Source organism: Jatropha curcas, chromosome 10 (assembly GCF_041381405.1).
Source record: "Jatropha curcas cultivar XTBG-Jc1 chromosome 10, XTBG_Jcur_1.0, whole genome shotgun sequence".
NCBI lineage: Eukaryota > Viridiplantae > Streptophyta > Magnoliopsida > Malpighiales > Euphorbiaceae > Jatropha > Jatropha curcas.
The window spans coordinates 12,016,950-12,089,038 of NC_143160.1; the positions used below are offsets into that span (position 1 = coordinate 12,016,950).

Genomic DNA, 72,089 nt, shown 5'->3' on the forward strand with positions numbered 1-72,089 from the left:
CTAAAACAAAAGAAAATTGTAGAACTTGGAGAAAAGGGACAGGAAAGAGCATGGTTTTTTTTTTTTTCCCTTAACAAACAAGTTGTATACAAATGAGATTATATAATTAAGGACCTGATTTAATCAAATTTGAAATTTAAATTTTTAACTAATCAAATTTCAAACTTGATTAGACATAAAGCTAATGCAAAAGAATTGATTATATAATTTTGTCTAACAGCAACAACCTGCTGAATGCATAAAAAAATATTCTATCAACAGTAATAATTTAGTAAACGCTAGCTTGTGTAACGTTAAAATTAGTCTTGTTGTTCATACCCAAATCAAGATCAGTGTAACTAGCATAAGTAGTTCTTGGATTATTAGAAACGAAAGGCTCCATATAATTATAAAGCTTTCTTATCCAATCGATATTTGCTTCACTCTTTTGTCCATCTTGCCAAAAAGACACATAATGATGTTGAATAAACTTTAATATAGCCTAAATCTTATAGTTCATAGAATTTGTTCAATAAGAATACACAATAAGCGGAAGCGTATCTTGATCCATAACAGCAGATTTATGTTATGGATTACCTTGTTGCGGCAATTCGATTCTCACCGTAACAGCAGATCTATATTTCTTCACTTTGGCCTTTTGTTTGTAAGTGCTCTCTTAATGGTTAGAGAATTGTCAACAGCACAGAAGTTTTCTTTTCACGCTCTCTCAAACAACCTATCACTGTATCTATTTGAGGTAGCTGTCACACTCTCTTAACCTACGTTGTTGATTTCCTTAATCTTTTATAAGGCAGAGGAAGAGTACTAAAACCCAATAACCATCATCTTGAGCCACATTAATTAGAACCAGCCCTTTAATCACATAGGCCACTCAAATTATTAAAATAATCTAATAATCTCCGACTTGGCCCATGTGCATTTCTTGAATCTATCATGTTAACCTTAATTAGAATTAAGATGATCGGATTATGACGGTCATAAGTCATTAATCGACATGATTCCTTCCATATATCACCGACCACTTCAATTTATAAAACTTTAATGGAGAAACTATTCAAAAAACAATACATTGTCACAATCAAATGTTATTGTTATCTCACTCAAACCATTATTGTATACATCTATAATGTGAATAACACATAAATAAGCAAAACACATGTTTAATTGAATTCCCAAGTGTCACAATAATATGAGCAAAATAACCATATGTATATATATATATATATATATATATATATATATATATATATATATATATACAAGTTTAAACATCATGCTAACAAGGACTTATCTATAATGCCCATTCTATCAACATAGCTAATGAAGATTTTGGGTGGTAAGCCTTTAGTTAGCGGATCCATTATCATCAGATCAGTACCTATATGCTCAATTGACACCTTGTGTTTTTGCACTTCTTCTTTCACAGTTAGGTACTTTAAATCCATGTGCTTTGCACCCTTAGAGTACCTATCATTCTTAGAGAATAAGCTAGCTACGGAATTATCATAGTAAACTCTCAACGGTCTAGCTATACTGTCGACAATGCCTAGACTTAAGACAAAGTTTCGCAACCACAATGCGTGAACAGTGGCCTCAAAGCATACGACAAATTCAGCCTCCATCGTGGAAGTAGCAATGACAGACTACTTCCCACTCTTCCATGATACTGCTCCTCCAGCTAGGAGAAACAAGTAGCCAAATGTAGATTTTCTCGAATCTACACAACCAGCATAGTCTGAATCCGAGTATCCCACCACTTCTAGATGGCTGGACTTTCTACAAGTGAGTATATGATCCTTAATGCCTTATAAATATCTAAGTACTTTCTTTGCAACTTTCCAATGGTCCATCTCGGGATTACTTTGATATCGCCCTAACATTCCAATGGCGAAACTAATATCCAATCAAGTACATGTTTGAACATACGTTAAGCTCCCAACTACTGACACATAAGGAATAGGCTCCATCTCTTTATGTTCCAAATCATATTTAGGATATTGCATTTCGCTGAACCTATCTCCTTTCTGAATTGAAACTATTCCTGCGGAGCATTTTTCCATTCTGAATCTCTCTAATACCTTATTAATGTAAGCTCTTTGAGACAATCTTAATAGTCCTTGTGATCTATCACGGAATATTTCTATTCCTATCACAAAGGATGCCTCTCCCATATCTTTTATTTCAAAGTTCTTAGAGAGAAAACTCTTTACATCACATAACAATCCAACATCATTCGCAGCAAGAAGAATGTTATCAACATATAGGACTAACATGATTAACTTGCTCCCACTGACCTTCATATAAATACATCGATTAACAGTATTTTCTATAAAACCATATGAAGTGATGCTATTATTGAACTTAAGATACCATTGACGGGAAGCTTGCTTCAGTCCATATATTGATTTCTTTAACTTACACACCAAATTTTCCTTTCCTGTGACCACAGACCCCTCTAGTTGGTCTATATATACTTCCTCCTCTAAGTCACCATTAAGAAAGGTTGTCTTTACATCCATTTGGTGAAGCTCTAGATCATAATGAGCCACCAAAGCCAAAATAATTCTTAAAAAGTCCTTTTTGGAAACTAGAGAAAATGTCTTTTTATAATCAATGTCATCCTTCTGAGTGTAACCTTTAGCAACAAGTCTGGCCTAATATCTTTTAATGTTGCCCTTAGAGTCCCGTTTGGTCTTGAAAACCCATTTACAACCAACTTATTTTGACCCCTCAAGCAACTTGACTAAATCCCAGACTTGATTATCACTCATTGATTGCATTTCTTCCTTCATGGCATTAAACCTCTTTTTAGAATTATCACACTCCATGGCTTTCTGGAAAGAGAGTGGGTCCTTATCAATGCTCAATTCACAATCATGCTCAAGTGAGTAAACCATATAATCACTAGAAATAGTTGGCCTTCTTTGCCTTTGTGACCTCCGTAATGTTATTTCTTATGAAACCACTTGATCATTCGTGAATTGTTCATTATTTACTGGCTCATCATTTATATCGTCATTTTGTGGGTTCGGAATGTTAGTCTATTGTTCAACTATGTTGTTAAACCGTGATACAACAAGTGGAACAACAACCGAAGAAGAGACATTAGGAAAATCCACCTGAGTTGGATTTTCAATCTGAATGTCTTACACATTCATTTTACGTGGTTCACTACTCCCACTAATTTGGCCATTTTCAATAAACGAAGCATTACCAGACTCAACAATTCTTGTATAATGGTTAGGACAATAAAATCTGTACCCTTTTGACTTTTTAGGATATCCTATGAAAAATCCACTAATCGTTCTAGCATCAAGCTTCTTTTCATGTGGATTATATATCATTACTTCTGCTGAGCAACCCCAGATATGAAGATGCCTTAAATTAGGTTTCCTTTGTATTCACAACTCATAAGAAGTCTTAGGAACTACTTTACTAGGAACCCTATTAAGTAAATATGCAACAGTCTTTAATGCATGCAACCATAATGATAAAGGTACAGTACAATTATTTAGCATACTCCTAACCATTTCCATAAGAGTACGATTCTGCCTTTCAGCTACACCATTCTGTTGAGGTGTACCCGACATTGTGTATTGCGCACAAATGCCACGACTTTCAAGGAACTTTGCAAATGGACCTGGACATTGTCCATTTTCATTAAGTTTACCATAATATTCACCACCTCTATCAGATCTCACAACTTTAACTTTTCTATTTAACTGCCTCTCTACTTCATTAATGAGTATCTCAAGGATATCCACTAATTGAGACTTTTCTTGCAGCAAATATACATAACCGTACCGTGAGAAATCATCGATAAAAGTAATAAAATATTTTTCACCATCCTAAGAGGGAACATCAAAAGTACCACATATATCAGTGTGTATAAGTTCAAGCAATTCGCTGTTTGTTGTGGCTGGATTCTTTAATGTGTGCTTAGTTTGCTTACCTTTAATGCAATCTATACACACATCCCAGTAAGTGAAATCCTATTGAGGCAAGATTTCACCTTTCACTAACCCTAAAATCCTTTCTTTGGATATGTGACCTAACCTTTGATGCCAGAAGAAAGTAGAACATTCATTATATGCACTACGTTTATTAACTATATTGTGTTCAACATTAAACAGGGATTCAATAAATTCAGCATCAAGATTAAAATGATACAAACCATCAATCAAAATACCAGAACCATAATAATATTTATGTTTTTATAATGAAAAAACATCATTACAAATCTTAAAACTGAAACCAACATTATCCAACGTCCCTATAAAAACTAAATTTCTAGCACATTGAGGAACATAGAGACACTTTTCAAGATCCAAATAACAACCAGTGTCCATGATCAATCTATAAGTCCCAATTCATTCTATTCATGCCTTCATTTTGTTTCCCATGTATTGGAACTTTTTAGTTTCGTTTATGGGTTGGATCGAAAGAAATCACTTATAACATGAGACACGTGAGTAATTGCACCAGAATCTAACCACTAGGCATTATTAGGCACTTCAACAAGATTTGATTCAAAACATACTGAAACATAAAGTGTACCTTTCTTTTCAAACCAAATCTTCCTTTTAGGACAGTCCTTCTTGAAGTGACCATTCTTTCTACAGAAGTAGCACTTCAACTCCTTACGAATTTGCCCCTCATTAACCTTCATTGGGGCACTGTCCCTTTTCTTGCCTTTCTTCCCTGATTTGTTATTGCTGCTACTGGCTCCATTATGAAATATGAGATTGATAGAGTGTTACTTCAATTTCTTTAATCTTCCTTCCTCTTGTATCAACATGGCCTTGTTTTCCTAAATGTTACATTTTTCCTTAAGGGTGTTGTAATTTACCTAGAACTAACCAAACTCAAAAGGAAGTGAGTTAATAATAAATTGAACTAAAAAGGATTCACTCACATCCATTCCCATTGATTTCAATTTCGCTGCCAAATTCTGCATGCCAGTCACATGATCATGAATGGATTGTGACCAATCAAACTTCTTGGTCATTAGCTCACTCATCAATGATCCTACGATGGACTTGTCAGCTATGTCCGATTAGGAGTATTCCTTAATTTTCAGCATGAACTCTCTAGCATTGTCTGTTCTGGGCATTGATGGCTTAAAATTTTCAGCCATTGTCATCCTCATTAAGTTCAAAATTAGCCTGTTATACCGCTCCCAAGCCTCATAATGGGACTTGTTAGCTTCAGTACTGGTCTCTGTAATGGCTGCTAGCTTTCAGATGCTAATGCCAGATCCAAGTCCAAAACTCCTAACTGATAATGGATTTCTTTGGACCAATCAGTATAGTTCAATCCATTGAACTTAATCAACCCAGTGCACATAGCAAACATGTTAAAAGAAGCTGCAACATTATACATATACTCATACGTTAATACTTTGAGTAAACATAATTGGATTCAAACAAATAACAATTTTAAATTATGCATTTAAAATTACTTTTGGGTAATATTTAAATGCATAGCTTTAATCAATAATGATGCCAAGAAGAAAAATACTCTAACAGACTTTCATTAAGGTGGAGCAACTTGCGATCCTTTATACAAGTCAAAGAGAAGCACGCATGTGCTTCACTACAGCACGCCCCGTGCTTCACTCTGGAAGTCAGACACCCGTGCTCATTGCAGCACGCCAGTGCTCATTGTAGCACATCCGTGCTCATTGCAGCACGCCCCGTGATTCTCTCTGGAAGTCAGTTACATTTTTTTTTATTCCTTTCAACTTTTCAATGATGCTTCATACAATATGCATGTTATCTTTGGATATACATTCATATTAATTAGTACAATGATAAGTCTCTTTAATGCCATTGATTATAATTAATGGTCTACCTTTTGGTAACCTAACAAGTTATAGTCAATGATCTCAATTGTTCAATTTTAACTTCATGTCATTTAACAGCATCACACAAACATGAACAATTGAAAGCTGCATAATCAATGTCTAAACTAATCCAAACAATGCCACTTTGGTGACTAACAAGTTTTCCATTCGTTAAACATTGATTTATGCAAAACTTTTATGAGATTGAATTAAGATCTCAAAACTTTAACGACATAACACAATAAGATGCCATAACCTTTCTTTATAAATAACAGCGGAATAATTTATAAAGCATAAAGAAAACAAACAGTTTCTAATCCCAATAATTTTGGCTTCGTTTATACCAGATTAATCAACTTCATAATATGAAATCAATTTCCATTAATTAAGCCAAATAAAAGACTATCAAACAAATCTAGAACAGAAACAGGCTCTGATACCACATGTTGAATAAACTTTAATATAGCCAAGATTTTATAGTTCATTGAATTTGTTCAATAAGAATATACAATAAACGGAAGCATACCTTGATCCATAATTGCAAATCTATGTTATGGATTACCTCGTTGTGGCAATTTGATTCTCACCGTAACAGCAGATTTATGTTTCTTCACTCTGGCCTTTTGTCTATAAGTGCTCTCTTAATGGTCAGAGAATTATCAACAACACGGAAGTTTTCTTTTCACACTCTCTCAAACAATCTATCACCGTATGTGTTTGAGGTAGCCGTCACGCTCTCTTAACCTACACTATTGATTTCCTTAACCTTTTATAAGGTAGAGGAAGGGTATTAAAATTGTAACTGGTCCTTATCCATTAAGCCCAATAACCATCATCTTAGGCTATCTTAATTAGAACCAGCCCTTTAATCACATGGGCCACTGAGATTATTAAAATAATCTAACAAATGAAGCAAGAACAAAGTGCCTTTTCTATGAGGAAATGGAATTTCAGATTCTGAAATCTCACTCATCTTCCCTTCAAAAGCATTCCATATCATCAATGGTGTTTCCTCTTCTAAGAATATTTTCCATAGACATTCGAATCCCACTTCAGGAATAGGTTCTTTAACAAAATCTGATTTTTCTTTATAGTAACTTTTAAATAAATATTTACCCTGCAGTAAAACTTCAGGCGTAGTATTAGTCAGGTTTGAGAAACCGGTTGTATAAAAAACCGATTTGAGCCAACTCATCGCTGTACGATCATTTCTGGTTAAACCCAATTCAGGAAAACTATTTTCCATAACTTTGAGAAGTTTGTTTAAATTGCCAAGAAAGAAAACTTCATAAGCAGTTGATACGGTTCGTATGGTACTATTACCAATATTAGCAGGTGAGATTAGAACTCTAATGAAAAGAACCTCATCGAGCTTGTCAACGACTTCAGTCCACCGTTGAAGAACTTTAGTACCATTTTGTTCCAAAGTTTTTGTAACTATAAAAACTGTAGCAGTAGAAGGAACCTGAACTAACTTTAGTTTCCAAGAAACAATAATTCCAAAATTACCCCTAGCGCCACCTCCAATTGCCCAGAAAAGATCTTTGCCCATAGCTTGACGATCAAGCAGTCTACCATGAACATCAATAATATGAGCATCAATTACATTATCGGTAGCAAGACCGTACTTTCGCAGCATTCCACCATACCCGCCGCCGCTAATATGACCCCCGACTCCTACACTGTTGTAAAGTCCTGCCGGAAAGCCGTGGGTTTGGCTTTTTTCTGCAATTCTGTAATACAGTTCCCCGAGGGTTGCACCCGTTTGAACCCATGCACTGTTATCGTGAATATTAACGTCAACAAAACGAAGTGCTAACATATTTATAATAAAGAAGGGATTGTCGATTTCTGTTATGTAAGATAAACCTTCATAATCATGGCCGCCACTGCGGACACTAAGATGGATACCCAACTATTTCGAATAGATAACGGAAGCTTGGATATGGGTTTCGTGTGACGGGGTGAAGATGAATTCGGGTTTAGGAATGGAGGGTAATAATAAACGGACGTTCCAAGCGGTGGATTGTAAGACTTCAGAAATGAGGAATGGTTTGGCGGGTAAAATGAAGTAGAGAAAGGAGTTGACTTCGGAGTTGTGTTTCATGCATTGGAGAAAAGAGTTGATAATTGGAACTGAATGAATGCAAGAAGGTGAAAGCAGAAGGAAAAGGACAAGTACTGAAAAAGAGATTGAAGAAGCCATTTTGCTTGTTTTGTGTACCGTGGAAAGTGGAGCTATCTGAGTTTCTTTTTTATAGAGAGCGGGGGTTGACTGTGGGCAATTTCTTGCCTACTTCTGGTTTCCCTTAATGATAAGTTCTGACTAGGGGTGGCCATATTACTGTTCTCAGAACCGGAACCGGTGGTTCGGAACAGGAGCCGGTCCGAACCGGAACCGTCCGAATCAAAACCGGAACCGGATGTATACGGTTCGGTTCCGGTTTTAATATTCTGGGAACCGCAAACCGGCGGTTCCAAAAACAGGTCGAAACCGGATGGAACCGCCGGTTTTTCAGTCGGTTAGAACCACCGGTTCAAACCAGTAGTTCTAGTCGTTACAAGCTGTCAGCAGCTTTCTTTTTAATTTTGTTGTGAAATCTCTTAATTACCCCTCCCAATAACTATAAACGGCTACATAACGGCTAGTTTCAAGGGTATTTGTGGAAAAATGATTTTTTGGATTTATTATAAATACCTCATTCCATTCCATTACAATTTCCTCACACAAAAATCTCTACTCTCTCTACACTCTACTCTATATCATTCTTCTCTACTCTACAATCTCTCTAATTTTTATTCACAATTTATTGTGAATTAATTTATTCAAATTCCAATCTCTAATTCCAATCTCTAATTATTCTCTCTAATTTTTTTTATTCAATTTTTCAAATTATATATTATTTTCATATAATGGCAAGTGGAGGAAACTCAAATTCTGCTAAGGGCAAGGTAAAGATTGGAGAAACACAATATTCATCTATCCCTACAAATGACATCTTCGATTTGACTCCCAACCGATTTAATTTTGAGAGATATCCAAATGAAAATATGGAAATTCCAACTCAAGAATCTGAATTTAATAATGAGCAATTACAACAAGAGGAAGAGGAAGAGCAAGAGCAAGAGCAAGGTACACAACTTCTTCGAAGAGCAAGATAGAGTTCCAACATATTCACCATTCATTTCACGAAAAAATTCAAAGGTGAAAAAATGTTTGATGTAATTTGCAATTATTGTGGAAAATCTTATAAATTTAAACAATTGGGCGACTATGGATCATTTTGGAAGCATTTGGAAACAAAACATCCAACAAAAATAGGAGTTGATCAGTCTCAAACACAAATTTCCGGGGGCACATTTTCTAACCTTTCTTTATTTCAATATTCTGAAAAAAACACAAAAAGAAGAATTAACAAAAATGATTTCTATGGAACATTTATCTTCTAGTTTTGGTGAAAAAGTAGTTTTAATCAATATTGTCAAAAAGCTTTAAATCCTTCTGCTAAAAGAATGCAAAGAAATACTGTAAAATGAACTATTATTTTTTTATAAAAAAAAGGAAAAAAAGAGTTAGAGCTTTTATTTTCTGAACTGAAAATTCATGTTTCAATTTGTTGTGATATTTGGAGTGATCATTGGCAAATGGATTCTTATATGTGCATTACATGTCATTGGATTGATAATGATTGGAAAATTCAAAAAAGAATTATTGCATTTCGTGCTTTTGATGATAAATATACTGCAAATAATATTTATAGAATAATTGTTTCAATTTTAGATGAATGTAAGTTGACAAAAAAAAAAAATTCAATTTCATTTGATAATGCTTTTGCTAATACTAAATCAATTATTGAACTTTAAAATATTTGTGAACCAAATATTGGTGGAAAATTTTTTCATATAAGATGTCCTTGCCATGTTTTAAATTTATGTTTACAAGATGGTTTAAAAAATTCTTGAATCTTATATTTCTCCAATTAGAAAAGCTATTTCATATTTATGGGATATCCCCAAGTAATGAAAAATTGGGCTAAATTTTGTAAGGAAAATAATAAAAGACCAAAACGTTTATGTCCCAACTCGTTGAAATTCAACCTATGAATTATTAACCGAGTCTTTTTCTTATAAAGAATTATTGTGCATTTTTGTTACTAATAATATTGAAGAAATTAATTTATATCCACAAAATTGGGATATTTGTGCAAAAATTTTAGATATTTTAAAAATTTTTAATGATGCTACCTATAAATTTAGTGGGATTTATTATCTCACATCTCATTCATTTTTACCTATGTGTATTAATATTGTTAGTACACTCCAAGAATTTGAAATGATTTTATATTAAGAGATTGTGTTTTTTCAATGAAAAAAAAAATGGTTATTTTATTTTAAAAATATACCACATCTTTATCTTATTGCTATTGTATTTGATCCTAGATGTAAAATTAATATTTTATCTGAATATTTGACTATTTATTATGAATTATTAAATTTTGATATAGATGATAGTGTTAATATAAATATAGTATTGCATGAAGTTAGACAAAATATTATAGAATTATATAATGAATTTGTTCAATTTTCAAGTTCATCTACTTCTAATTCTTCTCAATTTAATATTCAACAATTTCCAACTCAAAGGGTAAGTAGTGTTGGTGTTGCTAAACGGGTTTTACTACAAAGACAAAAAAGACAAAGGGAACCCGGTTCTTTTTATGAATTTGATAATTATCCAACCACTTCTTTTGAGTTTGGTGATGATTATGCAGATAATAATTTTCTAATTTTAGATTGGTGGAGTCGTCACGACAATACCTTTCCAATACTTTCTTTAATTGCAAAACAAGTTTCAGCAGCTCCGGTTTCCACTGTTGCGGTTAAACAAGCTTTTAGTTAAGGAGGAAACATACTTGATGAAACAAGATCTTGTATAACACCCGATTCACTAGAAGGACAATCATGCATGGATGATTGGAGTAAGGCCGAATTAAGAGCACAAGAAAATCTAAAAGAAAATGAAGATTTATATGATCTTTACGATGGGTCCTCAACGGGAACATCAACCGGTGGTGGAAATAGCAAATAAGGTAAAAGGGGTGAAATTGGTACAAGGTAAGTAAGAAATACGTGGGCTTTGATTCCTCTAAACCCCAAGAGGATACATAGGCAACTTAATTTTTTTTAAAAAAATTATGTTCCAACTTTTTTAAACAAAAAATAAATTCAGTTGAAGACTTTTTTTAAAATAAAAGTAATTAAGTTCAAGCCTTTTCAAAAAAAATAAATTTAATTGAAGCTTTTTTTTTAATATTTTAAGTGTATGTTTTTTTATAAATAATTTTCACAAATTTTTAAATTTTGAAACCGGTCTTCAAAATTTAAAATTTAAAAGTATGCGATTCGCCGGAAAACCAGTCGGAGAATTGATCAGAACCGGTTTTAGAACCGTTAAGGAACCGAAACTGGAATCGGAACCGTTCGGTTCCAAACCGGAACCGAAACCAAAAATTTTTGATTCGGTTTTGGTTCCAAATTTTTTGGAATCGGAACCAGCGATTTCGAAAACGTGGCCATGCCTAGTTCTGACAGTGTAATTTAGGGTATCATTTCGGGCTTATTCACTATTCAGGAAAGATTTACCTAAATTGGTAAGACAGCTAACAACGTTTTTTTTTTTCAATAGAATGGAACAAAACTTATCTGGACCGCGTACATGGCCTTACTTATGGATCAAACAAATGCAATTATGAATTTTCTCAAAAGTGGTCCAATTTTATCCCTTTTTTTTCTGAAGTGCATGGTAAAAAAATATCCTTGTTTCAACAAGAATATTTAGTTTCATTGGTTTGGTCCATCAATGGACTGGACTAGAACTTTTTTTTTTTTTTTTTTTTTTGTCTTAACCACAAGTATCCAGGTATCTTTAGCCCACTGGACTAGAACTAAATCCTTGCTCACACCAGATTAGCCCACTAAGGCTTCGTTCAGCAGCAGCGTTTGAAGTAGTATTTAGTTTTTTGACAGGTTGAAACACTATCTTAATTAATTATAGCGTTCGATAATCTACCCTAGCGTTTAGAGTTTGAGACAGTGTTTTATGAAACGTATTTTCATTAATGTTTAGTGTTTTATAATTTCTTTATGACACATATACCCATCACTTGTCTTTACCTTATTCCTTATTTTCATATCTTTTTTTGTCACTTTATATTAAACAGCTAATCAAACAGCTATTTGTACCAAACACTTTTTTTTAAAATCGCTATATAATCGTTAACCACTAACAGCTAACCACTAGTAAAACAGCTGACAGTTATTAAAATAGTTTTTTCTACAATTAATTGTGCTTTAATTTTAAACCGATTGTATGTTTTTTTGGAATGCCCCCACACGTGCGCTTCCAAATGGCTGAAACTATTACATATATAGTTAAATATTTCACTATTTAGAATAAAAAAATAAGCGCACACACACACAAGCTCATAATGATAGTACAATACAAAGGAAATTAAATATTTCTTGCTCTAGTTATAATAGCCATTGCACATCCTGAATGGTTGTAAAATAGTTAGAGGTTCTCTGTTATTCATAATTCTCATTGAGTACTACCACTACAAAAAAAAAAAAAAAAAAAAAAAAACGATTTTTAGCGATCGTTATTAGTGACAAAAGCCAGTCCGTCACTAATTAGTGACAAAAGGGCGACCACTTGCGACAGAGGATTGTTGTAAAGTTGTTAATAGTTTAGGGACTAGTTAAGTGACCACTAGCGATGGATTTAACAACCAACTTTGCGATGAATACACAAACTCGATCGTTAAATTTGCCGCCAAGAATTGGCGAGAAGCTTTGGTATGGATCAGCGACCACTTAGCGACAAACAACATGTCAATCGCTAAATATGGCACCTAAATTTTTGCGGCAACTTTTAGGGATGGAATAAAGACCAGTCACCGATTGTCTTGACGAAAAATTGTCTTTATCCATTTGACGACAAATTAGCGACCAATGTTTCTAATAGCGACAAATTTTATTCTTTAACGTCATTAACAATAGCGATCTATATTTGTCTTTTGGCAACCTATTATGGCAGTCGCTAAATTTTTAAGACGATGTAATCGTCTCCCTCTCGCGCGAGACTAATTTCACATTATCCTCTCTCTCTCTCTCTCTCTCTCTCTCTCTCTCCCTGAACTTTCTCTAACACTGGTTGCTTCACGTCAAGTTTGCGCCACTGCCGCTATTTATTACTACTGTTGCTTTAGGTTTCAGGTTGGTTCTCTCCCTGAACTTTCTTCGACACTGGTTGCTTCACGTCCGGTTTGCGCCACTGCCACCATCTCCTACTGTCGCCGCTTCAGGTTTCATGTTGGTTTTCTTCTTTTTTTTTTTTTTTTTTCAATTCAATGTCAGTTAGTTTAATTTTTTATTTCTTTTATTTTTTGGTTTCTAATTATAATGTAGGGTTATGTTGTTTAATCATTTATGTTTAATTTTTTATTTTGTGCAAATTGGGTTTTTTTGTGTTAGTTTTCGTTTATGTGTTTGGTTTTGATTTTAAGTTTATATATATTTTGATTAATGTTGTGTTTAGTTGTGTGTTATTGTTGTTGTTGGTTTTTGTGTTAATTAGGTTTTAGGGTTAGGTTTGTTTTGTTAATTAGTTTGTAGGTTTGTTATTTTTGTTGGTTTATTAAACTTTTTAGGTTTGTTTGTTAATTAGTTTGTAGGTTTGTTAATTTTGTTAGTTTGTTATATTTGTTAGGTTTCTTTTATTAATTAGTTTTGGTAATTAGTTTGTTAATTAGTGTGTATGTTTGTTAATTTTGTTAGTTCATGTTGGTAATTAGTTTATTTCTTAATTATTTTGTTAATTAGGTTTGTTTTGTTAATTAGTTTGATAATTGATTTGTTTATTTTTGTAATTTTTTTAATTGATATTGCTAATTAATTTGTTATTTAGTCAGCATAATTAACTTAATTACTTTACTTTACTAATTAGTTTTGTTGATATGGAAATTTTTTTTAATTTTTCGTTAAATGCTTGGTGTGTGACATGTTAGCCTTCTTAAAAAATTTTGTTTAAAAATTTGTAGATTTTTTTTTGGCAAATTTTTTTAGCAATTGCAACTCTGGTCTACAAATTCTCTCTCCATGTAATTATATGTTTAAGTGGTATGTAGCTTTTTAATTAGGAATAGTAATGCTAATAATATTACAAATTAGGAAAATTATAAAAGAAACATAGAATAAGCATAATTATTAAGGCATATATAAAGCATAAAACTTAATAAGTCATAATTATTAAAGCATAATACTTAATAAAGCATAATTATTCAAGCATAAAACTTCATAAAAAAAAGTACACAAAAGTTAAAATAAGTAAATAAAGTCAAATATAGGTTAATTAAAGTATGAGCATAATTAGTATAAAAGATTATTGCATAAGAGTTAAATTTAATCATATATGACCATAATATGGTAAAAAAATAAAGAATAAAACTTAATAATAGAAGAAAAAAAGCATAAGCATGATTATGTAATATGCTAAAAAATGAAGTGTAAAAGTTGCTTAATAACATTCAGCTAAGTATATATCTGTTGCATTAAAGAATGAAGCATAAAATTTAAATCTATATATGTACTTAATTCCTATATTTAATACTTCTTATTAATTGATAGTGTATGGTTTAGTATTTTAAATTTTGTATATGTTTTGATTATGCGTTGAGTTAAACTTGTTGATTGAAATTTATTGGATATTATGTATTGGTGGATGAATTGTGTTGATTGAGGCCTATACAGTGATCGTTGATGTGGGTATTGACTTATAGAAGTGTTTTCTTTTGTTGGTATGTATGTGACCAATTTATGGATGAAATATGTTGATTGGTGACCTAATAATGGCCGTTATTGTGGAGTAATAGTGTTGAATATTAGAAGTATTTATCTTTTGTGTATCAAAAAGTTGGTTTATTAGTTTTTAAAGGGAGATGCTGATGATTTTTTATCGTGAAATTTAAGAAATGAACCATAATCAACCTAACTAAGATCGATATGCTAAGTCAATCTTAATTGCACATTTGGTGTCTTTCTCAATCCGGATGCAAGAAAAGACATTGCATTGTCCAAGTTGAACAGTTTAGGAATGTCTTTTAGTACAAAATGCATAAACATATACAATAATTACTTAAGCATCTTTTGGCTTATTTCAGTTGTATCTCCTTGTTATGTTCTCTGCATGCACAATGGAATGTGAATGTTTCACATTGTGCAAATGGAGAACTGGGTGGGATGTTGCCAAAATTTCATTAAATGATGATTGTGATGTTGTTGGTTTGTGCCATATACTTATAAGACATTTCTAATGTGCTAGGTTCCCACCCAAATTTCAAGATGCAGAAGTGAAATTTTGTCATAATTAAATTCAAAATACACTACTATTTTAAAATGAGAATCTAGTTAATGATAACTAAACAGGACAAATATTTACGGATCAGATATGGATGTACCAAAGGTACGAGACGAACAGATTATTAAGGAAAGAATTTGAGGAGGATCTGGAATCCCTTATTCAATTTGCAATCGTTAATCTACATTATATAGATGGAGGGAAGATAAGGTGTCCAAATACTCGATTTACTTTGTTAATGGATGTAAGTGTCATACCGAGCATTATGGGTCAACTAGAAAAACATTAAATAGTGGAATATGTGTAAAAGGATCAAACTACAATGACCAGTCAATTGATTTTCATAGGAGGTTGCTCGAGGTTTCGGAGTTGGAATATCCAACTATGCCCATAAAACGGACAATATTATTTAATTGTGAATGGTTCGATCCAACGCCTAACTTGAGATTAATGAAGGTTCATCCAAAATGTAACATAATAGAAGTTAATAATAGAAAAAAATACACAAAACATGAACTATTCTTTTTGGAAATGTAAGCAGCTCAGGTCTACCATGTCCATATCCATTAATGAAGCGAGATCGATTGGATTGGATGGCGGTGTGTAAGATCAAAGTTAGATCAATTATAGAAGAAGTCCAACAACCTGCCTTAACCTGAATGTCTGAGCCATTTCAAGTCGATGAGGTTGAATTACCAGTAGAAATAGTTAAAGATTTAACAAAAAAGTCGATGAGGTTGATATTGGTATGTCGGATGAAGATAATAAAGCAGAGCGCCAAGTCGTAGGTACTTCAAAAAAAGAAGAAGACAAGAAGAATGGAACTGAGAACATTAAAATAGTTAGTAAACCTAAATTCAGAAAATGAAATTATGTTCACCTTAAAGTAGTTAATTTCTATTCAGCTTCGGTTGCCAAGGTTAGCATTTAGAGAACGAAATTCTATTGCTCTAAAAATGCTTCAGCTGAGTTAATGGGCACTCTGAGTTGTGCAAGTGGTTTTGAGCATGTTGCTAACTTGGGTTGCTATCTGGGGGTTCCTAATCCATGGTCGGGTAAATAAATCTATGTATCAATTTCTTATTGATAAGGTTCACACTAGATTGAGTAGATGGAAGGCTTCCAAATTAAGTTTTGCTGGTCGACATACTTTAGTTCAGTCCGTTCTCTTTGCTTTACCTTCTTACGTGATGTCATTGGCTGATTTGCCTATCTCTATTTGTTATGATCTGGATGCTTTAGCTAGATGATTTTTATGGGAGGAGATAACTAGTGTTACTTAAATCGCAGTACGCCATGATACACGGTACGGGTATAGTTATAATTACAGCTACAGATTACGAGACTTTTCAAATTTGTGATAAGTGGTATGGATACATAAGACCATAAAAAATTTTATTAAATTCACTTCGAATTATATGCATGATAAATAATATAATTAAAAGCAATTATTTAAAAACCTATTAAATATGCTGAGTGACTAACTAATATAATCAAAAGTTATATGCATGATAAATAATATAATTAAAAGCAATTATTTAAAAACCTATTAAATATGCTGAGTGACTAACTAATATAATCAAAAGTCCAAAATTTAGAGGTATTTAATTAGAATTTTGACCCTAAGTATCCTCTATTCACTAATTTTGCTGTTTTGGTACGCATTTATATCGCGATTGGGTACGGAGTTTCGGAAACGCAGTAAGTGGGGCAAACCACGGATTCAAGTAACACCGGAGATGACAATATGCGGAAGATTCACTTAGTAAACTGGGAGATGGTGTGTTAAAGATCAATATTAGCTCAATTGTTGAAATTCAAAGTTAGGTCAAAGTTAGGACACCAAATTAATTTGATGTCATTGCCTACATCATTTTAGTTAGGTGAAAATTAGGTAGTATTTCTTTAATCTCAATGGTCTAGATTAGTTTGTGTTTATTTTAATGAATGGTGTAGATTGATTCTTGTAATCTATAAATACCCCCCTTGTATTTGAGTTTTATTATCCAAGGATCAAAGCTTAAATAAAAGCGTTTTGAAAGCTTTCTTAAGTGTTCTTCTTCTTTGCAATTTTGTTAGATAGTTCTTAAGAGTGTTTTTCTTCTTCTTGATAAATTAGAGTTTTATTATTCTAATTTATTCAACATTTGGTATCAGAGCCTAGGTTCAAGTTAAATACACGGATAATTTTAAGTAGGCACTGTGGTTGCAGCTTAGACTGATCTTCCACATCTGAAAGAAATTTTCTTGGTATTTTATTTGACTTAAGGCAAAAGATGGGTGATCTTCATGTCAGTGGAGGAATCAAGAAGCTCAACAACCAAAACTACAACAAGTGGGCAACATGTATGGAGTCTTACCTACAAGGTCAAGACTTGTGGGAAGTCGTCGGTGGTAGTGAAGTTACACAACCGGCAGTAGAAGATGCCAACGGCGTCTTACGGAAGTGGAAAATTAAAGCAGGCAAAGCAATGTTTGCTTTAAAGACCACAATAGAAGAAGAAATGTTGGAGCACATTCGGGATGCCAAAACACCGAAAGAAGCGTGGGACACGTTTGCTACACTCTTTTCAAAGAAGAACGATACAAAATTGCAACTTTTGGAGAATGAACTTCTATCAATGGCGCAACGTGATATGACGGTTGCCCAATACTTTCACAAGGTGAAGACGATATGTCGCGAAATTTCAGAATTAGATCCGACAGCTGCTATTGGGGAAGCTAGGATAAAAAGAATAATTATCCATGGCTTGAGACCCGAATACCGAGGCTTTGTTGCTGCAGTACAAGGATGGCCGACACAACCATCTCTTGTTGAGTTTGAAAATTTGTTGGCCGGTCAAGAAGCTATGGCTAAACAAATGGGAGGAGTCTCGCTAAGGGGTGAAGAGGAAGCGCTCTACACCAACCAAAGTAGAGGTGGTTCAAAACAATACAACAAAGGTGGATCTAAAAAGGGTGGTGACAAGATGAAAAATCACCAAGGAAAAGGAGGCTCTCGTCCAGGGGGAGCTTCGAAGAATCGCGGCAGTAGTAGAAAGTTTGATGGCGAGTGTTACAATTGCGGGAAGATGGGCCATATGGCAAAAGATTGTTGGTCCAAGAAAAAGTCCGCTGAAAGTAATGCTGCTACTTCCAGTTCTAAGGAGAATATCGAAGACGATTGGGATGCCGAAGCATCGTTTGCTATGGAGGAAGAAGAATTAGCTCTTACGGTAACAACAGCAAAACGAATAGACTATAAGAATGATTAGATTGTAGACTCGGGTTGCTCAAATCACATGACGGGTGATAAACAGAAGCTGCAAGACCTATCTGAGTATAAGGGAAATCGTGTTGTGATAACGGCTGATAACTCAAGGTTACCAATAGCTCACATTGGTAAAGCTATTATTACACCTCAATATAATCCCAATCAAGTTCCACTCGAAGATGTCTATCATGTTCAGGGAATGAAGAAAAATTTGCTATCCGTGGCTCAATTGACATCATCAGGCCACTATGTCTTGTTCGGTCCTCAAGATGTAAAGGTATATCGTTATCTTAAAATCTTAGAAAAACCGATAATGGAGGGGCAACGATTGGAGTCGGTCTATGTGATGTCAGCAGAGTCTGCATATGTAGACAAGACAAGGAAAAATGAGACAGCAGATCTATGGCACATGCGATTAGGGCATGTTAGCTATTCCAAGCTAAGTATGATGGTGAAGAAGTCGATGCTTGAAGGACTTCCTCAACTTGATGTGAGAATGGATACAGTCTGCGCAGGATGTCAATATGGTAAAGCACATCAACTGCCATATGAGGAGTCAAAGTTCAAAGCAAAGAAACCATTAGAGTTAATTCACTCTGATGTGTTTGGACCTGTTAGACAAACATCAATTGGCGGAATGCGGTATATGGTGACGTTCATTGACGATTTCTCTAGATACGTATGGGTTTTCTTCATGAAAGACAAATCTGAAGCATTCTCAAAGTTCAAAGAGTTCAAAGAGATAATTGAAGGAGAAGTGGAGCAAAAGATTCGTTGCTTGCGCACAGACAATGGGGGAGAATATAGCTCAGGAGAGTTCTCTCAATTTCTACGGGCATGTCAAATACGTCATCAGTACACTTGTGCCAACACGCCACAACAAAATGGTGTAGCTGAGAGAAAGAACCGGCATCTTGCAGAAATTTGCCGGAGCATGTTACATGCGAAAAACGTACCTGGAAGATTTTGGGCCGAAGCTATGAGAACTGCAGCTCATGTCATCAATAAACTTCCTCAACAAAGGTTGGATTTTGTTTCACCCTTTGAGAAATTGTGGAAAAAGAAACCTACAGTTAGCTATCTTCGAGTATTTGGCTGTGTATGCTATGTATTTGTTCCTGACAATCTACGTAGCAAGATCGATAAGAAAGCAATCAGATGTATCTTTGTGGGATACGATAACCAGAGAAAGGGGTGGAAATGTTGTGATCCAACAAGTGGAAGGTGCTACACATCACGAGATGTGGTGTTCGATGAAGCATCCTCATGATGGACCTCAGAAAAGGGAGTATTGCCAGACTCAAAAGAATTTCAAGACAAGCTGCAACAGAATATGGGGGAGCATACTGTCCAAATTCAATCAAGTCCAGAAAAAGTTGAAGATCCATGGAAGAATGATGATGAACAAACAGTAAGCCAGAATCCTTGGCAAACTGGGGTATATCAACAACCAGATGAAGAAGATGGGTCCAGTGAACCGGAAGAATCAACTCCACAATCTCAACTCCGAAGATCAACAAGAACTAGAAAGCCAAATCCCAAATACGCCAATGCAGCTATAATTAAAGAAGAAGCTGTAACAGAACCTGAGACGTTTGAAGAAGCATCGCAGAGTTCAGATTGGATGACAGCTATGAAAGAAGAAATTACTGCACTTGAGCAAAATCAAACTTGGAAACTTATACCAAAGCCAAGAGATGTGAAACCCATATCCTGTAAGTGGGTTTACAAGATAAAGCGTCGTCCAGATGGGTCAATCGAGAGGTACAAGGCACGATTGGTAGCGCGTGGTTTCTCTCAACAATATGGACTAGACTATGATGAAACGTTTAGTCCAGTGGCGAAACTTACAACAGTACGAGTCCTACTTGCACTGGCGGCCAACAAAGATTGGAGTTTATGGCAGATGGATGTTAAAAATGCTTTTCTTCATGGAGAGCTGGATCGGGAGATCTATATGGTTCAACCAATGGGTTTCCAGAGTCAAGATCATCATGAATATGTGTGTAAGCTACAGAAAGCACTCTATGGATTAAAACAAGCTCCCAGGGCATGGTATGGTAAGATTGCTGAATTTCTAACTCAAAGTGGTTATTCAGTAACACCTGCAGATTCTAGCTTATTTGTCAAAGCCAATGGAGGAAAACTAGCTATCGTACTAGTGTATGTGGATGATTTGATCATAACCGGTGATGATGAGGCAGAAGTTCTTCAGACAAAGGAGAATTTATCAGTCCGTTTCCAAATGAAGGAACTTGGACAACTCAAGCACTTCCTTGGTCTAGAGATTGATCGTTCACAAGAAGGGATATTTCTTTGTCAGCAAAAATATTCCAAAGATTTATTGAAGAGGTTTGGAATGCTCGAGTGCAAGCCAATTTCGACGCCGATGGAACCAAATGCCAAAATGTGTACACATGAAGGAAAAGATTTGGAAGATGCGACGATGTATCGACAATTGGTAGGTAGTTTGATCTACTTAACCCTGACTCGACCTGACATTTCTTATGCAGTTGGCGTGATGAGTCGATACATGCAAAATCCAAAGAAGCATCATTTGGAAGTAGTTCGACGAATACTAAGATATGTGAAGAGTACAATTGACTATGGTCTTTTGTACAAGAAAGGTAAAGATTGCAAACTAGTTGGTTACTGTGATGCTGACTATGCGGGAGATCATGATACCAGGAGATCAACAACTGGGTATTTGTTTAAGCTTGGTTCTGGAACGATTTCTTGGTGTAGTAAGAGACAGCCGACGGTATCATTGTCAACCACAGAAGCTGAGTATCGAGCAGCAGCAATGGCAGCTCAAGAAAGCACCTGGCTGATACAACTGATGAATGATCTACATCAACCAGTAGATTATGCAGTTCCGTTGTACTGTGATAACCAATCAGCAATTCGTCTAGCGGAAAATCCAGTTTTTCATGCTAGAACTAAACATGTGGAAGTACATTATCACTTTGTTAGAGAGAAAGTTCTGCAAGAAGAAATTGAGATGAGGCAAGTCAAAATAGATAAGCAAATTGCGGACTTGCTTACAAAAAGCTTGAATGTTGGAAAGTTTGAACATTTCCGCTGTCAACTTGACGTAATTCAAAGAATGGGGGGCTAACATTGAGGGGGAGTGTTAAAGATCAATATTAGCCCAATTGTTGAAATTCAAAGTTAGGTCAAAGTTAGGACACCAAATTAATTTGATGTCATTGCCTACATCATTTTAGTTAGGTGAAAATTAGGTAGTATTTCTTTAATCTCAATGGTCTAGATTAGTTTGTGTTTATTTTAATGAATGGTGTAGATTGATTCTTGTAATCTATAAATACCCCCCTTGTATTTGAGTTTTATTATCCAAGGATCAAAGCTTAAATAAAAGCGTTTTGAAAGCTTTCTTAAGTGTTCTTCTTCTTTGCAATTTTGTTAGATAGTTCTTAAGAGTGTTTTTCTTCTTCTTGATAAATTAGAGTTTTATTATTCTAATTTATTCAACATGGTGTGTCGGCCAAAATCCAAAGGAGGCATTAGTTTACGTCAGGTTGTAGTTGTAAACAAGGCTTTTTTGCTAAAATTGGCTTGGCTTATGCAAAAAGATTTTAATTCTTTATGGGGTCGGGTTCGGGTTCTTTAGCTAAATATTTGAAAGGAGATTTTGTTGATTGGAAAGAAGCTAAAGGCGTCGGTGGTTCGTCCGTATGGCGCAGTATCGTTTCTATTTTCCTTTTTTAAATTCAGCTTTGGGTTGGTCTGTGGGTACGGGTTCCAGGGTGAGATTTTTGCTTGATCATTGGCTTCTAGATGTTGGTCCCCTTATTAATGAAGCTTGGGTTGATATTGATGCGTCCCAACAGCATCTGTTCATCAATGAAATTTGTACTAATGGGACGTGGGAGTTGAATGGCTTCATACGATTTTGCCTGAGGAAATCATCAAGAAAATCATAGCTATATGTCTCCTCATGGAATTGAGGATGACGTTATTTGGAGTTCCACAATTCTGGTAAATTCACCATATCCTCGGCTGTTGACTTGCTTATGGAGGAAGATGATGTTCATGGCTCAAGGCCAGATTTAAATTGGGATAGCATGGGGAAGTGGCGTGGCCCCCAACAAGTTCAAACTACCCTATGGTTGGCAGGCCATGGTCGGTTGTTTTCCTATGTTCAACGTAAGCGACGTAAGCTTTGTGATGGGGAGTGTTATGGTCTTTTGTAAACGGAGTCCTAGAACCATTCTCCATGCTTTGCATGACTGTCCTATGGTTCATGAAGTCTGGAAAACTCTCGTTCCTCGGCCATTGCAGGACCTTTTTTTTGCTTTTGATCTTTGTTCTTGGCATAATGCCAACTTGGCTTCTCGGTTGGCTATTGACAGAAACATTCCTTGGTCTATTGTCTTCGAGTTGACGGTTTGGCAAGCCCGGAATCACAGGAATGCTGTTTTTTTTTTTTAATTCCTCGGACAAGGTTTTATTCTTTTTCTGTTCATGCTATTCTTTCTTTGGCTTGCTCGGTGTAGATAGCAAATAAAGAACAAATTTGTCTCCTTAATGCTCCTTCACACCATGATGTTGTTTCTGGGGTTAAACCTCTGCATGGGTGGGTCAAGGTCAATGTAGATGGTGCTGTGAGTTTCAATTCCAACCGAAGTGCTGTTGGTGTCCTCATAAGAGATGACATGGGTTTCTGGAGAGGGGGCTTTTTGCTGCTATTGGGTTCTGTGCTTCTCTTATGGCTGGGTTATAGGCTATTTGGTATGGTCTTCATCTAGCTTGCACCAATGGCTATCGCAAGGACCAGTTGACGTCGAATTCCAAGTTAGTTGTGGATATTGTAACTAATAGTCGTCCTTGGAATGGTATCTTTCAGTCTATAGTTTGGAACATCAAGCAGTTTTTGGCTCAGGATTGGGATATTCATGTTTCACACTCCATTTATGAGACCAATAATTGTGCTGACTGGTTACCCAAATTTGGTTTAGAAAGGCATTCCCTTTATTCTTTGTCTAGGTTACCGGACTTCCTTGTTTGTTTGGTGACTACTGAGCAACAAAGTGTTACTACCTCTTTTCTGTAATTTTTCTTAAGTTTTGCTTCCTTCTATAAAAAAATAAATAAATAAATAAATTCATCTATTCAAATAAGTTTTAATACCATAAACTCGAAACACACAAGCTCATAATGATATTACAGCATAAAAAGGAAATTAAATATTTAATATTTAAACTAAATAATACATATATTTGTCTAGATCGGTTCTTCAACATACAAGAGCTTATTCATTGATAATGAAGACAAGCAAATGATCCCCAAAGAAAACTATTTGTAAAATTAATTGATGCCATCTCCAATAACATTATTCTTTCTTTTCAATCACTTGAATTGGAGGAAGTGTTCCAAATACAATGTCCCACAGAGTTGAAGTAATTCCAAACCCAACATCTTGGACCTTGAAGTGATGACTTAAATGGTATTTCTGCCAAATAGAAGCAACTAATTAACCACAAACAAGATATATATTGCTCCTAACAATTATTTAAATTCAAGAAATATATTTCTAAAATTAGTATATTTTCCAAGAAAATATTACCTTGAGACTTTTAGACAGTAAAGTTGAGGGTTGACCATGATGTAAATAGTAGTGAGTCAAGTCATAGATCACATAACCCAGCAAAGTACCTCCAAATACAGCAGGAGCAGTTGAGGGGGTGCCCACAAAATGAAACAAGTGCCAGAACTACATGCAGGAACATAAATTTAGTAACTAAATTTCAATAAATTTTGTTATCAACTATAATACAAAGAGAGTGAGAAAAATGAATATATATATATTTATATATATATATATATAGAAATGCATACCAGCAGAGAGAAAAGAGCGGTTGCTAAAGGAGGCATGACAAGCCGAAAACGATCCATCGGAAACTTATGATGCAACCCATGAAGAAGATAGTGTATGGTGTTTCCCCTAAATTAACCAAACCCATTTTAGTTCATCCAAACTCAGTATCTTATATTTATACTGTGGAGTTTTTCTTTTCTTTTTCTTTTCCTTTCTTTTCTCTTCTTTAAACAGTTATGCATTACTCATATTAAGAAATAAGAGAAACTTACCAGTAAGTCTTAGTTTTGAAGTGGAAAAGGAAGCGGTGCAAAAGGTATTCGAGAAATGTCCAAACAAAAATCCCAAAAACCACCATTAAAGCTACATTAGAAGATGAATGGCCCATTCTTATAGAAATGGAAATGCACCAACATGCCATTGGTATCCAAATTACTGGAACTACCCACCAAACTGACCGAGTCACCCACTGTATGTTCTCAAACAAAAAAAGAAAAAACAAAAGTTAATCATTTTTTTTTTTTTAACGGGCTCGACTAATCTGGATCCATGCTCAGCAGACCTAAAAGGGCCAAAGTGCTTTTCGCCCAAATATTAAAATGAATTCTATATCCAGAGCTTAAACTCAAAATCTCTGATCAAGGAGAAGAGATCTTTGTCATTTCATCTCATACAGGGTAGATGAAATTAATTGTTAATTATCAAAAAGAAATATGATTTATATATAACATTACCTCCAAAATCTCACTCTGGAAAAACCGAGGGCTTTCCTTTGTTATAATAGGCTGGTGAACCCATCCATCATAATGTTCTCCAAGGTAACCAACCTGTCATATATACATTTCAAAAGGTTAATTAATTAAAAAAAATTCATCATTTATATGTATAGTTAAAGCCAGTTAGCTATAAACTGAATGAAACGAAGTAAAGAATTAATTTAACTGACTCCAACTAGTTTAGAATTGAGGTTTAAATGTTGTTTCTAGTAATAAGTATATTAAATATTCAATCGCAACTCAATCAAGTTTAAGGAAATTTCTTGCCTACGCTCAGTGTATGAGTGATCTCATGTACTAAATCAATAAAAAAATGTTTTTAAAAAAAAAATATTATTATTTTATCTTTTTTCCGGTATATATTTAAAAATACCCTCATTTAAACCGAAATTAAACATTATTTGTGAACTCTTTAAATTTTTTAATTGGATCAAATTTAAACTTTCCATTGCATCAACAAGGTTCATTGCACACCCAAGAATAATAATTCTAAATGAAATGTATTTCCCCATAATAAAATTTGTGTTTCATGAAATTGAAATGTATTTATCAAATAACGATAAAATATTACATAAAACTATTACAAGTATTGGAACTTTAATTACCTGGAAGAGATGAGGCTTACAGAGATCAACAGTGAATCCCTTTGGACACATTTTCTGCAGGAAATTCAATTATTATAAATGAAATGATAATAATAATATAATTGAAAAGAAAATTGTTTTCCAAGTGAATTTACCATAACAACCTTTTTGGCAAATGCCCAAGCAGACAAAAGAAAAGAGAGGCAATCTATGAGGGATGTATATGCTGAGGTGGATAGGAGCAAAGGTATATATACTTAGAGGTAAGCAAACACTGCCTTTGTTTTTCAAGTGCATATATCATTTAAAACAATTATTAATATAGTGGAAAATATGTCCATTTGCTAAAAATAAAAAATGTGTTCAGAATATTTTCATGTCATTCATAGTTAAAGCACCGTTTGAAAGTTTGAAAAATATTTTAAACGAAATGCTTCCATGCAGAACTGGAAATTTGTGAGAATAGGTAATTATCACGTTTTGTGTGGCATGTGGACATACACATGTGTAAACTCTGTGGGAACTTAAGGAGGTTGGAGCCCGCCTAAGAAATTTAAAAAAAAAAAAAAAAAAAAAAAAAAAAAAAAAAAAAAAACCTTATGAAAATTACATTTTTATATTTCAAGATATAGAAAAATTATATATCTTTAACTACTAAAAGTTCAACAAATTTTGTTTGGTCCCTATAAAAAATTATCCTAGCTCCGCCTCCTGCATGTGTTATCTCTAGAGTAGGCATGACCATATTTCAAATCTACCGGTTTCGGTTTTGAAACTATCGGTTTCAATTATAAAAAAGTTAGAATTAGAACCAAACTATTTTTAGACAGTTTCTAAGATGGTTTTGGAATTGCCGGTTCTAGTTTTGAACCGAAATTAGATAATTATATTTCATACTTTTTAAAATGCTTTTTTAGTTTTGTAGTTTGAATAAATAATAATAATAATAATAGTAAATATTACTATTGAAAAAAACACACCAATATTTAATAAAATTATTAAAAGTTTCTTTAAAAAATTATAATAAAATAAAAAAATAAGTTGGAAGTTTCTTTAAGAACGTATTTTTCACGGTTTCAAATCAAAATCAGTAATTTTAAACCAAAATCGCCGATTTGGTTTCAAAAAATAAAGAATCGGAACCGAATCTTAAATGCGCAGTTTCGATTACAGTTTGAAACTAAAACCGTTGACAACGATTTAGTGCCGATTTTGACAAATTCAATTTTGATTTGGTTCTGATTTAAAATCGAACCTGGTCATTCATATTCGAGTGTAGGTAAATTTTATCATTTATTTTGTCCACTGAATTTTGGCATTCTGATTAAGGGCCTGTTTCGTTCAACGATTCATATCAGCTGATAGCTGATAGCAGTTGCTGGCAGCTGATTAGTATTTGTGTTTGGTAAAATATTGGTACTGATTTCTGTTAAAATATAAAATGACTATTAAGTGCATAATTGTTTTTTATATATATATATATATATATATATAATGATATTAAAACTATTAGTAACTATTTTTATGAAGTTAATAACATCCCAAATAATATAAATACAAATCAGCTACCAACTGATAGAAAAAAACTCTAAAATTTGATGATGGAAACAGCAGTTGATTGGAACATTTATATTTCAATAGAAAGAAATAAAGCAAACCTTACCTACCTATATATCAAAATTGTCTTTATTAGAATACATTAATAGTAAGAACTTTACTCACTTTTATATGAACTTATTTCAACCATGAAAATATGACTTGAACTAAATTTTGAGTCCAAATTTTCTAATTAAATCTAAATATATTTAATGGATATTATTCATTTGAATTAAAATTTACAAAGTAACTATTTTATTTTCAATTAATTATTTTATTGATGAACTATTCTTTCAAAAGAAAAAAAAGATTGTCAAAATTTAGAGAAAATTTTGATAAGTGCAATTGTATAAATCAACTTATTTATTTCAAATCATTTTAAAAAAACCCTTATTTTGATTTACTTCAAATTCAGTTTTATATTTTAAAAAATGGTAAACTGCTGTTTATTGTTTGGTTTTGAAATTCTTTTAAACCATCATAAACTGAAGCCATGTGTTAGGGTTATTAGTAATTAAATAAATGACTTGGACTTAATTGCAATTTATTATTTCACTTTTGTCTCTGATTGTAATTTTGGGACTGTTAAACTATGCTGAGTCAGTTATTATTGATTATGTGGCTATTTGTGTTGATGTGTAAGGCACGTGTGCATGAGCTGTAACCCTAATCTCTTTTGGGATATCAATGAATTACGATCTAAATTTCTTCTTCCTTCACTCCTAATTCTCTTTCTTGATCCCCTTTCTCTTTGTTCACTCAAAAACACTAATCCTCTGTAATGGTTAAATTCCTATGAACACAGAACCTGACACCATATTCGGCAATACTAATTTTGAAATCACAGTAGTTCGGTATTATTAATTGTTCTAATAGGTATTAACCGTTGTTGTAGATATCAGTTGTTAATTGATAAATATTAGCTATAAGTGATTAACTTAACTATTTCTATAATGGTCTACAGCAAAAAATTTTCGGTAATAATAATTGGTTCATTAGCTATTAAATATAAAATAATAATATTTCACGAAACGTTTCCTTAACCAGTAAGCATTAATATTTATAAATATTAGATTATAAAAAAAAAAATACAATTAAAAGAGAGTGCTTTCAACATTTAAAAGAAAAGGTTTAACAATTAGCTAGAACTAGATGGAGAAACCTTCGACGAGCCATAGCTTATGATAGAGGTGTCAAATGGCTATTCTGTTTTGTATTTGTAGCCGGCACAACTCATAGATGCAAATTTCATGCTGTTCTAGTCCATCGGACCTTACAGTGATGCTGCAATCTGTAGGAACATCTTCCAAATGGCACAACAAAATACTTTCAATTTTAAGTTCTCCAAAGCCTATTTTCTTAACTTATCATTTATTTTTTGTTATTTAATATCTCAGAATAGGGGGAAATTGCTTGTTTTATCAACTCTGTTTCAAAAAAAATAAAATTTTTCCTTTGAAAAGTAGAAGGAAAAAACACAAAAAAATAAAAAAGAAAAAAGAAATGATACCAATCTAGTGAATTCCATTTCCAATATTAGAACTTATCGTTTAAGACAAGGGAAAAAATTTATAATAGAAGGAACTGGATTGCCGATTGAGACGAAACGACAACCCGCAATAGCTCTCAAAAGCATAATGTCGTTTTGTTTAGTTTTCCCCTATTGAAATCATCGTTTTCTTGTCTCCATGTACGAATCCAGACCAACAATTAGCAAGAAGCCGGCTTCTCAAAATTCTCTGCACTTGGAAGTTCTTTCTAATATCAAAACAAAACAAACTCAGATGTATATATATACACACCAAACTTGGTTACTAACTTCATATACCCCAGAAAGAGAAAAAAAAAAAAAAAGAGAAATGAAGCACATTGTAATTATTATTGTAGTATGCTTGCCTTTGCTTTTAATTTCGTGTACAAATTCAAATCCAATCCAAGAAAATTTCATGAATTGCATGTCAACCGAATTCAATGCCTATACCAAGTCAGTTCAAATATTTTTCACTCCAAATTCCTCTCTATATTCATCTATTTTACATTCAACTCAACAAAATCTAAGATGGGTTAACTCTACTAGTACAAATAATTATCCTCTTCTTATTATTACACCATTCCATGAGTCTGAAATCCAAGCAGCCATTCTTTGCAGCAAAAAATTAGGGTTACAAATTAGGGTTCGAAGCGGCGGACATGATTATGAAGGCTTATCTTTCTTATGTCCTACTCCATTCATAATCATCGATCTTATGAATTTTCGAGCAATAGAGATCAAAACAGAAGATGAAACAGCTTGGGTTCAATCTGGAGCAACTATTGGTGAGCTTTACTATGCAATTAGTAAAAAGAGCAATGTTCATGGCTTCCCTGCAGGGCTATGTCCTACAGTAGGAATTGGTGGGCATTTTAGTGGAGGGGGCTTTGGTACTTTGTTAAGAAAATATGGACTTGCAGCTGATAACATAATTGATGCTTTCTTAATTGATGTTAATGGAAGAGTTCTTGATAGAGAAAAAATGGGAGAAGGCTTGTTTTGGGCTATTAGAGGAGGAGGAGGAGCAAGTTTTGGAATTATACTTTCTTGGAAAATAAAATTAGTTCGAGTCCCACTTACTGTAACTGTTTTCACTATTCCAAAAACGATCGAAGAAGGCGCTACCAAGCTTGTTCATCAATGGCAATATACTGCAGAAAAATTAAATGAAGATCTTTTTGTTAGAGTTATAATACAAAATGTTAATAGCTCTGCAAATATAAGAACAGTTCAAGCTTCTTTTAATGCATTGTTTCTTGGCCGGATCGACCGATTAACGCCATTGATGAACAAAAGCTTTCCTGAATTGGGATTGAGAGTAGAAGATTGTATAGAAATGAGTTGGATTGAATCTACTTTATATTTTGCTGGGTTTCCTATAGGTAGTTCTTTAGAGGTATTACTTGACAAGACTCAATTATATAAAGCTAATTTCAAGGCAAAATCTGATTATGTGACAGAAGCTATACCTAAAGGAGGACTGGAAGGAATATGGAAGAGATTTTTGGAAGAAGAGTTAGTTTTTATAATAATGGATCCATATGGTGGAAAAATGAATAAAATATTAGAATCAGAAATCCCTTTTCCTCATAGGAAAGGAAATTTGTATAATATACAGTATTTAGTCAAATGGGAAGTAAATGGAGTTGGGATTTCAAAGAAGCATTTGAAGTGGATTAGGTCACTCCATAGGTATATGAAGCCTTATGTTTCAAAGTATCCAAGGGCTGCCTATCTTAATTATAGGGATCTTGATTTGGGGACTAATAAGGGTGTTAATACAAGTTATTCAGAGGGAAGGATTTGGGGTATTAAGTACTTCAAGGGTAATTTCAAGAGGTTGGTCCAAGTCAAAAGTAAGGTTGATCCTCTCAATTTCTTCAGAAATGAACAGAGTATTCCCTCCATGCATGCATAGAAGAAAAGCTAATGGTAACTCATACTCTAGAGCATAAGCAATAAATTTGGACACAATGCACAAATACCTTAACACTGCTCCAAGTCAGCAGCTAAAAATCTCTCAAAAAGAGTACAGCACCGTATAATTTATCAAGTTTCCTTTTAATCTATATTTTTATGGTAATTAACCAATATGGTGCATATATAGATTGAAGCATTTATCAATTCTTCAAATTCTTCTCCAAATATTCCAGTCAAAGAGTGATTAATTTCCAGAAAACTAAAGGAAAATATCAATTAATCAAGCTATATAAGCTGAAAAATTATGTAAATATGAAAGATGTTCAAAATTTACAAATTTGCATGAGAATAAATGGCCTCCGCAGCAGACACATATCAAAATTGCCTTCTTCTTTCCTTCTCAATCCATATTAAAAAAAAAAATAATTTCCTGTTCTTATGGGAGAAAAACCATCAAATGGTGTACCCACATAAGATTGTTACTCTTACTAATCCAAATATATATGATAAATATGCACATCACCACTTCAAACTACAAAAGCATGGTTTAAGTAGTGAGGAACTCACCTTGTAACTACACCAACAGACTGTAAGAGACTAGACGACAAGGTTTGTTGCTCCTTGCTTAGTAAAGAAAATCAATTTCTTATAAGATCAGTAAAAACAGATTGACTTGCATATTCTGGAAGATTTAAATTACTCTTAATAATATCTTCAAAATCAAATGGCAGTAAGGAAGTGATGGCTGCAATTTGAACAGGAAGGGATAATTTGGCAGTAGTATCCCAACGAAGAAATCCAGATAATTTATATTTCAAAATTCTCAACTTCGTTATCCTCATAACCACAAGCAGCAACCCCGAGCCTGAATATTATTAGAATGATAATCAAAATAAATGTCCCAAATTCAAAAGAGAGAGCAAGAACACGAAAAACTTGAATTCTTGAATAATAATAATCAATTTATTTCTAGGGTAACAGAAGGTTCCATTAAGGTCTGACTCATCAGCATTAGATCAGGAAATTTTGCCTAATAAAAAAAAAAAAAAAGAGAAAGCAGTTGCATCCAATTCATGAAATTTCAGATGTCCTTGTTCTTCTATTAAAAAGGAAAATGATTATAGAGTGGTATTAAACTTAGTATTAAACAAGGAAGAGATGTCCTTGTTCAAAAATGTTTGTCAAGCTCAATGTCAGAACTATTTCTCATGCACAAAGGAATTCTATATCTTTTTCCAGGCTCTCTCCACTAATAAGTCCTTAGGCTAAAAAGCCCCTTAAATAAAGCCAAAGGAGTGCCTTCATAGGATCGAATCAGAAAATTAGGTTTACGTCGGTTTGAAAATTAAAGAAATTCCTTCAAGAAATTATGAAAACTTGAGGAGGAGAGGGGGGATCCTGTAATCATAGTTCCTTACAACTGCTATTCAGCTAGGCTTACAAGTGTTCTAAAATTGCAGAAGCAGAACTAGAATTCTTGAAAGTAACTGTTTCTCAAGTAGATAAAAAGGAAAAAAAATTATAGGTATTAAAGATGTCAATATGAGCAGTAGAGCTCCTAAATTATCACTACTTCAGGAGGCAGGAAGGGTAATTAACATAAATCAACCACAGTAAGCATCACATACAACTAATAATGACAAACATACCTCCCAACCTGACCTATGAGAACAACAACAGCAACAACAAAGTCATCTGGCATAGGTCTTCCCAAAATTTTCGGCAGTCCAGAGATAATTTTGCCACAAGTCCACTCCCAGTCCTGCATTTGAACAGGTGAGAGAAACATAAAATGTCAGCTTTTAGACTCAGAATGATAGATAAAAATGTTACTAAGCAGAGCAAAAAACACCATAGGAATGTTAAGGAGAGGAAAATTACAAAAGCTATGCAATTTCTTAGGTTTCTTTTTTCTTTTGACTGACAATTTGAATAAAAGACTCTGCCTAAATCCATTGACTGGCACTTTGTAGGGCTTTTTCCCCAAATGGTGTTCTGAGAAAAAATAATTCCCAAAATAGTGTTATGTGAAAAGTATTTACCAGAATGGTGTTTTGTTGACATTTCAAAGGCTTTTGTTCTATTCATAGTGTAACAAATGCATTGTTACACTATGACTGCAACAAACCAATAAATTTTAATTTATTTTAACATTGTCGTTGTCCAGCAGCTTTACAAACCAATATTCTCTTTTCTCTCTCTTTGAGTTGAATGTTACACTATAAGTGAAACAATGTCACAATGGAATATATTCTTTGGCAAGATTCCCACACGAACGCAAAGTTTCAATCGTTACACTTAAACTGTAGTAATTTAATGGGTGAGAATCCCACGCCAGAAAAAATTGCTATTGTGTCATTGTTAGTGCAATAATATGAAAGAGATGTTTATGGGAAAGGAAAATATTCTTGTGTTAGGTGTAAGAGGTATAAGAAGTGTAAATTATGAAAAGAAAGAAATGTGTAAGAAATGTAAGAAGTGTAAATTATTAAAAGAAAGAAATGTGTAATAAGTGCAGGAGAATATTTAATATTCCACTGCTAGAATGAAGCTTTGTAGGTAGCTGTATGTGTATGGAAAGAACATTGCTTCTCCCATTTACTTACAGGCGAGTGCTCCTCCTTGCTCTGGTAATGTTTAAATTTTGTTTTTGTTTTTGTTTTTTTTTTTTTTTTTTTTTTGTTACATATTTGTTAATTGAGTAAAATTTTTTTTTTCTTATTATATTGTGTATTGGTTTTGTTTTAGACTCAACATTAAAAGCAAAAGTGATTCTCTTGTTTAAAGGTAAGTACTTGTATTTATATGTCAAATTCATTTTAATTTAATTTGTTATTTCGTTTTTTTTTTTTTTTTTTTTTCAAGAATTAATTGTCCATCTTAGTGAACAATTATTTTATAAAAAAAAGTGAACATGAACTCATTTTAATTTAATTTGTTATTTTGTGAAACACCTATTGTTCTACTAATAATATAACAATTGTAAAGATAATTCACGCATGAGATTCCCAGCATGATTCCATTCCTGCAATGATTCCCTGCCCCATTTTTATTCCCTTGCGTCATTTTTTATTCCATGGGCGATTCTAAAAATCTCTTTAACTTTTTAAATAATTGTTACACTGTAAATGTAACAATGTGTCCTTTTATCATGGGAATCTTAATGTTACTTTGTGTATCTTACCATTACTTTACGTTCCTTCCCAAAGCTTAGAATATGTTTTGTCTGACATTATGACATTGTTTCCCTTACAGTGTAATATTCAACTCAAAGAGAGAAGAGAGAGAATATTAATCTGCAAAGTTGCTAGCATCAAAATAAATTAAAATTTATCGGTTTTGTTGCAGCATAGTGTAACAATGCATTTGTTACACTATGACTGGAACAAAAGACTTTGAAATGTCCAGCATTCTGGTAAATATTTTCCTCAAAACACCATTTAGGGAATTAGTTTTTCACAAAACACCATTGTAGGAAAAAGCCCCACTTTGTAGGTCTTGTAAATAACTTGGTTGTCACATAAAGTAGCAAATATATCTCAGATTCATATTTTGAACTTTTCAAAGTTGCAATCAGAACTTAGAATTTTTACCGAAAAGTCATGATTGTACAATACTTTCATTTGACATCAAAAATCAAAATGACAACTGAAATTCTAGGTCTATGATCATATTACAAGATCTCATCACAAGACAGAAATACTATGCCATAATTTGTGGCATAAGTGCAATCCAGAACTATGTGCAGACCAAAGGAGATATGATAACGACATAGCAACAAACTCAAAAAAAATGACATAATGGTTTTTAACAAGGCACAAAACAGTAAACCACGTACCATGTAGCATGCAAGCAGCTCCACCAATGATAGGACATCACTGAGGTAACATAAAGCCTCATTGCAGACTGAAGTTGTGTGAGTAGGAAGCATCACACAATTTTTTAAACTACAGGATGCATCAAAATTTGTATCAAGAGGACAACATACTTCTTCATGACTTGAACACTGTTTAGCATTATCCTTATGCTGATGCATGGATACTGAAAGAGCACAACTCTGAAACTTTTCCAAGAGCTCTGATACAACCATATCCACTGAAACTGCATCGAATGGGCATTTGCCACATGGATGGAACTTCATTCCAACCACATGCACAGATGAGAAACAAGAAGAAGCTGAAGCAACTGCTGAATGGCCTTCAAGAAAAATTATTATCGACTTTAACACTTTCATCGTCAAATTGTACTCCTTCATAGAGAAAAATTTATCGCCCCCAAGGTAAGCAAAAACATGCAGTGCAGCTAATAAAATATCAATATCATATTTTTGAATCCACAAAAGGTTGTATGAAGCCTCACAAATAAACTCAATGCGGTCTAGTGCTGCACACAATGATGCTAATATGATGCTCCCTGCCACCAACTGGTCAGCTGAAGCTGGTTTGGAGGACAAATTTAGATTTATACCATTGACAAAGATATTCATCCTCGAATCACATGCACCCAATGTTTCAGAAGGTACAGTAGTGCACACGATAACTCGCCCATTTATAAGAAAATCCTCAATAAGACTGGGGAGTTCATCCAAACAACATAAACTTGCAAGTGAGATTCTTGACTTGACATCGGACACCACTGCATTCAAAAAACTAATTTCTCAAGCTCCGTAAACAACCCAAAATAAGACATCTAAGATTATAGAATTGTAAGAGCAACCTAGAACATAGAGAACAAGATAAAATACTCACTTGCATTTATTCGGCCAGCAAAAGAATCTAAGCATATCGAAATCGAAAGATTCTTATCCATATAACTTCCAGGTTTCCCAAATCATGCATAGAGAAACTCAGCAGCAACAACGTGAAAAATGCACAAGCCTTCTCCTCCCTAAGAAAAGGAGAAAAAAAATCTTAATTTCAACATGTAACAAACTCAGAAACTCCATTTAATAACCATATCAAGACCTATGGAAATAAAACACAGCATTAATACAAATAAAAACAAATAAATTCCACATTAAACTCTGTAACAATGCAAATAGACCATGTAGAATATTTTGAATATATATAAATCACTTACTTGGGTAGAAATTTCTGTTCCACTTTAAGAAAATGCAAGATCTTTTGCACCATGCATTTTGTTTCAGTATCCAGAAAGCAGGGGACTAGACAAGTCCATGTGGCATAAAATATTCTTGAAACACTGCTATAGTCATTAGAATTTGAGAACACCACATATCATGCAGGAATATTGTCATGCATAGATTCAAGTTTGCATTCAGATGAAAAGTTTGGAAACTTCAGTTCCCCATTACTAGAACTATATGTGTTTGACATCTGAACCACTTCAGAGACTCTGGTCCGTCTATCAGAAGCTCTTTCAGCTTGCATAGTATCACAACAGCCATTTCCATTGCCTAATATATTAAAGGAATTGACAAGACCTTCATTCTCATGCAGTAATTCATTGAAGGAAGCTCCTGAGGCACTACATCTCAAGTTCCTGGAACTAATTTTTGCATCAATAACATCAAAACTGTGAGAAGGCACCAAAATTTCCTTCTCATTCGATAATTCTCCATGGAAGCTATCACCTCCTTTACACTTATCCATATCAATTATTTCATAATTAGAAATCTCAATCTCAAGAAGAGTAGGGGACAGGGGCATTTCCATTGCTCTCCTGTAACATTCCTCATCTTCCATATCATCCAAGTCCAGCAATTTCATATAATTCTCATTTTCTATTTTCTCAACCCCTGCCATGGTTTTGCAGTCGAATCTAAAAGAATCACCTAACCCCTGGATGCATTCTTGTGGGATCCCCAACAGATTAAAGGCAGAATGGCAAGTATGTCTGACAGCATTTGCAGCAGCGTGGACTTCAGTTCCAATTTGTGTAATCTTCTCCTGCTCCTGATGCAAAATGATTCTCTCATTAAAAGGTACCTTTCTCTTGTTGTGATTCTTCCCACGCTTAGCATGTGAATCAACCTGCACACTAGCTAATTCAATTCAGCCATTGGTTTCTCATTATCCCTGTTTAACATGCCATGCAAGACAGAGTTTCTCTTCCATCTCCATGTGCAACTTATCAGAGTTTTTCTTCCATCTCCATATGCAACTTCTTACCTTCTGAATACAAAAATCCAACAGATTCAATTGCATCAAGCATTATCTCCCACTTTCTGCCATGTCCAATACCGCTTCCAGAAGTATCAATGCTAAAGGGACATCTAGCACTCTTCTCAGCAACCACCAGTGGATAATCATTGCAGTGCATTTTGGTCACCTTACCAGACAAACCAGAAGTAGTCATTTGTAAATCAGAGTTCTCTTCTGCCAATTTTCCTGATGTGGAAACAAAAGCATCCGTTTCCTGTGAGCCAACCAACTGATCATCAGAAAAAGATCCTGAACCGGAATTTATTGCAGAACTCTGTAACAATTTTCTATAGGAGCCTCCATGCAGAGACTTCAAGTTAGAATCAATACCTGAAATGGATTCAGTACAGTTCCCTCGAGATACTGGAAGCCATGGAACTGTACAGTACAGGGTTTGGCTGAGAGGATTAGAGGCAGCCATGGCCACACAACTAGGCTTGAGAGGTTCACTCTCATTTTGAGCATACATCTCTAGTGGTTCTAAATCATCAAATTTCCTCTTTAGCTTTGACCTTTGCATTTTTGACAATAACCCAGCCTGTGAAGTGCATCAAACAACCAGTAAGCTAACTAGATGCAAAGGCTGCCATATTTTGAATATATAGAATAAGACAACTGCTAGCAATGAATCTTCAAGCAAAAAGAAGCAAATAAATTCTAGAATATTAGTTCTCAAATGTAGACATTCAGCACCATAGGATTATCAGATGTAGGTTGGACCACACAGCACAGAAGCAACTACCCCTATGTGAAAATAACCAGGCCACAAAATAAACTCAACTTCACAAGGGGTAACGAACCTGAGTTACAACAGCCACACAACTATCCAGAAGCAACTGCTTAAAATATACATTGACAAATAAACTTGAAACAAGATACATCCGTTTGTTTTATTTGTTTAGATGTGAGGCCCCACCAACCAACACCAAACTGCTTGCACTGATATTTTCACATGAAAGAGGAATAGTACTCATCAGTCCACAATCTGGAATGCATATTCGAGCTATACAAACTAGATAAATGCGAAAGAGAGAGAAAGGAGAAGAGAATGAGAACTTGTATTTCTCATCCACAGATTAAGGAAGTAGGATTGCAACTTAACAATTTAAACCCATATAAGGTAGCCCACTGCAATTCTAAAACTTTTCAAACAAGGAAAAGAACAAGTGAGAGCAATTGTATGCTCTACCCACCAGAATCTTTTACAGAATAGTCACGAGGTGACCATCCATCTGACAGCAGCAGCAAACAGCAAAACCTGTATGCTTATTAATATAAATTCCATGACCAAAATCATCAAAGCAAGCCTGTAACTCAAAATTAAGTATACAAACAAATTGGTATAACTTAGGTAAATGAGGACACTAACCTTTTCCAAACCCTCTCTACATTCAATACTGGATGAGAACCACTTATTCAGTGCATCCAGGCGTTGTGAAATTTGAATAGAATCCAGCCTTATGCAGCCTAGTTCTTGTTGCAGAATACCACAGTGATTTTTTTCAAACTTAGCCAACTGTTTGGCATACTTCAGTCTCGTCCCTTCAAGCTTCAATTGTGTTCTAAAAGCTTGAAATTTCTAGTCTCAACTTTCACATCTTTGTCAGGTAAAAGAACACAAGACTCAACTGCTTTTCTAGTGGGCAAAAGTTCCTGCATCAGCTTTTGCAGTTCTTAATTTTATGTCTACTTTCTTCAAGCTTACCAGACAGCTGATCAGCACGAGATTTTTCTTCCAATGCCAACTTCGCATTTGTTTGAGCAAGTTTTCTTAGCTCCTTTGCATTGGCCATCTCTGCATCAGCATGTTTTCTTTTTTCAGTCACCTGATTTTTTTTGATCTCTAACCTTTCAATTGCTTCTTCAAACTTCAAAATCTCAGATGTCAACTTTGCTTTTGTTTCATCGGTTTCTTTCCTCAATTACTCCAACTGAGTCCGATATGCCTCAGCCTTCTTCCATTCAGTATTTGCATTCTTCCTGTCTTTATCAGCCTTGACCTTTTCAGCTATCTCCTTCTGTAATTCCACAATTCTTCGTCTAGCATTCTCCAATAGCTGAGAAAGATTTTCAGCATGAGATTTTTCTTCCATTACCTTTTTCCCATTTGCTTCTGCAAGCTTCCTTTGCTCCTTTGTCTTATCTAGTTCTGAATCAGCACATTTTCTCTCTTGATCGCTTTATGCTTTTCTGCTTCTAACTGTTTGCATGCCTCTTCAAACTTCAATGTCTCTGAAACCAACTTTGATTTTTTTCCTCAATCCCTCCAATTGAAGCTGATATTCCTTCGCCTTCTTCCTTCAATATTAGCTAGCTTCCTCTCTTCATCAGCCCTAGCCTTTTCAACTTTCACTTGTTTCCATGCTTCAGTAGCACTTTTCTTCTGTGGCTCCACATTCTTCTTTTCAGAATCAGCCCTTACTTTCTCTTCCTCAAGAAGTGCTTTGAGCTGTGTGATTTCATTTTCCACTTTAGAAACATAATCCTGAAGAAGCTTCACTTCTCCCATTTTATCTCCAGCATCTGCACTTCCTTTTCTTTCAAGGAGTCTATCTCGGACTTCAGTGAAGAAAGATCATTCTCTAAAGTAACTCTCACGGTCGATTCCTTCTTCTCTTTACCCTCTTTCTCAGTTTCTGCCCGCTCCCGCTCCTCCTCATATGCTGCAAAATGTATAAATATTATTTTCTACCAAGCTATTAGTATGACTATATATCCTAAAACCAAGCAAAAGTGAAATTCTATTATATCCAATCTTCAATACAAAAGAGATCTACCCCATTTTGGGAGACAAATATTACTACTTTCTCTCCTCTCCACCGGCTTAATTATAAAATTGTAACCAAGAAGGGTTACATAACCCTTAATTGGTGATTGAAAAAAAAAAGATGTAACATAAAATATAGAAACTAGTATTTGCTCACTAACACAGCTTATTTTAAATTTCCAACACACCTTTCTTGAGACGGGCATTCTCTGCTTGAATCTTATCAATTTGTTCATTGAGAATCTGCACAGCTTGCCTCAGATGCTTCCATCCAACTTCTAACTTCGTGCACTTCTCTTTCCACTGTTAAAACCCAAACTTATCATCACAAAAATATAGGAATATGTACATATAATTATATATATATATATATACACACACACACACACACACACACACACAGAAACACTACAATGAACTACAAAGTTCAATTATCAAATTTGTAATTAGGTGTATACAACATACCACAGCACAGCAGGGATTCGCTGGCGGCTGCTTTACTGAAATGTCAGCTGCCATTCCTACAGCCACGAGCAAACAACAGATCAAGTAAACATTTAGGGAATTGAAACATCCAAGAATACAAAATCAATCAACGATCTTAATTGAAAAAAAAAAAATGAATGCATAACCCTGAATTTGGGGAAAAGAGAAGAGAAACCTGTTTTTGTTTTGGCTTAATCCAGCATCAATGGCAATTCAATGCAGTTAGTATCGCGATGCCACATTTGCTGGTAATTAAAGGAAGAGGAGCAGACGAGATTTAAAAAAAAAAAAAAAAAAAAAAAAAAAAAGAACCCCAAAATCCTGCCATAGCTGTAGAAATGAAGCTTTTCTCGTGAAGTTTATTTCAATCGCCACTTAAAATTTACAATCTAGCGCGCGCCGTGCTAAAGAAATTTATGCGTTTGATTTTTTTTTTTTTTTTCAGAAAATTACAGTATAATCCCTCTCAGTCAGTGATACAACAGGTCGATCTTATTTTACGAGATGGGCTAATATTTTCATATAATTTATTTCCGTCAGTCTATAAAATTCTTTCGTTCAATTTTTCCGTTAAGTGATTTATAAAAGTTTTTCAGGAACGAACTAGTTGAATTTTACAAACATTCATATTATAATTTTCTTTTTTTGATTGATTGGTTTTACAATCATTGATACTCGATCTTTTTTTTTTTTTTTATATTCAGAATGATACTCAGCTTTTTATTCAAGGGATCTTTTTCGCTAGAAGGCAAAAGTATTTTATTTAAGGGATTTTTGTCGCTCAAAGGCCGAAGTATGTGTTAGAAGCATGTGTTAGAGGAAGGGGACAATTGCCCCTCTTGTTTAAAAAAAAAAATTTTCCTTAATAAGACTAAGGTTATGCTAAACAAAGTTTTAACACTTTTAACCATTTTGCCCCTCAATCTTTGCACAATATTCCTTTAATCGATTTTTTATATTAGTTTGCTCATTCTTTCTAAATCCTAGCTCTACCCCTCTTCTCACTCAAACCAATCTTTATTGGTCGTATATCTATAATATTAATTTTTAGTTATGTAATTATTATATAATATAAATAGTATGTAGATATATATATATAGTGTTTTATATATATAGCTTTTAGTTCTTTTAATAGGTTAAAACAATATTTTTATTAGTTATAATATTTGATAATGGAATCTATATTTTAGAGATTAAAGAAACGTTTAATGAAATCTTAACATTTAGTGTTTTGCAATAATTAATGAGTATCAATTTTTTTGACACTCATGGTTATTACTATAAAATTAATAAGCCTACTTGTAATATGAAATTTTTGCTCTTATTTTTTTTATCATTTTAAATTTAACAGCTAATCAAGAAAATCATTTTCGTTCCGCTTAGCGCTATCCCCCTCTAGGGTATTTTAGTGATAGGTTTTATAGGAATTGGACGATCTTATTTGGTCCTTCATCCGTTTATTCCATAGTCTATCGAGCCAATGACGATAACTAAGTAGTTAGTAATTGTAGTACTTTACTAGGACGATCCACTAGATCCTTTCACCACGCCACACGATTCTTTCACGAAACATGACGGAGTCATTTGGCACATCGATGTCAACGCATCACATCCTAGGGCTGTCTTGCAACCTCGGCGAGATCGATAGGAAAACAATTATTTTTATCAAACGCTTTAAAATAATAATAATTATTAGAATAATAAGTATCATTCAAACTATATATATAATTTAATGCGATTTGTCTTTTTTTTTCTATGTATTTTTAATTTCTCATTTGCGATTAAGTAAGATTTATATATCATATCATAGACAAAGACAAATCAAACGAATTCATAGTTTTTTAAAAGACAAATCACATTAAATTACATATAAAAAAATCAGGTCAAAGACAAACCAAATGAATTTATAGTTTTGTTCAATATTTGACTTTAAAAGAGAAAGCCTCTTTATGTTATAAGTGATTCATGAAACTCTAATATATTTTCTTTTAAAAAAGTGTTTGGATACATAATTTAATCAAGAATTGATATGTGATAGAAGTCTCAATTAACTACTAATTTCATTAAATACATGTTAACTTATTATTTCTATATGTATTGCATTTGAACCAATATTACTAAACTTGACTGAATATTGATTTGGCTAAAGGATTGGAAGAATTTGCGTTTGATTTAACGGCGGATCAATGGTTCAATCAGCAATTAAAAAAAATTACAATATGGTCCTTGTGATTAGAAAAACACAACTTATCCTTCTTTGTGTGTTTGAAAATAGACTAATTTTGCTTCTATTATACTACTAGGTCATTCCATCTAATTTTTTGTATCTTTTTTGTTAAGTGCCTCATAAAATTATGAAAATATCGCTTTTATGTTTTCTTACCTTTAGTATATTTTTAAAAATATATGGACGAACTAATTGTATTTCTCAAATCATATGGATTGTATTGTAATTTTTCAAGTATTAAAGTTTTAATATCTCTCTTTTGACTTATGTTTTCTTTTTTTTTTTTTTTTTTGGTTAACTCAATGGAAACAGAAGGATCTAGTAGTATAACAAAAGTAGATCATAGGAAAAAATGCATTTATTTTTAAAAGTGCAAAAATAAACTAATTATATTTCGCAAATCATGTATTATACTGTAATTTTTAAAAAAAATATTAATATATAATATCAATAAAATAATTATTATTGTCAATGAATTAAACGACAGGATTGAATCTGTTTGGATTGTTTGGTTCAATCACGGTTTAACCAATTTTCTAGTTCTCTTCCTTAATATGTTCAAATTTCAAAAGTAAATCCAGTGGAAATGTTCAATTCAAATTAATATTTATATGAACTTTTATTTATAATTATTTCATATTTTTATTTATATAAATATTAAAATAAAAAAATAATACATTCATCTAAAAAATTATATATGTATAAACATACGTTCACCTTATTTGAGATAAGACAACAGTTAAAGCAAATTTTGCAGAGAACTAAATTCATTTTGGAGGGAAATTTTCACTATATTTTTTTTTAATTATGAAATGAGCTCATTTGAAAATTTTGACGTTGAGAAATTTGATTTTAGAGCCAAAATTTTAATTCAACTTGAATTATCTCCTCATCTTTTTCACAGATTACCTCTCATACATAACAACAATAGTTTTTTCACATGAAATTGCAAGCAAAAAAAAATAGAAGTTCATTTTTCATGGCTTCTTCACATTCGTTTGATCAGGTCTCCATAACTTCTAATTCTCCCTCTAGTTCTATAATTGTTCATTGTTCCTTAGAAAGTCCTTATGGATTTGAATACTTTCTATGACGTAGATGATATACCATTTCTCTCAATTATGCAGTTGTGCTTTTACGTAGATGATGCTGATGCTAAAGAATCTGACAATCCTTCCCTTATTTTTGAAACAATAGAGATGACAAAAAAGAGATCTAAAAGGAAAAACATTAGCGAAGAGGTAAAATCTTTAGTTACAAATATGCTATTATATGAAATGCAAGAATGATGCTAAATCAATACTCTATTGAAAAAGTTGCAAGCGCATTCTCCATTTCAATAAAGTCGTTATACAGAATTTGGAAGTTTGCAAAAATTGATGAACCAATTTTCAGCAGAATGAATGGTCCTTAGAACAGGAGTAGGAGATAGTTCAAATTTCAATGAACAGAATCGAACAAATTTCACTGAGATGTCGAATAAACCAACATGACTAGGCACATGAACTGGGTGCATCTTTAACAACTGTTCACAGAATGATAATAAAAAATGAGACATTAAGATACAAACAAATGCAATTAAATCACTCCTCAAAGATGAATAATAGAAAACAAGAGTACATTTTTGCTTGTTAACCATGGATCCAAGTACACTCAACTATAAGCTTTCTTTTATTAATATGCACGACATAACTCACATAGATGAGAAATGGTTCTATATGTATAATGAAACATAAAAATTTTACCTTCTGCTCGATGAAAAAGAACCTACACGCATATGCAAGAGCAAGAGGTTCATTCCAAAAATTATGTTCAATTTCTAAATGAGTTTGAAGATGTACGATTTTTAATTTCTGAATGTGAATTAAAACTGAAAATCATTGATTTAGGGTTTGAATGGACAGCCTTCCAAGTTATGCACTCACATGCTCATAAATTGCTTAAAGGGATAAAACAATTGTCTTGTAATCATAATCTTATTAAATGTGTTTTCTGTACTTTGTCGCCTGTCACTATTTTGATATTTTCAAATATTAGAAGCTATATAAAGCGCAATATAGACTTTGTACCTTCATTTTTTACCAAAATAGCAACTTTATCAAAATAAATGGGTGACCCTAAGTGAAAAGTTTGTCAAATAAATTAAAGGGAGAGAGCATTTGCTAAGACAACACAAAAACTATATTAAATAAACCTTAAATAATATTAGTGAATTTAACAGTTAAACCAAATACAAGCTCTAAGAACTGATTTATTTTTTTCCTATTAATGTAGTAAAATGTTTTTTGTTCCTAATAAAGAGTGAATTTTTATTTAGGCCACCAATTATATCCGAATACACTAATTTAATACCTTATTTTTGGATTTAACCATTACTAACAATAAACTTTTTTTTTTTTCCGGAGGGATATCAATAACAATAAACTTAACAAAAAAAGGTGTAACAAAAAATAAAACTAATGATCAATGAACTATATAATTAAAATCTAAAAAAAAGAATCCTAATTATGCATTCTTGCATATAATTTTAATACCAAAAGTCTTCATTGGGTGTTGAACATGCATTGTCTAACATTGATATAAAATTTCCACACTATACAAGCAAAATGCTTGCACTTGGTGGGATCTGTTCATCACTCAATTACTCTTGTTTTGCAGCGTCCAACACTTTCATCGTTTTTTCTGGCTTTTAATTAATTTCTTACTTCTGTTTTTCCAATCCCTCCATCCAGCCCTTTTTATTCGCTGCTGACCGGCAGGCCAAACTAAAATACACAATTTCTCGAACATAAATATTACCACAAAAAATTCAGAGTATACACCAAAGTGGTAGAGACCATTTAGGATTAACATGCTATATATAAATCAATTGATAGCAGGACAAGAAAGAATGTTTAGCAATAAAAGACATGAAAACTTCAAACCCACCCTTGAACCCTCACTAGTTGTAACTGTACCTCCAATTTAAATCATCTACTCTTTTCAACTACTTTTGATGGAGGAAGTGTTCCAAACACCCTGTCCCACAGGGCTGAAGTGATTCCAAAACCCATATTTTGGATTCTGAAGTGATGATTCAAGTGGTATTTCTGCAAAAAAAGATAATAAATAATAAGCAGAACCTACTTTATTCAGCACAAAAACTGTATCAGTAAACAAATAACCCTTTTATTAAAAAATAAAACGGAAAGATCACACAATGCAGAGCCTTCATGTTTAAAAATTCCTCAGTGGATGGAGTAATATTGATTCCATTTGGACAAATGAAAGATAATCCCATCCCCAACACCTCATGCACACTTATGGAAAAAAATACAAACAAAAGGCAAGAAAATGAGAAGTATCCTATTACCTTGAGATCCTTTGGTACTCCACTTGATGGCTGACCATGATGCAAGTAATAATGAGTACAGTCGTACATCACATAACCCAACAAACCACCTCCAAATAACGCAGGAGCAGTTGAGGGAGTAGCGAAAAGTTGAACCAAGTTCCAGAACTGGCAAGAACACAAAGTTGCAGTTAAAACTAATACGAAAATCATAAAAAGGAATTCCAAATGCATGATGACCATATTATAACTAGAGTCTTTAAACATGCATTAACCATTAGCAAATTCACATAACATATGCATCCTTCAATGTAATTAAAAAGTGTCTACTGCTCTGCTACGAATATTCCGCCTTTCATTACAATAAAAAATTGCCTGCATTGGTATGCAAAATTAAAATGGTTAAATAGCTAGAAGATCAGAATAACACCCTGCAAATTTCAAGAGATTTGCTCGAAGCATGTTGCAGTTAGAAACAAGTTTGAGATTGACACTTTATGTTTCCACAATTTTTCAGAGTATAATAATAGGAAGTAAAGGAAATATACATACTGGCACACAAAGAACAGCTGTTGCAGCTGGAGGAAAGACAAGCCGCAAACCATCCATAGGGTGCTTGTGATGACAGCCGTGAATAAGGTAGTGTAAGGTGTTCCACCTAAAGCAAGTGCAAAAATATTATTACGTGATCCTGATATGAATGTGGCATACAGAACCACATTTGTGTGCACATATGAAAGAGACAGAGAGATAGATAGAAAGCAATTATTAACCAATAAGTCTTCGTTTTGATGTGGAAAACAAAGCGATGCAAACTGTATTCCAGCAATGTCCAGATTAAAATGCCAGAAGCCACCATCAAGGCTATCTCAGAAGGTTTATGGCCCATTCGTACAGACATTGAGATGCACCAGCACACAACTGGCAACCAAATAACTGGAATAGCCCACCAAACTGTGCGAGTGAGGAACTGTTCCAAGCAGAATAACCAAAATCTCATCAAATCAGCCATATGGTATCAGGGCATAAAACCTTAATTAAAAAGCCTAAATATGAGAATATTCTACGTGTCCGTGCATGTGCAGGTAATTAGCAATTTTAAGGCTGCTTGAAATTTCCATATGAACAAACAAAACACGTCAATAGCCATACCTCCCAAAAATCACTCTCAAAAAATCGAGGACCTTCCTTGCTTACAATAGGCTGGTGAACCCATTCCTCATAAGCTTCTCCAAGATGACCAACCTGTGATAGAACCTCAAGAAATTAAAATCACCAATTCAACTCATAACAACAAAGTGAATACTCAAGAGCGCTCAACAATGCTTTCATAGATACATGCATTAAAACAATGTGAGTTTTAAAAGAACTCATAGATACTGGTATTTTTCTCTCAGAAAGATGAGAATGAGATGCAAAATTGAAAGAATCAAACTGTCTGTCAAAAGAAAAACAAAGATAACTCAAATGACTACTCCTGGAAAGTTCATGTATATAAATTTAGCAATTTTACCTGGAAGACAAGAGGCTTATTCAGGTCAACAGTGAAGCCCTGTGCAACCATCCTGCCACTTTATGATGGAACTGGAGATAGAAGTGGGAAAAATATTGGGAACAGAATCAGTAACCAAATTGATAATGTTAGGAAACAAAAGTTGAAAGTAGTAGTTTAATCTTTGGCTCAAAAATTATAGTTGCAATTTTACTTTAAAGTTTCCCACGACAATTAATAAAAAATAACATTTCTTTCTAATTTCTATTCTATATGAGTGCAATAAAAAAAAATTAGCATACATTAGAAAAATGAAGCAAAATTTTATATTCCTGTATTACAAATCATATAAAACATGTCAATGTATTACAGCATATAGACCATAATAATATACCAATGCTTAAGGACTAAGTTTCCAATCGCAGCAATATATGGACTTGGACCTGGAAAATCATAATTAAAAGTCACTGGTCCCACATGACAATGAATTACTGCCTAAAAACCAAGATTAGTCTTTCCCATATATTTTTCACAAAAAAGGCATATAGTAAACTCATACTTACCTCCAGAACAAGTCTTGCACTCAACAAATTAGCTCCCTTATATAAACTCAGTCCAACCTTAGAGCTTATACATATGTGGCCCGTTATAGACAAAAGCTTCTATATTAATTGTCACATTTTCACATTTTGCTACCAATTCAATTGGCCCATTACAAATTCTATCGGCACATTCTACTACCAATTCAGTTTCCCCAGAAAAATTACTAATTTTACTGGAATCCATAAAGGCTTTCAAGATAAATCTAAACACAGTACCAGAAAAATTTAGCACAAAGTGAAAAACAAAAAATGCAGCAGAAGAAATCAGCTCCAAACAACAAATCCAGGACATAGTTACTCAAAAGTTCATAATTTACTCAATTTTATGAGATTCGAAACAAATCACCAGTATTTTCTTAATCATCCAAAATAAAAAAGAAAAAGGAAAACCCACAATGCATCTACTAAAACCTACATATAATTCCCAATCAAAACTGGAAAAACACAAAGGATATAACAAAGCCCAGATCTCTAAACCAAATAAAAGCACAAAAGGAAATGAAGCAAAAGCGGACAACAGTGACTAACCCAAAGCAAATGCGAATCCGATCTAACCCGCCAAAAGCTTCCTTTTCGTGGTGGTTTTTCTAATGGGGATATTTCTTTGCGGATTAAACAAAAAAACACCACGATTACAGCGAAGTTGCGGTGCTTTTGCTGTTTTTGGTGTTTTTTGCGTTCGCTAAATGAAGAAAGAAGAAAGTGGTGGTGGTAGCAGTGCCCAGTGGAAGGAAAATAGGACACTTTGGTATAAATAGCTTGGAGGGGATTGGGCAAATCTGGACCGTTGAAATAAGTTTTACGAATCAAAGAATCAACTTAGCGTTGGATTCCAAACGCTGCCAACCTGGCATTTAAGAATCCAGCTCAGCATCTAAAATGTTGGCCGAGTCTTATGTGTATTCTGCTTAAACAGTAAGTTTCGGTTTCAGTGGATTGACGATAAGATAAACGGTGGTGATTGGTCTAATGTTTGATAAGTCTCATTATAGGTTTTATTTATAATGAAATTATAATATGGTAAATATTTATATATATTCTATATATATTGTTTATTCTGTTTATTCTTCATTTACTAAATTAATAGTTACTTGTCCGTTACTAATCTTTTCAATTACAAAAGTTTTTCACTAATTTTTTGAGTAAATATAAATAAGAGGAGTATTTTTATTGTGTAGTCTATTATCTTATTTCAGCCTATTAAGTTTCCTAATGAATAAAAAAAATCAATAGTTAATTATTATTTTAAAAAATATTATTATTAATTATTACTTTATCCTTTTTCACACACATATATATTTATATATACTAGTCTATTTTTATGATGTACTTTATATCGTTATATATTTATAGTCTTTTAATTTTTTTATTTATATAATATTAAAGCATAAGTTTTTGTTTAGATTAAAATAAATACAATTATTTAATTTGTATTAGATTTTGTCGTACAAACTACTTGTAATACTATTTCTTATGTACTTAATTCTTTTTTTTTTTTTATAATGAAGTGGTTTCAAAATAAAACTCAAATCAATTCCTAAATCTAATCCTTCAGTCCCTAATTTATAAATACAGATTCGTAAACCCTTAATAAGTGTCCAAAAAGAAAACAAGTCATCACGTAATTTTCAACATCCTATCCTCACCCCCAAAATCAATATCTATATATAAGTATAATAAATAATAATAATAATAAATTATTTTTTACTGTTAGGTAAAGAAAAAAAAAAAGAGCAAATGATCTAAATTAACAATGATAATTACTTTGACTACTATACTGACAGTATTACTTACCCAGTGTATTAAAGAAAGGAATACATGTACATATACACAAATTCTTGAAACCCCAAAAGTGATCCAAATAGAAATATGTAGTTTTAATTTTTTTTCCAATTTTATAAACACTATTTTCCAGATTTAGAATATAAAAGAAAAATATTAAGAAAATTAAAAATATATAATCATCAAGATGTCATTTATTTATTGCAAGAGAGATAAATCTTTTTGTAAATTAAAGTGATAGTAGTTTACAAATTAATTTAGTATCGAAAAAGAAAATAAAAAATAGGAAAATTATTATTAAGAATAGAACTCTTTTCGGAACTCAACATATAACAATAAATAAATTATATTCAAAAAATAACCAATATGAATTTTAAAAATCAACCCCTTCTTTAACTGAAAATACTGCAGTTTAATGAAATTTGATGTTGATAGATAAAAATAATAATTAAAAATTATAATCAAAAAATGAAAATTACAAAGCAAATAATGCTAGGATCTAACTTTTTTCTCTATTTTTTAAGTTGCAAATTTAAAATAAATAAATAAGTTAATTAATTAATAAAAAAGATTACATAAAAAGAAATGTTCTATTCTTGCTAAACAAACCCTTAATTTTTCTTACAACTATACAGAAAAAGAATGGTACATTTTTTTTCTGTATTGTTAACTATATATATTTATTTAAAAAATAATTTTTAGAAATTATATTCAATTAAATAATAAAAACGTAATTTTTCTTTTTTTTTTTTTTGTCTTAACCACAGATATACCGAAGCATTGGCTATAACTAAATACTGAAGCATTAGTTATAATTAAATTATGCTCACACTGGGTTGGTCCAAGAAGGTAAGTAAATACCGAAGCATTGGTTATAATTAAATCATGCTCGCACTGGGTTGGTCAAAGAAGGGGTTAACCACAGATATACCGAAGCGTTGGCTATAACTAAATACCAAAGCATTGGTTATAATTAAATCATCCTCAAATTGGGTTGGTCCAAAAAGGGGTAAAGTGCTCCAAGAGAGTATTTGTTCTATTTACGACGACTGAACCCTCAATCTCATTTAAGGAAGAAGAGTGTTGAACCATTTATCCAAACACTCATTGATATAAAATATAATTTTCGAATTGTTACGACTAAAATTATTTTACGATATTTAAAATTTCAATAAAGGTAATATCGAAAATCTCATTATTTCCCGTATTTTCACATTTGTACTGTAGATTTGAAAATTAAGAAAATGAAATTTAGTATTAGGTGTTTGTGGGATTTTTTTGGCATGCATAACTACCAGTCAGCAATCATGGTTAGGTTAGTTGGTTGGTTGAAACTCTTTTCAAATTAAGATCTTTAAGCCCATTTGTTTTCCTTATTCCACATGGCCCCACTAGAGCATTTTGAATTGCTTAATGTTACTTCATCTATCACATAAAAATAAATATATTTCTATTCTTAGACATAAGTAATTATACTTCGTCGGTTATGTTTTTTTATATAAGAAAAGTTTGGAGTGAGCATTCAAATCAAACCAAACCACTATCAATTGAATAGATTAAAAAGTCTTTAGATAGAAATTAATACGGATTGAACGATGTATAAAATTGAACTGAATTGAATGGATTTAATTCAATTTTAACTATTTTCGATAGATTTAGAGTTACTTTTTCAGTTTAATAAAAATCAGACCTAATCGAAAAATATTTCAATTTTCTCTATTAAAATCAAACTTTTGATGATATTGTACGATTGGGAATCTGTTCATCCATGGAGGCAGAGTTACAAGCATTATGTTTTGGTTTGAATCTTGCATAGGATATGGGTTTTAGAAAGCTGGAAGTTGAAATGGATTCCTTAGTATCAAAGCAGCTGATTTCTCGCAATATTGATACTCATCTTCGGTTTACGAATGTTTTGCTGCGTATCCAGCATCTTCTTAATTGTTCTTGGTTGGTTGTCATTAAACGTTGCTTTAGGGAAGCAAATCAGGCTGTAGATGCTCTAGCAAATTGTGCTGTTTTTGGTAATGTGGGTAACCGTGTGCTACAGGGCCCTCCTATGGTAGTTCTTGATGTTCTTAGATGGGACATGCTGGGCGTGGCTTGGCCACGGATTGTAGGACTGGCTTAAGTTGGTTTTGGTTTTCTTTGGGATTTTATTCCCTTCCCTTGTATCCAAAAAAAAAAAAAAAACGAAATTAAATCAAAACAGTCTAACATCAATTACATGCAAAACAAAGAAAATGGAGTTTTGCAACTTTCTGGTGCAGATAACTCTCTGTCAATCACTATTCGTCTATTAATGAAATAAAGCTCAATGTGCACCTCAATTTGATCATCATATAATTTATCTAAAATTAATATTTTAAAATGCTTTTAATAAAAATTTTCAATTAAAAAAGTATTTTCACGAATTATATTAATTAGGTGCAAATAGTTGATTTGATCGAACTAATCAAAATCCAACTATTGCTGATTGAATATGTCAAAAATTTTTTAGATAAAGATTGAACTGAATCATATAGCATATGAAACTAAATTGAATTAAATCGGTTCAATTCAATTTAAATTATTTTATTTTTTAGTTAACTAACCATCCATATAAAATTGAACTTTGAATGAATTTAAACAAGAATTTTCAATTAAAAGACTAATTAATCTATTATTTAACTGTAATAAGTGCACTGACTAAGTTATTAAGTAAAAATGAATAATATATTTGAGTCGAGAAAAATCAAACGATTGACTTTTCTTATTATTTATTTTTCATGCAAATTGACAAGTTAAAAATGGAATCAATTGTTCTAACTAAAAGTTTTTATTAAAATGGATCAAAACTCAATTTTAGTTAAATTATATAGGGTTAATTATATTTTTAATATTTAAATTTCTCAATTTTTATTATTTTAGAATCTGAAAGGAAAAAATTTATAATCGACTTTGAAAAATTATAATTAAGTGTCTCAAGCTGATTTGGCAATCATTATAGTACGTGGACAAACAATAGCCCATCTCATTGATTCATGTGACATGTAAATTAATTTTTACACCTTATTTGGTTTAAAAGGAACTATTTTCCGAGACATATATTTTATGGAAAGTGCACTTCCAAATAAATTATTTTCTAGAAATTATAATTTGGATGTATTTTGTTGGTAAGTAAATTACTCTTAAATTATAAAAGATAATAATATTTATAATGTAGATTTAAGTGTATTTAGATCACAGTGAACTAGGAAAGTGCAACTTTCTTAGTTATTCCTAAGAAATTTACTTCTCTTATATAAGAAAAATTGAATGATCTACTTTCGAGAAGTAAAATTGATAATACAAACCAAACACAATATTTTATGCATTTTTTGAAAAGTTACATTTTTCTATTTTACTTATCTTCAGCTAAACATCACCTTAAATCACATAAAGACTAATCGATTTAATTAAAGCAAATTATGACTCATTTTGTCTCTATTTTCAGTTGGAATTTTCAAAACCCGTAAAAACCGAAAAGAACTACTTTTGAAAACATATTGGATGAACATAGTAAATCTTATTGTTAGGCTGGATTAGACTTGATTAGATGGTTTTCTGGCCACACTCATGGACCAAACTAATGAGAATATGAATTTTTGAAAAATTGTTACTATTTTATCTATTTTTTCCTGTGTATGATAAAAAATACCTCATTTCAATAAAAAAAAAATTATTTTTCATTAATTTAGTTTACAAGTGAGTCTATAAATCTAGTTCAGGTAACTGAATTCTATAGACTCTAATTTAGAATTAGACATTACCAATAATATACAAGACTCACAATATCGTAATTATCGGATAATGTCAAATTTTTAATCTGCAGCTAACAATTCCATTAGCTATAGAGTTTTTTCATATCACCTGGTAGCTAATTTATATTTATATTATAGACTTGGACTTCATTAATCTCATAAAAATAATTATTAATAAAATTATTTTTTCCCGATTAATATTTTTATAGTCATTTTATGCATAGTCATTTAAAAATAATAAATTTATGTTAAATAATGTTTAAAAAATTTAACTAATATTTTTATTTATACAAATATTATAATAAAAAAATATATTTACCTTAAATATATTGGTCATCTCTAGCTCTAATCCTCAAGCTCTAGCTAATAAATTGTGAGATATTAAAGTAAAAAAATGCATGGAAAATAAAACAAAAATAAATAAACCAACCTTTAGGTTAAAAGTTTTAGTTTCCAAAAGAAGGATTGGAGAGTTAAAAATAGCAAATTAAGTGAGAAACATTGGAGTTGTGTGCACTGACCGGCCGAATAAGCAAAACGTTGTTTTCTATGTACATTATGATCTTTGGCCGGCAAATTATTTTATAATTAAAGACTTAAACAATGTAACCTATAGAGCCACACTGCCGGTGCAAAGTCCTTCTATAAATTAATTCAATCTCTAATCTACAATTTATACATTTAATCATGATAATTTCCCATATTTTCTTCTGCTTCTTTGTTATTTTCTTTCTTTTTATTCAAAATTAAAATGATCTAACAAGGAAAAAAAAAAAAAAAAAAGAGTTAGAGAAACTATGGACTGAGCTATTAGGTAATTTCCTACTACTGTACAGCTCAAATTTTTTTCATTAATTTTTTTTCTTTTCATTTCAGTCCAAGTTCATATAAGATGGTGTTGATATTTTAATGCTTAATCTTTTTTTTTTTTTTTTTTTTTTTTTTTTTTTTTTTTTTTTTTTTTTTTTTTTTTTTTCAGTGGGCTTTTGCAAAGGGAATTAATGTCATCTCTCTCTGCCTACTTATGTAACGTTCCTCTCTTGTTTACTGTACTATAAGGAGAGGAATTCACCATGAACAGACCTTGGAAGAAACGGTTATTTTTTGGCCATGCAAATGCATTCAACTTCGGATTTTTTTTTTTTTCCTTTTTGCGGTTTATTTGTCATGGAATGAAATAAAAATACATTTATCTTTTCCCTAAATAATAAATTATTTTTTCCATTTATCATTTATATATGATCAATAGTGATTATTTCAATTTTTAATAATTTATTGTAACTTAAACAAATTAAGGGTAATATATATAGTCAATTCACTTAATAATTTATTATAACTTAAACAAATTGAATGATTTGTTAAAGGATGTGAAATCCAAATGTAATATTTGGAACAGATGCAGTAGATTTTTTTTTTTTTTTTTTTTTACTTAATTAACTCAAAGTCTCATCTAGAGTCCTAACCCAAATAAAGGCAATATAATGTGCATAAATAATAAAAAATTTATTTTCAAAAAAAAAAAAAATAAAACATTTCATTTAATTATAGTGTGATGTTATTTCTCTTTAATAGGTGATTATAATGATCTAGATCATTAACACTAAAAAGACCAAGTCAATTTTAGTGGCGTGGTCAAAATACTTTATTGCCCTCAAATAATTTAGGAGTGAAAAATGTTGGCAAGTAGTTGTAAGCACTAAATGCAATTTACAAAGGACTTGTTTATTACTCAAAAGATTTTAATTTAAATAAAAAATAACGAAATATTTAATTTAGATCAAATACAATTAAGAAATAATTAAACAAAAAAACAATAAAATTTTTTAAACCAGATATTCATATTATCATATAATCAAATATTTTCTAATTCTATAATTTTTTTATATCAAATATTTTGTTTAGTTATTTTTTAAATCAAAGATAAGACACTATAATTTTTTTTATAATTATTGTTATGTCTTTAAATATTTTTTTTTTTAATTTTAAACTTTTAAATAACTTTTATTAGTTAAAAATATTAGAAATTTTTTTTATGAAAAATTGGGTGTTTTGTTCTTTCAATGCAAATTTAGGGGGTAAATTATACAAAAAATTGATTTTTGGGCAAACTGAATATTGCTCCCAAGTTTAAAGGGCAAATTGAGCTTTATTCCTAATTGAATTGTAAGTATTAAAATTCAATATAAGATTTGAAAAGAAATTGCAATATAGTTCTAATTTCTAACACATAGATAATTAATTTGGTGCTATTGAGGAGTTGTAGCAACCATACGCTGAAAAATCTTAGTCTTTCTCCTTTTTCTCTTTTATTTTTAGTCTTCTAATTTTAATTTTAATTTGAGACTGCTGCTATTTATCAGTAGTAACTCCTGTCTTTTACTTTTTCTTTTAGTTCACGTTCTTTTAGTTTTAATTTTCTTTGGAAGAAAACTCATTTTGCCCATGAACTTGGGTCAAATATACAAAAAGCTCAAAAATGAATCTTTGTGACAAATTCCACCACAACTTACATATCGCTGTTCAATTTGTCCATAAAATGGGCTAATACTCAGCTGTGTGATTCAAGCAGCCAAAGTTAATCAAAATGATATATATATATATATATATATATATATATATATATATATATATAAGGTTTCCATAACTTTCTTAGCATCTGGTTCGCAACAATTTCTCATTCTTCATTTATTCGTAATTTTCTTGTGAGCCAAAGCAATGCATCTGACGACACTTGCTGCCATACTTGGATTATTCTCCCAGTGTAACTTTCGTCATTTTCATCTATGAAATATATGATAATCCAACTGCTTTAGTACTAATTTGGGCACACCGTTTGCATGGCTAGTGTATTACAGTTCCAAGCTGTAGAGAGTCTTCTTTGTTTTCTTTTATAATTATCCTCTCTACTTCAAGTGTCTGTTATGTGTATTGCTCATAACATACGTGTTCATGGAATAGGCATTTGGCCATTTAATTTTTGAAGAAAATTTTGGGTTTGACAAGTTGGGTCTTTGAAAAAGTTTTGCATTTTCGAAATTTATGCTACTGATTCTAAGTTAAAGAGGAAAGTCTATTTATTTATTATTTTGAATTGCTATCAAGAAAAATATACATGGCCAATAGCTGGTTTTGAATTAAACGTTAACTGGTTGATGAACCAAGAATATTCAGACTTTCTCTTCTAATAATTAGTCCTGATGATGATTCATGTTGTTACAAATGCAGTGCAAGAAAATTTTTTATATAACATATATTTGCATTTTAACATTTGGTTGCCTCTTAGAAACTATTGCTGGGAAGTTTTATCTTTATGTAGAAAGTTGGATTTAAACTCTAAAAAGCTCATTATCTTTAAATTTTCAATGTACCAAAAAAAAAAAAAAAAAAAAAAAAGGGAAAAGAAAAGAAAAGAAAAGATACATTCATTCCCTCTTCATTCATGGTAAATATATTGGATGTACATGGATTTGATAGTAAAAGAAATGAGAAGAAAACATGGGCCTTAAAATTCAAATTAAGCAGAAAAAAAAAAAAAAAACTCAAACAGTCAAACCTTTTATTTTTATGATATAAACTATACCATAATGCATAGAAATGCCTCATACAATAGAGCATGCCATACTCTGTTTTTATTTTCTTGCCACTGAGTTAAAGCAAGAAAAAACATTTGCAACATGTTCGAGATCATCAATATAAAGATCTGCAAATTTATACTTCTCAAAAAGATGAAAATTACAAAAATTAAGATATTATATGTATCCATCATAATTGCCCATGATTAAGTACATAGCCAGCCAATAAGGAATTACTCTACAAATTAGCTTTCTTACAAAAGCATTTCCTTATGCCTATTAATAGAGAGTTGTTTGCTTCTTCATTTGTTTATGAAATCGCTCTATAAACTTTTTTTTTTTTTTTTTTTTGACAATTCATTCTGCTGTGTTTTATTTAAAGTTTAGATGTCATTGTATATTATATTCTTGAAATTAGATTAAGAGCAAGAGCAAATTATATTTGAAATCTGATTTTCAGATAATTATGTAGGTATAGTAAATGCATTTGTTGGTGGCTTTAACATGCGGTGATGTAGGCATAGATTCAGATTACATGCTGTATTCATTTAATTGCCTTTCATTATTCCTAAACGAAGAAAAAGTTAATTATCTAGGATATGATTTTTTTTTTTTTTTTTTGGAGATATGAAAAACCCCATTGCAGAGTTAGAATGTAATAATCTAATTCAGTTTGGTTCAATTTATGTTATGTGGTAAGTGTATGTGATAGAGCCATAGTAGTTTTGGTATTGAATAAATTATTGTTTCTTCGTATTTTCATGATTCATTTGCCTTTTCATTATGTTCTTTTATCTTTTCTTTCAAACTCTTCCATTTTTCTTTTTTTTTTCTTTAATATTTTTAGTGAAATTATATTTGTCTAATTCATTTTTGTATTTTTCCATTCGTGCAGTTACCAGCTTTATACATATTAAGAGATTGTAGGCAAATTAATTTTGATTTTTTTATTTTAATTGATTTTTTTAGTGTCTATTTGTAATTTTAATCTTGAAATTCATTTTCTTTCGATTTGCTTTCATTTTAATTTAATTCATGTGGCAGAATTACCGAAAGAACCGTGTTACATATGTTAGATTAACCTAAAATATTAATAGAATCAATTTTAATTTTTCTTTCATTTTTCTATGTTTTATAGAATTAATATTTAATAATAATAAGTCAATTATATTTTAATATTAAATATTTAAATTATAAATAATATTTATGTATATGTTATTCATATTGAATTATTTGAATTATAAAAAGTTTATCTATATAATAGAATTATCAATTACAAGATATGGTATTTAAATTGTTTAAATTATAAATTTTAACTAAAATTTAGACATGATTAATTAAATATATAATTATTTAAATAAATTTAATGGAGTAATCTACTGAAAAACATCTTTTAATAGTATACTAAATAAATTTATAAAATACAAAATATAATAATAAAGCCGCACAAAGTGCAGACGTTCAACTAATATATATATAATCCTGAAATAAAAAAAAAATCTTTAAAAAGCTGACTTGACACGCTTCTTTTTCAGCATTTACTTTTTTCTTTTTTGACAAATTTTTGGTTTTTTAATCTCTTTTTTTAACATTTGGTTTTCCTTTTTTTTTTGAAACAAAATTTATAACTATTTATTTCAAAGAATTTAAACCTCTTATTATCATCTCTTATCTCAATAGAAGGAAACTTTCAAATTCAAATAAGTTATATCTTCTTACTGTTTCCTAAAATTGAAAAACACTTAAAAAATTTATGTTGCTATAAATTTGTTGATCAAAACAATTTTCGCATCTTCTTCCTCATCGCCATTTTCTATTTCCAAATGCCAAAAATCAATTTCTAAGAATATTGTATCAGTCATGCTCCTAGCAACTTAAACGCAAATCTATAACCACTGGCTCAGTTAGTTTCGTCTCATTTTAGTTAATGTTCATTCTCTCTTTTAGCGGTTTTGTTAATTTTGTAGGTCTACATGCTTTATATGAGAAGATATTTAATTTCTTTTTTTGGTCGTAATTATTATTATTTTTGCAGCAAATTAAGTTTATTTAGTTGCTTTTTAATTTCATGGATACAAGTTTTCTATAAGAGAAAGACATTGACATCAATCGATGAGGCCTCCATTGCAGAATCAATAATTGTGGAAAACAAGTTAGAATACATATTTTTTAATCATAGTGATAAGGTGTTGTGTTTTTTATTTCTGTATTTTTTAATCATGCAAAAATTTACATTTGATTGATTTTTCTATATCTTTTTAAGAACAAAAAAAATGAACGGATGATGGTTTGAAAAATTTGATAATACAATTTATGGACTGATTAAGTATTGCTCCAACATTTAAGTTCGAGTAATATCCCAACAAGCTGATACTAAACGTGTACATGTTATTTATTTGTTCAAATGTCAATAATACAAACTGCATCTGCTTGATAATCAAAACAGTAGAAGTATTTATTTTTATTGTTTCATAAAATTGTATTATTCTATAATTTTTAAGTTTATAAAAATGCAAAGTAGGAGTCCTATTGAGACATAAAAATTGAGACATAGTTATAAATTTAAAGATTTGAAATTTTAAATAAGTTAAGCTCAAATTTATTTTTATCTAAAATATTTTCAATTATTTTTATTATTTATTTACTATAAAGTTATAAATAAATTTTTTTAAACAAAATACAATGTACAAACAGAGCAATCAGAGTAAATGCACGGGTTTTCGCCTAGTTTAATAAGTATTCTTAATATTTATTTTAAAAAATTATAATAAAATAAAAAATGAATTGAGAGTTTTTTTAAGAATATTTTTTTCACAGTTTGAAACTTGCATTGCCGGTTTTAATCCAAAACCGTCTGTTCCACTTTTAGAAAACAAAGAGCCGGAATCGAACTTTAAATACACGGGTTAGGTTACAATCTAGAATTTGGAATCATATATTGACCACAGTTTAACGCAAGTTGTGACCAATTTGATTTTGATTCAGTTTCGCAACTGTACGAAATCGCAACAAGTAATATATAATGAGTAGAATATCGTTCCTTCGAAGATTGTATACCAAGTACCAAAATTATGTTAACCTACTATTATTTAAATGGCAATTTAGAGAAATTATTTTAAAACTAAATTCAACAAATAAAAGATAATAAAAAGAAATCAAGTAAGCAATTTTTGATTAAAAGAAATTAAGGATTAAAAACTAATAGGGATTTTGACTTCACTTAATTATATCCAATTTATTTTATTAGTTCGTTAATCAATTTTAATTGTTCAAGTAGGGGAAACAACCCTAAAATCACTACCAAGCTCTACTGATGTATTGTTAGCTATTTTAACCCGGTCTAATTACCTATCTTCCAATAATGCAATCAAACATGAATTAAATCATTAAGTTTTATGGTTTGTTTATGAATTCAAAATCTAAGGTTGTTAACTTATGAAAACCACCATGAGTCAAACCATATAGCTTCCGCATCAAGTTATTATTCTCATGTAATTTATTACATTTTTCATATCAAAAACCCTTCTCCCGGTAGTGATTAATGAAATAAATCAATCCAGGGGAGAAACTCTGCCTGGAAGCATTAAGTTCAATAATAAATTATAAATTGAACAAAGAAAAACAAATTTAATATTATAAATTGAAAAATAAATTAAGCTACATCAAATCCCTAGTATGAGAGTTTAGTTCGAGATAGTAATTAAATAAAACTCAATTAAACTTGATAATAATTCCATAATCAATGTGAATAATGAAAAATAAAAACAAGATTAAGAGTTTAGAGATAAAAACTAGTCAAATAACATGGACGGCTTTCTTGAATCTTGACACAATTCTTGATCACTTGAAGTCTTAAAGAGAGAAAAATAATAGAACAAAAGATTATAGAACTCTAGATCCGTTTACAATGAATTGGTTCTCTTTTTATATAGAATTACTGGGAGAAAATCCGACTTCATTTAGGAAATAGAGTCTTCATTAAGTAAGAAATATTTTGGAAATAGAAAATTGTTTAAGCTTTGAATTTCTTCTCAATTAGGACTCCCCCATGCACCTAAATAGGATTAGAAGTTGATCTGCACGTTAGGAAATCATCTTATGTGGGCCCATGTAAGTAGCAGGGACTGGCTGGCGTTCGCAACCCAAAATAAAACTTGATTCGCAGCATAGGCGTGCTGTGAGGCACGGTCAAGGTGTGCCGGAGCCTGAGTTCTAAGGATGATTTAGCATGGGCCATCCTTAAGGGCACGTCTAGTGAGGAATCTGTGGCACGGGCTTGCCACATAGCACGGCTAGGGCATGCTAGGCTTTGAGTCTTCATGATGGCATGCAGCACAGACCGTGCTCAGGTAAGCACGCCTTTGGATTGATGTCCTCTTGCAGCACGGGCGTGCCATATAGCATGGCTTAGGCGTGCTAGAGCCTGAGTCTCCACATTGATTTTCCTTGATTCCAGCACAGGCGTGTTGAGTTGCACGGTCTGGGCGTGCTAGAGCCTGAGTGTTCTGCTTTATTTTGCTCTTTTCTGTGCCAAAATCCTACAAATGTTCTTAAGATCAAGCAAATTATGTTTCAAGGAAGCTTTGATAAAAAATATAAATAAAACTAAATAAAAAGCTAACTAAAGTAATTAAAACTACTAAAAATCCTAATAAAAATTATATTAAAAATATTATAAAAATAACACTTATCAGCTGAACTACCAGTTTTAATCCAAAACCGTTTGTTCCGCTTTTAGAAAATAAAGAGCTGGAATCGAACTTTAAATACACGGATTAGGTTACAATCTAGAATTCGGAATCGTTTATTGACCACAATTTAATGCCAGTTGTGACCAATTCAATTTTGATTCAGTTTCAATTTAAAATCAAACCATGGTCATGGTAAATCATTCTCTTAAAATTTATAAAAAAAATAAAATAAAATAGTTCATGAGAAATAAAAATGACAGAACTATAAACTCCTTTTAATTTTTTGACAATAAGAAAAATAAACAAAAATAACAAACAGGCCCTTAACTTTGGATTCCAAGTTTTAGTTTCCAAAGACCTTTAGCATCTCTAGTAAGAATTTAAGAGTTAATTAAAATAGCAAATTAAGTGGAAAATTCTGGTTAATAACATTTGGACTTGTTTGTAATAAGCGGCTGAATAAGCAAGACATTGTTTTCAATTGGACTTTCATACTAAATGATGTGGGCATAGGACAATTAACCTCAGCAAAATCTTTTTCCAAGAAACTAATTCAACCTCTACACAATATAAAGCATGATAATTTTCAATATTTTCTTCTGCTTCTTTGTCTTTTTATTCCTTACTGTTCAAAATTAAAATGGTCTGACTAGAAAAATGAGGCTGAGGGAAATAGAAATGGAAATGGAAATGCAAATGCAAAAGCACATTTCTCTGACTTGTGGAAATTTAAAATAGTAGAAAGCTACATTTATAATTATTTGCAGGAAATGGGTGGAAAGTCCAATATATATAATATTTTCAAGATATATTTGAAATCTTCTATGAGACTATAACAGGTAGAAAATAAATACAAGATTGAGACAAATAAAATTTTCTAATACAGCATCTCATGGCTCATAATCTTCCAGACATCAGAATAGATGATCCAATTGGCACCTGAAAAAAGCAATGTCGGTCAGTGGATAGATGATCCAACACATATGATACTGGACATTCAAAAGCAAAATACTTTTTCTTATTCTCTGTTTTTGGCTGAGGGAACAAAATATGCATATAAAATCTAATAATCCTAAAGCATTTACTTATTAGAATTTGAACTTCAACTCACCAGAGATTTAGCTGGAAGTCTAAAGCCATTGATGCATATCAAAATATCTTTCATCTTCTTCGCCTTCTCTGCAAGTTAACCCCACATGTCTTAGCGACCCAACCTTTCTTTCTTTTTGTTACGAAATGTCCAATCACAAGTCCAAGCACAAACCCACACCCATATCCCATCAAAACTACTTCCCAACCGAATTCGAACAAGAATCCTGAATGGTGATTCTGTTTAGGTGCCGCAGGGGAGCTGTCAGGATTTTCACAAGACTTTGTCAATGGACTACCACAAAGTCCAGAATTTCCATCATATGAATTATTTGGAAAGGTATCAAATTGGTTCCCTTGAGGTATAGGTCCAGTGAGATGGTTATAGGCTACGTCGAACTCGGAAAGAAAAGTAAGTTGTTTCAGTTCCTGAGGGATAGGTCCTGAAAGCATGTTTCGAGAAAGGTCTAAAGATTCAAGGTTTGTCAAGTTCACAATAGATAAAGGGATGTGGCCAGTGAGAGCATTGTTGGAAAGGTTGAGAGAGCGAAGTCCTTTTAAAATGCCAATTAATTCTGGAATTTCCCCTTCAAATTTGTTGCATGAGATATCGATAGCTGAGAAAATCTCTACCACTCTTGGATATTCCCTTTCTACACCTTTGTTTGTCATTATGATTGAGTAATCATAATAATAATGCAAGAAGGATGAAAATTTCAAGACTATATCCGCTTTCATGTATTCTAAAACCTTCGAATCAACAACCTTCATTGCATTCCATCTCAGAAAACAATCAACAGGAAACTTGCCAGAGAAATTATTGGAAGAGAGGTCAACAATCCGCAACTTGGGGAATGCCGAGTCAGATTTACAAATCTCTAGTAGCGTACCATGAAATCGATTGAATCGAATAATGAGAATTTTTAACTCTGAGAGTGTTCCCAGCCAAAGGGGAAATGTATCATTGAGCTGATTGTTTCCTAGATCAACACTTTCTAGCATTGTACACTTAGCCAATGACTTTGGTATCTTCCCATGAAGCTTGTTTCGACCCAATTTTATCATCCTTAATTTACTTCTTGTCCATGTATGAGGAATTGTGCCAGTAAATGAGTTGTTCTCTAGGTTCAGAACTGATAATGAAACACTGAAGTTTCCCAAACATTGAGGAAGCATGCCGCTGAATTTATTGTTTGACAGATCAAGTACTTGAAGGGAACTCAATTTGCAAAACCATTTTGGCATCTCTCCTGCCAGTGAATTATTAGAGGCTAAATAAAATACAATGGAAGATGCCGGGATCGGCAATGATGAACTTTGAAGCTGGTTAGAATTGATGTTTAAGAATTTTAATCTAAACCATGGAAGAAAAACTGGAGTTTGGACAAAATTTGTAAGCAAGTTGTAAGAGAGGTCTATATAAGCAAGAGTTTCTATGCTAATGTTCAGTAACCATTTTGGTATCTGGCCATTGATATTGTTAAAAGAGAAGTCTAAGTACGCTAACTGATTTTGATTCTGTAAGAAGTCAGGAAACTCAGTTAGATTGCATGAGCTCAAATCTAAACTAATAAACTTTGGAGAAGTAGAGTTAGTACTTTTTTTTGTGAGCAATGACAGATTATTTCCCCCTAAGTATAGATACTTCAGATTTTTCAGCACAAAGAATGACTCTAGCTCAACGTTGCCAACAAAATTATTTGAACCCAGGGAAAGAAATTCAATATTCACAAGGCTTGAAATTGGAATTGTGCCATGCAACCTATTTCTTGGAACAGCTAGCCAACTTAGTTGGGTTAGGTTCATTAGCCAAAATGGGAGTTGACCAATTAATTGATTTGAATATAAGCGTAGGGTCTCAAGTCTAGTTAAGTTGGCCAAAAAAGATGGGATTTCGCCAGTAAATCGATTAGATCCCAAATCCAGATAAGTAAGTTGTGATAATCCATCCGGCTGTAAATCTAGTGTACCATTAAAGTAGTTTGCAGCAAGGCTGAGAGTTCTAAGATTCTTGAGACCTGAAATTGAGGTTGGAAATGAACCTTGCAAATAATTTGATCGCAGATCCAGAAAATCCAATTGTGTAAGATTTGCAATCCAAGAAGGGAGCACACCAATTAATTGATTTTTGGCTAGGCCTAGGAACTCAAGTCTTGTTAAATTGGCCAAAACAGATGGCATTTTTCTAGTAAATTGATTGTCTCCCAAATCTAGATAGGCAAGTTGTGATAATCCATCCAGCTCTAATGTGCCATTCAACTCATTTGAAAAAAGATAGATACCTTTAAGATTCTTAAGACTTGAAATTGAGGTTGGAATTGAACCTTGTGTTGTGGAAATTGGGCTTTTTCCACCAAAAGCAATTTGTGAATTACTGTACTTACTAACTACACTAAGTAAATTCCCAGGTAAGTGGAGGAGTCACAAATGGTCTCACTTAAAATCCACTTGCCTAGACAGAATTTACCTAGAAGTAATTAATTAGACAATAACCACGAAAAATATTTTTGCCCAACAATAGCTATTAAATAAATAAAGACAAAAGCAATAAATAAAAGAGAATACCAAAATTTAACGAGGTTTGGCCAATTTTGCCTACGTCCTCGGACACTACCAAATTTATATTTCACTAAAGAAATATACAAATTGAGAGAGGAGAGAAACTTGTCTAACCCACTTAAGAATTGGAAGACAAGTTTTGGAATGAATAAAACTTAAGGAGCTAAGCTCCTTTTATAGCCAAACAACTCCCTATTCCATTCCCTTTCTTTCGATGTGGGATTTGCAAGCCACCTAACCAATAATCTCCACCTTGGCGAAAATCCCACCAATAAAAGCTTCTGCTCTTTCTCTCACAAAGTTGTAATGTCTTCAAATGTGCTTGGCAATGCCAAGCTTCAATTTTTAACAATATTGATCAAGTCCAAACAGTGTTTGAACTTGACAGCTGTCACCACTTTTGTCAACATATCAGCAGAATTTTCAGTAGTCTGAATCTTCTGGAGTTGAACCTGTCTTTCCTCCAGAATTTCTCTGACAAAATGAAATCGAACGTCGATATGCTTCGTCCTTGCATGATAAACTTGGTTCTTTGCCAAGTGAATAGCACTCTGGCTATCGCAATGTACAACAATGTTGTTTTGCCTAATTCCCAATTCATCAAGCAATCCTTGAAGCCAAATTGCTTCCTTCACAGCTTCTGTAACTGCCATATACTCTGCCTCTGTTGTAGACAAAGCTACTATTGACTGTAAAGTAGACTTCCAACTAACTGGTGCTTTCGCAAGAGTAAACACATAACCAGTAGTTGATCGACGTTTATCCAAATCACCGGCATAATCAGAATCACAGTATCCGACTATGCGTTGACCACTATTCTTATCCTGCTCAAAAATCAATCCAACATCCACGGTGTTCTGAAGGTACCGCAGAATCCATTTCACAGCTTGCCAATGCTCCTTGCCAGGATCATGCATGTATCTGCTCACAACTCCAACTGCCTGTGAAATGTCAGGTCTTGTACACACCATAGCATACATCAAGCTACCTACAGCATTTGCATAGGGAACTCTTGACATGTATTCTCATTCTGCATCATTTTTTGGCGACTGAGCTGCACTGAGTTTGAAATGAGGAGCAAGAGGTGTACTAACAGGTTTGGTTTTGTCATCCATACCAAAACGCTTTAGTATTTTTCTCAGATATTGCTTCTGATTCAGACAAAGTCTCCCTAATTTCCTATCTCTAGTTATCTCCATGCCGAGAATCCTTTTTGCTTCGCCTAGATCTTTCATTTCAAATTCTTGATTCAACTGATTCTTCAAATTCTCAATTTCTTGTTTATTCTTTGAAGCTATCAGCATATCATCAACATACAAAAGAAGATAAATGAAAGAGCCATCTTGTAGCTTGCGCAAATACACACAATGATCGTATTTGCTTCTTGTGTACTTTTGCCTTTGCATAAACTTATCAAATCGCTTGTACCACTGCCTCGGAGATTGCTTCAATCCGTAAAGCGATTTCTCAAGTTTACATACCATATTTTCCTTTCCAACAACCTTGAATCCTTCTGGCTGAGTCATATAGATTTCCTCTTCCAGATCTCCATGTAAAAATGCAGTTTTTACATCCAATTGAACTAGTTCCAAATCAAACTATGCTACCAAGGCTAACAAAATCCGAATGGAGGAATGTTTTACAACTGGAGAAAATACTTCATTATAATCAATTCCCTCCGTCTGAGCGTAGCCTTTAGCTACCAACCTTGCCTTATAATGAACACTGTCTCTGTCAGGAAATCCATCTTTCTTTGCATATACCCATTTGCATCCTATTGCCTTCTTTCCCTTTGGTGGATCAACTAAGTTCCACGTCTGATTCTTATAAAGGGACTTCATTTCATCTTCCATAGCTTTTCTCCACTTTAATTCTTCTGAACTTTTGACAGCTTCATTGAAAGTGGATGGAATGCTATCATCTGCAATTGGAGATGCATAGGCCACCATATCATCAAAACGAGCAGGCTTTCTTATAACTCTCCTTGGCCTATCAAGTGCAATTGACTCAAGTTGCTGTGGAGGTTCTTGGAGTTGAACCTCTTCTTCATCTGAACCTCCTTCTACCTCAAGAGTTTCTGCAGGTTCAGTACTTGCCACTGGGATTTTTCTATCAAACTCCACCTGTTTGGGAGTATCCTCCACCTGTTGTGGAGTACCATCTGGCTTCTCTACTGTCACCTTTTTTAACATGGTAGATTCATCAAAAGTGACATCTCTGCTAAAGATTATTTTCTTTGATTCTGTACACCATAGTCGATAGCCTTTAACACCGGTGCTTATCCCCATGAAAATGGCTTTCTTAGCTCTTGGATCCAGCTTCGATTCCTTAACATGATAGTATGCAGTGGAACCAAATACACGTAAGGAATCATAATCATTAGCAGGTTCTCCACACCATACCTCTATAGGTGTTTTGCCACCAATAGCAGTTGATGGTAATCGATTAATGAGATGACATGCATATGATATAGCCTCAGCCCAAAATTTCTTGTCTAACCCAGCATTAGACAACATACACCGAACTTTCTCCAGCAACGTTCGGTTCATGCGTTCTGCCACCCCATTCTGCTGCGGTGTATTTCTAACTGTGAAGTGTCGAACAATGCCTTCATCTGCACAGATTTTATCAAAAGCATCATTTTTGTATTCTCCTCCATTGTCTGTTCGGAGACATTTGATGCGTCTGCCAGTCTGAGTTTCTACCAATTTTTTCCACTTAAGGAAAACTCCTAGCACTTCATCTTTTGATTTCAAAGTATACACCCAAACCCTTCGAGAGAAATCATCAACAAAGGTCACATAATAGTGTTTACCACTCAAAGAAGCTGTTGTAGAGGGTCCCCATACATCAGAGTGAACATAGTCCAAAATACCCTTGGTATTATGGATTCCGGTGCCAAATTTCACTCTTGTCTGCTTTCCTTTGGTGCAATGCTCACAGAAGTCCAACTTGCAGGTTTTGACATTTTTCAATAATCCCTGATCTGATAATCTTTTCAAGGATTTTTCACCTGCATGTCCTAAACGCCTATGCCACAATCTAGTTGTTTCCAACTCTTTGTCATCACTAGAAACAACTGTTGCTGTCGATCCAATAATTGTATTACCCTGATAGTAATACAAATTATTCCTTCTCCGAACTCCTTTCATCACCACAAGTGCACCTGAGATGACTTTCATCACTCCATCTTTTGCAATTACAGTGAGTCCTTTTGATTCTAAGACTCCCACTGAAATGAGATTCTTTGTCAAACTTGGTACATATCGAACATCAGTCAGGATCCTGATTGACCCATCATGATTCTTCAAATGGATTGAACCAATCCCTTCTGTGAAGCAAGGAACATTATTTGCAGTATAGACAACTTCATTTTCAAGTTCTTTAAAGTCAAAAAACCAGTCCCGGTGGGGACTCATATGATGATTGCATGCAGAGTCTAGCAGCCATACCTCACCAGAACTTGTCAAATTTGCTGATGAATTGTCTATAGATGCCATGATAACTAATGAGAAGTCTGAGTCTTCATCATCACACTCAGCTATGTTTGAATTAATAACAGCTTTGCCTTTGGCTTTTAGCTTTGGACAATCTTTCTTCCAATGACCTTTCTCACGGCAAAAGGCACACTCATCTTTTTCAACTCTGGTTTTTGAACGGGATCTACTTTTCTTTCCCCCTTTCTTTTGGCTTCGTGAACGACCTCCAACTACCAGAGCTTCTACTTCAGTTGCCTTTTCCTTCTTTTCTATCTTTCTCAGTTCATGGCTGTAAAGATCAGCACAAACTTCACTGAAAGTCACATCTTTATTCCCATAAATTAGAGTCGTTGTAAGATGCTCGAATTCATCAGGAAGAGATGCTAGCAACAACATTGCCAAATCTTCGTCTCCAAATATCACATCCAAATTGAACAAATCACCCACCAACTGATTAAATTTTGTGATGTGTTCATTCATAGTGGTACCAGGAACATAATCGAAGCGATACAATTTCTTCTTCATGAAGAGTTTATTCTGATTGTTTTTCTTCAAAAATTTCTCCTCCAATGCCTTCCACAATTTGTTCGCAGAAGTTTCTTTCGAGAAAGCATATTTTTGCTCTCTAGAAAGACATGACCGAATTGTACCACATGCCAGACGATTGATGGTCTTCCATTCACTTTCCTCCATCTCGTTTGGTTTCTCTTTTTCAATAGCAACATCTAGACCTTGCTGAAAGAGAGCGTCTAGAACTTCACTTTGCCACATGCCGAAATGACCGGTGCCATCGAAAATCTCCACTGTAAATCTTGCATTTGATGCAGCATTTCTTATGAAGGTTGATGCTGTAGCATGTGTGGTATTTTTCTTTCCATCTGCCATTTCTACTTTAAATATTTAATAGCTATAAAATCAATTTTCAAAATGCGGAACACAACCAAGGAACCTTTTTTATGTGGCAGATCAGACTATGCTGCAACCACAGTGAATACTTAGCAACCTTGGCTCTGATACCAATTGTTGTGGAAATTGGGCTTTTTCCACCAAAAGCAATTTGTGAATTACTGTACTTACTAACTACACTAAGTAAATTCCCAGGTAAGTGGAGGAGTCACAAATGGTCTCACTTAAAATCCACTTGCCTAGACAGAATTTACCTAGAAGTAATTAATTAGACAATAACCATGAAAAATATTTTTGCCCAACAATAGCTATTAAATAAATAAAGACAAAAGCAATAAATAAAAGAGAATACCAAAATTTAACGAGGTTCGGCCAATTTTGCCTACGTCCTCGGACACTACCAAATTTATACTTCACTAAAGAAATATACAAATTGAGAGAGGAGAGAAACTTGTCTAACCCACTTAAGAATTGGAAGACAAGTTTTGGAATGAATAAAACTTAAGGAGCTAAGCTCCTTTTATAGCCAAACAACTCCCTATTCCCTTCCCTTTCTTTCGATGTGGGATTTGCAAGCCACCTAACCAATACCTTGTAGGTAATTGGACTCCATAAACATATAACCCAATTGGGTAAGGTTTCCCAGGGAAGAAGGAATTTTGCCTGTAAACGAGTTACCTGTAAGGTCAATCTCAACGAGTCTGGAAAGATTACCGAGTGCAAATGGGATCATTCCTGAGAATTTGCAGTAACTGATATCAAAATATTCCAAGGAAATCAGGTTTCCAATAGAATCAGGAAGCTGACCGGAGAAACTTGTGTCAGAGAACCGCAATACCTTAAGGTCAGTATTCAACAAAAATCCAGGTAAACGACCATTGAGATAAGGATTGTGTGCCATGAGAAAAAATTGAACCTTTGGCAAATGAAAAATGGCTACTGGGAATTCACCATAAAGTCCACAATTGCAGAGACTGAGAGAGGTCAATGAGGACATATTTGCCAACATGTAAGGAATTGAGGAGGATATTTTAACAGAATCAAGATGGAGATATTCAAGGTTGGTCATGTTTTGCACTAAGCTTCTAAGATCACGCGTTTTAAGTTCCAATAACATTTCAAAGTCCCTTCTAGACATATCAAGGAGAGATAATTTGGATAACATGGAAATTTCAAATGGAACTTGGCCAGAAAATGAAGAATGGGAGAGATTAAGATGTGTAAGCATAGAAAGATTGCCAAACCTTGATGGTATTTGAGAAAAATTGAAGTGATTGAAGGCGAGGTTAACCTTTTGAAGATGCACAAGACTGAAGAGACTGCTATTGGAGTCAATAGAACCATAGAGACAGCTACTACTAACATCAAGGCCTATCACATGACCTGTGTTCTGATCACACTCCACGCCGTCCCATGAGCAGCAATCGTGGTTTAGTCCTCCAAGGTTCCAGGAGGCGACCTTGGGGTATGCTAGAGGATCATAATAAGAAGCATTCTTGGTAATGATGAAGCTTTCCTTGAATTGTAAGAGGGCAGAACTCTCTTCACTATGGCATAAAGGCTGCAAGGGTGGAAAGGCCAAGCTGAAATGAAACAGCAAGAGCAAGGGAAGTGAGCAAGTTATGATTTTGTTATCCATATTAATTAGTTCAATCTCTACTAATGAAGGAAAATTTAATTAGGAGATTTATAGATGCTTTGAGTCTAGGGGAAGACTTACCCATGCATGTACTCACCTGTATATCAAACCAATCATAAATACTATTGTGATTAAAATGATGATATTTCTCACCATACAATGAAAAAAAATAAAAAGTAACACTTTCTTAAAAAATTATTTTTTAATTAGTTTGATATATGGAACCACCAATACATCCGGTGTATGCAAGAATTTTCTTTAATTCTATGTGAGTCGAATCCAATTTGTACCAAGTAAATTTAATAGTCCCCAGTGACAATTGAAAACTAGAAAATTAAAAAGTGAGAAATTCATTCATTCAAAAAACAATAATATTGCACACTAAGGCATAACTCAATAGGAAGCTCGTTACGATCTAACAATAGATCCATATTCGAATCCTCTTCCCTATTATAGTAATAAATAATTATGATGTGAACTGCCAAACAAAGTGCCAAACGTAAAAGAAGGGTTACATGTCTGAATTAATGGTAGATAACGAGAGCATATATATATATATATATATATATATATATATATATATATATATATATATATATATATAATTGATGCAAATGAATAAGTTAAGTTTTAATTGGCTTTGACAAATAAATATTAAATACACATTCTGAATCGTTAATTATAATCTACGTCAGATATGCAGTATTACGAATATTCAAATTGATGTTTTTGAAATAATTAAAGAATAAAGGTCAATTTAGT

The 72,089-nt window shown here is 32.7% G+C and overlaps 4 protein-coding genes and 2 pseudogenes across 8 annotated transcripts; 2 read left to right on the top strand and 4 right to left on the bottom strand.

Annotated features, from left to right (window-relative positions):
• Positions 1–268: 268 nt before the first annotated feature.
• Positions 269–8,051, bottom strand: LOC105637139 (monolignol oxidoreductase AtBBE-like 15; annotated as a pseudogene).
• A 9,485-nt stretch (positions 8,052–17,536) lies between these two features.
• LOC149493102 (uncharacterized) lies at positions 17,537–18,514 on the top strand. The gene has a single exon (XM_089726884.1). The coding sequence runs from the start codon at positions 17,537–17,539 to the stop codon at positions 18,512–18,514; it is 978 nt and encodes a 325-aa protein (XP_089583010.1).
• Positions 18,515–23,643: 5,129 nt separating this feature from the next.
• Positions 23,644–25,980, bottom strand: LOC105637129 (dihydroceramide fatty acyl 2-hydroxylase FAH1). 2 transcript variants are annotated; one of them, XM_012220538.4, is made up of 7 exons: positions 25,877–25,980; positions 25,734–25,787; positions 25,087–25,179; positions 24,625–24,821; positions 24,373–24,478; positions 24,101–24,247; positions 23,644–23,986 (listed from the first exon to the last, which is right to left on the bottom strand). In XM_012220538.4, exons 2-7 carry the CDS (start codon positions 25,782–25,784, stop codon positions 23,867–23,869), a joined length of 714 nt encoding a protein of 237 aa, XP_012075928.1. In that variant the 5' UTR covers positions 25,785–25,787; positions 25,877–25,980; the 3' UTR covers positions 23,644–23,866. The 2 variants fall into 2 exon arrangements, with proteins under 2 accessions (XP_012075928.1, XP_012075927.1); XM_012220537.4 differs by having other exon boundaries at positions 25,868–25,974.
• A 3,112-nt stretch (positions 25,981–29,092) lies between these two features.
• Positions 29,093–30,829, top strand: LOC149493103 (berberine bridge enzyme-like 22). The gene has a single exon (XM_089726599.1). The coding sequence runs from the start codon at positions 29,093–29,095 to the stop codon at positions 30,755–30,757; it is 1,665 nt and encodes a 554-aa protein (XP_089582725.1). The 3' UTR covers positions 30,758–30,829.
• On the bottom strand, positions 29,169–40,948 carry LOC105637137 (uncharacterized; annotated as a pseudogene). Its single transcript, XR_016322838.1, has 10 exons — positions 40,352–40,948; positions 40,156–40,211; positions 39,879–39,993; positions 38,293–39,586; positions 36,854–37,461; positions 35,835–36,821; positions 35,508–35,639; positions 34,598–35,394; positions 32,409–32,521; positions 29,169–31,624 (listed from the first exon to the last, which is right to left on the bottom strand). The product of XR_016322838.1 is annotated as an uncharacterized LOC105637137 (transcript).
• Positions 40,949–43,689: 2,741 nt separating this feature from the next.
• LOC105637128 (dihydroceramide fatty acyl 2-hydroxylase FAH1) lies at positions 43,690–48,571 on the bottom strand. Of its 3 annotated transcripts, none has more exons than XM_020680500.3 (8): positions 48,357–48,571; positions 47,248–47,318; positions 46,887–46,979; positions 46,508–46,704; positions 46,287–46,392; positions 45,756–45,902; positions 45,361–45,492; positions 43,690–43,928 (listed from the first exon to the last, which is right to left on the bottom strand). In XM_020680500.3, exons 2-7 carry the CDS (start codon positions 47,296–47,298, stop codon positions 45,373–45,375), a joined length of 714 nt encoding a protein of 237 aa, XP_020536159.1. In that variant the 5' UTR covers positions 47,299–47,318; positions 48,357–48,571; the 3' UTR covers positions 43,690–43,928; positions 45,361–45,372. The 3 variants fall into 3 exon arrangements, with proteins under 3 accessions (XP_020536159.1, XP_012075926.1, XP_012075925.1); XM_012220536.4 differs by lacking the exon at positions 43,690–43,928 and adding an exon at positions 44,897–45,168; XM_012220535.4 differs by lacking the exon at positions 43,690–43,928 and having other exon boundaries at positions 44,897–45,492.
• Positions 48,572–72,089: the final 23,518 nt, after the last annotated feature.

What these genes read in the sequence shown, in the direction of transcription:
- LOC105637128 (XM_020680500.3), bottom strand. Translation starts at nt 47,298, where the DNA reads ATGGTTGCACAGGGCTTCACTGTTGACCTGAATAAGCCTCTTGTCTTC. An exon ending in CAGCTGTTCTTTGTGTGCCA is followed by an intron (nt 45,903 to 46,286) that starts GTATGTATATTT and finishes TGTTCTTGCCAG; the next exon opens with TTCTGGAACTTGGTTCAACT. An exon ending in GAGTACCAAAGGATCTCAAG is followed by an intron (nt 45,493 to 45,755) that starts GTAATAGGATAC and finishes CTTTTTTTGCAG; the next exon opens with AAATACCACTTGAATCATCA.
- LOC149493103 (XM_089726599.1), top strand. Translation starts at nt 29,093, where the DNA reads ATGTATATATATACACACCAAACTTGGTTACTAACTTCATATACCCCA.
- LOC149493102 (XM_089726884.1), top strand. Translation starts at nt 17,537, where the DNA reads ATGGGTGATCTTCATGTCAGTGGAGGAATCAAGAAGCTCAACAACCAA.
- LOC105637129 (XM_012220537.4), bottom strand. An exon ending in CCGCTCTTTTCTCTCTGCTG is followed by an intron (nt 24,248 to 24,372) that starts GTATGCATTTCT and finishes TCCTGCATGTAG; the next exon opens with TTCTGGCACTTGTTTCATTT. An exon ending in TACTGTCTAAAAGTCTCAAG is followed by an intron (nt 23,987 to 24,100) that starts GTAATATTTTCT and finishes TCTATTTGGCAG; the next exon opens with AAATACCATTTAAGTCATCA.